Below are 72089 nucleotides of genomic sequence, written 5' to 3' on the forward strand. Positions count from 1 at the left end.
GAAACTTTTGGATAAATATATATTTTTACAAGACATAAAGTAAGAAAAATATATTTCTCTTATTTTGAAATTACCCTAATCCAAATACATTTTGCAAAAACAACCCTAGGTTTTTCTGTAATTACAAAAATACCCCTTTTTTACTTGCACTTTAAATTTTCAAAAACTACACATAAACACTCACAAGCTTTATACTAACAAACACATATTTCACACTAACAAAATATATTCCTAGCATTACAAATACACGAACTGTCACAGCTAGCTCGCCTGCGCCTCCTGCGCGTGGGCCGCTCGCCAGCCTCCGCTCACCTGCGCGCCGAGCCGAGTGCCGGCCTCCCGTTGCGGCCTCCGCCCCAGCGCCCAGCGTGCGCACCGCCTGCCGCTCGCCTCCGCGCGCTCGCCTGGGCCGGCCCCGCATCGCCCAGCCGCCACCAGCCGCTCGGGGCCGCTCGCCCGAGCCCGCCTCCAGCCGCGCCGCAGTCGCTCCACCGCCCGCCTACGCTAGCGCCCGCCGCTCTCCTGGGGCCGCGGTCGCCCTGAGCCGGCCGCTTGGGCCGTTGCCGTCTGCGCGCTTGGGCTCGCTCGCCCGTGCGCTGCCACAGCGCCGGCCGCCGCTTGGGCCGCTGCTGCCTAAGCCGCTCGCCGCCTGCTGCTCCCTGCGCCTGTGGATGGAAGAGAGAGGAAGGGGATAGGGATGGGACTCTGCTACCGGTGGAAGAAAAGGAAGGGAGGCAGGGGAAGTACACAGCGCGGGGAGAGGATAAGGCCACGGTGGAGGAGGTGGAGAGGATGGAGGAGCAGCACAGCTGCCTGCGGAGGAAGACGCGTGGATTTTTGCAGCAGGAGGTGGCAAGAACAGTGGTAAAGCGGCGAGCTGCAGAACGTAGGAACAGAGGAACGCCAGAGGAGGAAGAGAAAGGGGATTTCCCAAGGACTGGTTTGTAATTTTAGAAATTTACAGGGACCTCTTGGTAAAGACAAATTTAACCACCGTCCTAGGGCGTAAACAAAGATGTGACCAAAATGAAAGTTGTACAACTTTTCAAGCTCTACAACTTTGTTTTAGGGTTTGAACTCCAAAACTCAAAATATGAAGTTTTATTTTAAGACTTGGACTAAATTTGAATTTTATAAAATTTTTGTCCTTGTCAGGGTAAATTACATATAACCTTGGGCCTATCCGCAAATTGCTAAGTAAGTCATGATTACTTACATTATTACCCTTTGGCCTCTAGTAATTTTGGAAAGTTACTTTTGTAAATCACCTATTTCGCATAAAAAGACTTGTACTTTTAATAAATTACACAAATACCCCTATTTCCACAACTTTACTCAAATTTTTACACAATTTAACTCCTACATTTCTAATGCAACTGTTGGGTAAATATATATTTTTACAAGACATAGAGTAAGAAAAATATATTTGCAAAACTACCCTTTACTTAATTTGAAGTTACCTCTTATCAAATTACATTTTGCAAAAACAACCCTAGTTTTTCCATAATTACGAAAATACCCCTTTTTTTACTTACACTTAAGATTTTCAAGAACTTCACACAAACACACAAAAGTTTTACACTAACAAGCATACACTTCACACTATCAAAATATAGGTCTAGCATTACAAATTCACGAACTGTCACAAAAGATACAATAACGCGACTACTCAGTGCAAAGCAGGCACCATACTTAGCCCAAAGCATGGCGTTATTCCGATGGGTCATTGCCGGCCGGGGATGGATCCCATTCCATGGACCAGCCAGGAAGTAAAGCGCAGGGCCAAGGAGAACTAGCCACTGAGTCCTCGAATGGCATACCTAAAAACCACATTACTAGCAAGGCTGAGTATACTAATACTCAGCAAGGCTTACCCGACCTTTGGGTATACTTAGCCCATAACTAGACCATGATAGGTTGAACGGCTCTAGTTTTGTTTTGCTGAAAAGCAACAAAAAGTATGTCCTTACTTTCATATTTTAGCTTTCAGATTCTAGTTTCTTTTAATCAGTCTAGGTAAGCACCTATACTAGTTAAGCAAGGTAGATATTACACATACATCAAAATTATTCCATTAACTGTTACTGTTATTACTCTATGTGGCAGAAGTATCCAGCAATCTCAATCTCCGCGAGAAATGGACAATTGTGAATCGAATTTCATAACCTTGCAAGGGATCCTAACTCACACTCTCGAAAACTTTCCTTTTCGGGCAACCGTTCCCATCTTATTTCGGGACGTGGATCAGGGTCACCACAAGCGACTGCAGGACCATACGCACATTCATTATGCGGGACATACGCCTACAGCGCGACTGTATGGCCGTACTCCCGTCTGCTATGCAGAATGTATTCCCACACATCGGTGCGTATGTGACAAAACCAAAATTCGAGTGGTGGGGTAAGTCCACTAGCCGGGCCAATCAGGTAATAGGCTTACCGCGTACCATATTTACGGTATGTGGCTAGTACTTTCAAATACTTGACCACCACTACCACACACTACAACCTTATCAAAATTAAACCAACACAAACGGGGTATTCTTTAACCCCGTCCGTTATCCTTATAGTGATTGTAGAAAGATAAACAATCAACTCCTATATCGCGCGAGTGACAGGAAATCACTCGACTTCTGCCGGTCCTATTAGCAGGGCATCTATTCGGTAAGGACTCGGAAAAACATTACATAGGTTCCTAAGTTTCATGCATTTAGGGTTTCATTACAACTCCTAAAACTTAATGCATAATATAGATATATAACATAATGAGTGCATAATTTGAAAAAATTGGGTTATGCACCGGGGCTTGCCTTCTTGGGTGGGGCTGGGGTTAGGAATGTCAATCACTTCCGAACTTTGGTTCGGGGCTTCAGTAAGATCTTCGGCGACGTGCACTTGGTCTTCAGATATACCCTGCTCGGGTTCCGGGACCAACTCGTAGGTTCCGTCTTCAAGCGTCGTCGATTCTACATGATATGCAATGATTTAAATTAAGTGATTATTAAGTTAATAACTTTCTTTCATGATAAAGTTGCAATCCAATAACTCACATTCAAAGCATCACAAAGCAAGGATTTGAATTCCAAGAATTCCAACTTACTTATGGTACATTAAACCAATTAACTCTACTAGCATCATAATTAATTTCTATAACTTCAAGCATAGGAGTACTAAGGTTAGGAATTTAACTATACATACCTAAAGTTAATACAAGACTGCTGTTAATTTTTCATATTTTTAAACCTAACAGGATAGTAGTATGAAAATGGACAAATTCAAACATAAGATAACAAGTTTTATTTTTATTTTGAAATCTACAGAGGTTCTGACCTTGAATTTCGATAAATGTGTTCACCTCTATCAGATGAGCTTGCCATAAATTTTTCATAAATTTTTGAAAGCAGAGGCTAAGTTATTTAAATTAAATTCAAGTTTCAAGTTTAAATCAAATCCTAAGGCAAAATAGTGCTATAAAATCATTAAAAATTTACTATGAATTACTCAATATCAGAACAACACATGGTAAAAAGATTTAAGCATGAAAGCATCAGTAACATGCTTGAATAAATTTACTTCATTTCTAGCTCACTTTGTACAAATTTAAATGAGTTCAAGTTAGAGTGCAGTACTGATCATGAAATTTGCACACAAGTTCACTCATACCACATACAAGTTGCATACCAAAAATTACATGAAAGAAAGCTAACATGTAAAAGATACTTAAAAGATTCACTTTTGATTGAGTTTAAAATAGAACCTGAAGTATTAAGTTTCAAACTAAACTTTAGTAACAAAAGTTGTAGAACTAGACTCCTAGAAAATAACAGAACTAGTTTGACAATTTTTGAATTTTTCAGTAAATTTCTACAGATTTTCAAAGCTGGCTGATTTGAATTGAGGGGGTACTGATATTTTGCAGAGAGGACCTTAGAAAGAAAAGAAGGTCTGCAATTGGGTCCTTGGCCGGTTTGAACCGAGGGACAGCAACGGCGGCGATCAAATTCCGGTGAGGAGGATCACCGGCGGTGAGGGGGAAGTGGGGGAAAAGGTTCAGGAGCTCACGGCGGGCTCGGGGGTGGCCGGAGTCGAAGAAGGAAGGTGCGGAGACGGCGGTTCGACGGAGGACCGAGCCGGCGCGGTGAGGTCCCGAGGCGGCGGCGGCGTTCCAGTGGCTGGAGTGCAGGAAGGCGGCGAAGAAGTGGCTAGGAAGCTTCCACGCGTAGATGCAGTGCTGTTGGTGAGCTCGGTGAGGGCCCAAATGGGTCGGAGCGGCGGGACGACGGTGACACCGAACGGCAGCGGTGGACAGAACGATCGGCGCGGCGTTCTAGTGGCGTGAGCGTGAGGGGATGGAGAAGAACTGGTCAGGGAGCTTTAGTGGGGTGTAGTGGTGCCGGTGGAGCACGAGATTATGGGCGTGGGGCGGCGGAGATGGCTGACAACGGTGAGCAAAGCCGGCGGGCGCGTGAGAGTGTAAATAAAGTTGAGGAAGGCTCCTGGACATGCTGCGGGAACAAAAAGAGGCACGGCGAGCTGGAGCAACTGCTGGCGACCGGCGGCGTGATGTGGCGGCTTCGGGTAATGGTGGCACGACATGGCGGGGTGGGGAAAAGCTAGCACGGGTCGGGCGAGCGGCGGGCGGGCGAGCTGGAGGGCCAGGTGGTGGGGTTAGAGCGGCGAGGGGCAGCTGGCAATGCAGGAGCTCCCCGGTGAGGGGCGGAGGTCGGTGGAGTAGAGCAGCAGAGAAACAGAGGGGGAGGGGAGAGAGAGGGAGACGACAAGGACTTCTCCGTAATTTTCCAAAAGAGCAAGGGGTGCACTATAAAGTAAAATTTTCTTTCAAACCATAGCCCAAATGAAAATATGCCCAAAAGCAAAAGTGTAGAGTTTAAAAAGATATACAACTTTGCTTTAAGGGTCAGCTTCAAAAGAGTTAGGGTTTTGAAACTAATTCAAAATCTGACAAACTATCAAATTTCACATAAAACCTATTTAAAATTCACATTCGAATTGAAACCTTATGGTGATTCTACTTCTTACAATGATTTAAAAATAAATTCTTTGCCTTTACAAAACTAACCTTCATACAATTTGAAATTACCCTACCTTCAAACATATTTAGCAAAAGAACCCTAATTACAAAAATACCCTTTAACTTGTATTTAGGTTTTAAAAGCATTTATCAAAGCAATACACACTTCATTCTAACAAGCACAACATATACTAGAATTTAGCATACCTATCTCCTAAGTACCTGAATGTCACAGCCTTCCCCCCTAAAAAGAATCTCATCCCGAGATTGCGGAACAGGATGAAATCGGATGATTAGATATGTAGATTGGCTTTAAGAAAGTCTGGAAAGTTGTGTTGGAGATATGATTCGGTTTCCCAAGTCGCTTCTTCTTTGGTGTGATGGTTCCACTGAATTTTAAACATCTTGACGGTCTTTCTTCTTGTGCTTCTTTCCTTGGTATCCAGTATTCGGATCGGATGCTCAGTATAAGACAGATCTAATTCGATTTCGATTGCTTGTGAATCGATGATCTCGGTAGGGGTTTTGATACACTTCCTAAGTTGAGACACATGAAAGACATTATGAACGGCTGCTAGTTGAGGAGAAAGTTGAAGGCGATAAGCTATGGGTCCACACACTTCGAGAATTTCAAAAGGTCCAACATATTGAGGAGCGAGTTTTCCTTTTATGCCGAACTGTTGAATACCTCTGGTAGGAGATACTCGAAGATATACGAAATCACCAACTTCAAACTGTAATGGTTTCTTTCATTTGTCCGCGTAGCTCTTTTGTCGAGATTGGGCTGCCTTTAGATTACTTTGAATGATCTTTACTTTTTCTTCTGCTTCAGTAACAAGATCGGGTCCAAAGATTTTACGTTCGCCGATTTGAGACCATCTCAAAGGAGTTTGGCATCGGCGACCGTATAATGCTTCAAATGGAGCCATCTTGAGGCTCGACTGATAACTGTTATTGTAGAAAAAATCTGCCAAAGATAAGCATTTGTCCCAATTCTTGTCGTACTGGATTACACAGGCTCTAAGCATATCTTCTAGGATTTGACTTACTCTTTCTATTTGTCCGTCAGTCTACGGATGATATGCGGAACTTCGAATTAACTTGGTCCCAAGAGAATGTTGGAGTTGCTCCCAGAAACGAGCAATGAATTATGCTCCACGATCAGAAATGATCGTCTTAGGTACTCCATGGAGACAAACGATTTGGTCAAGATAGATCTTGGCATACCTCTTAGCATTGTAAGTAGTATGCACAGGAAGGAAATGGGCGGTTTTAGTTAATCGATCAAATATTACCCATATAGAATCATGCCTTTGGGAAGTGTTGGGTAAACCAACAATAAAATCCATACTGATATCTTCCCACTTTCAAGAAGGAATGGGTAAAGGTTGAAGAACACCAGCAACCTTTAAGTGACTGGCTTTAACTCTTTGGCAAATGTCACATTCCAAGACATACTTTGCAATCTCTCTTTTCATGCGAGTCCACCAGAAGTTTTATCTCAAGTCCTGGTACATCTTGGTACTGCTAGGGTGCAAGAAAAACTTGGACAGATGTGCCTCGTCCAATATCTGCTTATGAAGCTGATGGTCCTTGGGTATAACAATACGCCCATTGAACCATAGAATCCCCTTGTGATCCACTTGGAAACACTTGTACTTTTCCTCTCCTTGGGCTAGCATCTGCTTGATGATGTTGACACCTTCATCATACTGTTGTGCCATGATGATGCTATCCTTAAGTGTAGCTTCAAATGCAATATGATTTAAACTACCTTAAGGAATAATCTCGAGATTGAGTTTTCTCATTTCCCAGCAGAGAGTTTCACTAAAGGTTTCTACTGATAAGCAAGAGCAGTGCTCCTTGCGGCTAAGTGCATCCGCAACTACATTGGCTTTGCCTGGATGATAGTATACTTCTATATCATAATCCTTTATAAGTTCCAGCCAACGTCTTTGCCTCATATTTAGATCTGCTTGTGTAAAAATGTACTTGAGGCTCTTATGGTCAGTATAAATGTTGCACTTAGTACCCATCAGATGATGTCTCCAAATCTTAAGTGCATGAATAACAGCTGCAAGTTCAAGATCATGTGTAGGATAGTTTTGTTCATGAGTCCTAAGTGCTCGCGATGCATAAGCAATTACTCGGTTGTCTTGCATAAGTACACAACCAAGTCCAATGCTCGAAGCATCACAATAAACGTCAAAAGGTTTAGAATTATATGGTTGAGCCAAAACTGGAGCAGTAGTGAGATGTGCTCTTAGGGTGTGAAATGCTTCTTCATATTTCTCGTTCCAGGAGAATTTAATTCCCTTCTTCAGTAACTCTGTCGTGGGCTTGGCTATTCTAGAGAAGTCAGGGATGAAATGATGATAATAGCCAGCCAGACCAAGAAAACTGCGGATTTGATGGATTGAAGTAGGAGGCTTTCAATCCAGTACTTCCTGTACTTTACTCGGATCGACGGATATATTGTTACTAGAGATGGTATGACCTAGAAATTTAACTGTATCCAACCAAAACTCACATTTGGAGAATTTGGCATATAAACGGTGGTCTCTCAATCTCTAAAGAACCACATGGAGATGTCTTGCATGATCTTCTAGATTTTTGGAATAGATTAGAATATCATTGATAAATACCACAATGAATTTATCGAGCTCTGGCATGAAGACTGAGTTCATAAGAAACATAAAATATGCTGGTGCATTGGTAAGGCCAAAAGACATAACCAGATATTCATAGAGTCCATATCTGGTGGAAAATGTCATTTTTGAAATGTCACTAGGCCTAATTTTTATCTGATGATATCCAGAGCGAAGGTCAATTTTTGAGAATACCTTAGCTCCGGCTAATTGATTGAACAGGATGTCAATGCGGGGAAAAGGATATTTATTTTTTATGGTTACTGCATTGAGAGGGTGATAGTCTACACATAGTCTTAGACTATTGTCCTTTTTCTTCACGAATAGGGCTGGGCATCCCCATGGTGAAGCACTTGGACGAATAAAACCTTTATCAAGGAGGTCCTGAAGTTGAATTTTCAATTCTGCCAGCTTATTGGGTGGCATACGATATGGCCTCTTTGAGATGGGGGCTGTGCCAGGCTGTACCTCTATAATGAACTCAATGTCTCTATCTAGAGGCATCCCAGGCAAATCATCCGAAAAAATATCTGGGTACTCACATACAATAGGGATGTCCTCTAGCTTGATTCCTTCTACAGCATAGGCACAAGAGTTGATGCACTTCCATCATGAAAGATAAAGAACAGTAGTGCCTTGGTAGGGTGAGTCTATCTCAACTGCTCGGGAAGAAATATCTAATGATACTCGGTGCCTAGTCATCCAATCCATACCTAGTAGGATATCCATTCCTTCTAGATCTAACACAAGTAAATCTGTCTTTACCAAATTGCTACCCAACTGAAATGGCACATTTCTACAGATTTGATTTGAGGCAATTTTACCGCCAGGAGTCACTATCATATATGCTCCTTTAGTAGGATAGTAATCCAAGCCTACTTTTGTTCCCAACTTTGAATTGATAAAACTATGAGTTGTACCAGAATCAAAAAGTATAATTGCGGGTTGATGGTGTATAGTGAATGTACCCATCATTATTGGTGCACCCTTGGGAAGTTCGAAGAGAGTTGTGAAATTTACCCTCCCTTGGCGAACTTGCACAACTTGCTTCTTGCCCTTGCCCTTGCTGCTCGGGTTGGACATCTGCCCTTGGAATGATTTCCTAGGTTGAGGGCAATCTCTAATGAAGTGTGATGAACTGCCGCAATTGAAACAACGATTGTTGTTGTTTCCCTGGTTGAACTACGAAAAGTTCGGTGTTGATCCAGACTATTGCTGCTGCTGCTGAGGCTGAGGCACTGGTGGTCTATTGAATCTAGACTGCTGAGGGGGTCTAGCTACCCATCTGCCTGACTGATTGTTTCGGGGTGGGGCTCGTATAGCTGTATTCTGGACTAACCGATACCTCGGTGGTTGAACACTCGAGGGTCCAGTGGATATCTTTCGCTTCTTCTCAGCCCTATGGGCTGAGATGCAATCTTCCTGGGTAATCGCCATGTTGACCAGCTTAGTGAAGGTATCTGTCTTAACAAGATTCAGTCGTTCCTTGAGCTTGGTGTTTAGGCCACGACATAAACGATCTCTCTTCTTGGCATTGGTGTTTGCATGGTAACCCGCATACTGACACAGGTGATTGAAAACCTGTGCGTACTGCATCACAGTGCGGGTTCCTTGGGTAAGAGCTAAGAATTCATTGAGCTTCCGCTCAATGAGTCCTTCAGGAATATGATGCGCCCTAAAGGCGGTCCAAAACTCTTCCCATGTGACTACGTGTCCTTCTGGCTGCATGGCATAATAATGATCCCACCAAATGCGAGCAGTGCCGCGAAGCTGCTGTGCTGCAAAGAGTGCCTTCTTTGCTTCTAAACATGGCATGGATAGTAATGCAAACTTGGACTCAATAGTACGGAGCCATGCATCGGCGTCAAGAGGTTCTTCAGTCTTGTGGAAAAGTGGAGGCTGTGTGCTGAAGATGTCCATTACAAATCACCAGTACTTGCTTCCATTTTCAGAAATATACCGCATGAAGATAAAACATATGGAGATAGTGTAATAGATGGATAGCTCAAAAGATAACCGGACAGAAACTTGGGTTATAGATCATAACTGGTGGTCATTATGTTACATCTTGATAGTCTACTAATTATAATCAAGACTGCCTACACATGCCACATATCATACAACAAGTGGCCCTTAAGCTACACTAGACTGCGCACTCCCTATGTCACACTTGTGGCAGAACCAACTCGAATTACACTGGCTCAAGTACGTGAGTCCACTCCGGCGGCCCCAACGTGCTTCAAACGGTATAATTCCTTGGCCTGTCGGGTAACGTCCCGATAAACCACCGAATGCAGGATCAAACAAGGTACCTCGTACGAAGACGAGTCCAGAGATATGAATGCCATCACATTTTACATCATAGGCAGAGATATTACATGAGAGTTTAAAAGTAACATCAGTTCCCAACTGATGGCAATTATTACAACATAGACATAAGTTTTCGAGTGAAGCAGCGGAGTTATAACACGGGTGCTGTACATGTCACCAGCTCGGATATCATGCTAGCCCTGGCATGACATCACTCGGAGGGGTCTGCGTTGGCTGGGGACGGGTCCCACTCCACGGACCAACTATCAGGCAGAGGGTAGGGCCACGGTACAGGCAGAGCTGAATCGTTAGGAGGATTACCTGAACAAAAGTTACAAGGCAAGACTAAGTATTCTAATACTCAGCAAGGCTTACCCGGTCATGATATACTTAGCCATGTAACTAGACTTATGAAGGCTTACACTGGTTCTGGGTTTAGTTTTTAGCTGAAAAGCAACTAAGAGTAAATCCTTATTTTCAATTTTTAGCTTTCAGATTCTAGTCGATTATCCTTTCTAGGTCAGCACTTATAACTAAGCAAGCATGGTATAATCTTTGGTCAAACATCATCTTTGATAATCATAAAATTGCTCTTGTTACTCTATGTGGTAAAGGGATCAAGCAGTCTCAATCTCCGCGAGAAATGGACGATTCTGAATCGAATTTCCAACCTTGCAAGGATAAACCTAACTCACACGCTTGGAACACCAAAGGGTCGTTCCGAAGCAACCGTTTGCCTTTCATTCCGACTCGTGGACAGGTCCACCACAAGCGACTGCAGGACTATACGCACTTCCAAAGTGCAAGACGTACACCTGTAGTGCGACTACATGTCCGTACTCCTGGTTGCCCAGCAACACGTATTCCTACACGTCGAATTAAGTAACCAGAAGAAGCAAATACGAGTGGTGGGAGGTATGTCCACTCCTCGGGCTGATTGATTACTAAGCTTGCCCCTTACCCAAAACTCACGGCATGTGGTTAGTACTTTTAAATGCTTAACCCACACTACCACACACTGCGACCTTATCAAATTTAATAACACAGACGGGGTATCATCTCAACCATGATACCTCACAAAACTCCCGTCCGTCATCCTTATCGTGATAACAGGAATGTGAACATTACAACTCCTATATCGCGCGAGTGATAGGAAATCACCCGACTTCTACCGGTCCTATTAGCATAACAACTAGTCGGACTCAAGTTCTAGTGTTCAGTACATCGGTTCCTGGAATTATGTAACTAGAGTTCCAAATAATTCTTAAGAACTTAATGCATAGAATTACGTAAATAGATATAGATTGCAGTATAATTAAAATAGTGGGTTATGTCCGGGGCTTGCCTTCTTGCGTAGGGTTGGGGGCAGTAGTGTCAAGGTTTTCCGAACTTTGGTTCGGAGCTTCAGTTAGACCTTCGACGGTGTTCTCGGAGTCTTCAGGAACTTCTACGGTTTGATCCGAGATTAGCTCATAGTCACCGTCGGTGAGAGTAGTCGGGTCTACATGATACGCAAAGATATAAAATTAAGGGATGCATATTCTTTTATTTTATTTCATGACAAAGTTGCAATCCAAAAAGTTAATACACCAGAACTCATGAAGCAAAAGGGGTTTTAGCTTCGAATCATCATTCACATTTAACTTACGACTATAGCATTGAATTTACTGAAAACAGGAATTAAATATTTTAAGTTTAGATTCAAATCTCAATTTAAATTCAATTTTTAAATAAATAAAATTTTAAAGTCTTGAAAATTTAATCATAAATTAGTTGTCTATATATTAGATTATAACAAAAAGATCTAATTAATTAAGCTTTAATAGACATGCTTAACTCATTCTATTTTAATTCAAATTTGAAATGCCCAAATTTAAAAGAACTCAAGCTACAAAACAAAACTAGGTTTGAAAATCTTACACCAGTTCATACATAATTCATAGAATTTACATACCAAAAATCATAAGTAGCAAAGTTAGTATGTAAAAGCTATACATATTTAACTCTTTTACCTTAGATTTAAAATAGATTCAAAAATACTTAGTTTCATACCAAACTTATTTAATAAAAGTTGTAGGGTTTGAAATCTAGTTTCTAACAAACTTGGTTTGACCATTTTTGAAATTTCCTACAAATTCTTATCAAATTTACAAACCAGCAGCCTAGTTCACATAAAATAAAAGCAATGTTTACACAGGGGTCCTTAGCAGCACTGTTTCTCTTAGTCTTATGGTTTGCAAATAGCCCCCTAGGCTTTTGCTCCTTCTAACCTGAGATCCTTGACCAGAGATAGAAGGGGAGCAAAGAGGGGACGGCCGTGTTCCGGCGAGGAGGGTCGCCGGCGGCGAGGTCCGAGAGAAGAAGAGGGCTCAGGAGCTCACGGCGGTCCGGAAGCACCAAGTGTCGAGGGCTGCACTGGTCGGAAACGTGGATCTCGACGAGAGCCCGAGGTGGTGGTGGAGGGGTCACTCTCGACGGCGAGGTTCCGGTGACCGGCGTCGGTGGAGGGTTAGCGCAGGAGCTTCAGCGAGTCGTGGGGAGGGTGTTAACGCAAACCATTGGGAGTGTATGCATCGGATTAGAAGCAATTGGCAAAGACAGTGGCGGTGGTGGCGGGGACAGACGCCGGCGAGCATCGGGATGGCAATACAGGACACTAGAGACCCCACGAAGAGGTCGTAGAGTTTCATGGCATTGATGTGGTGCTAGCTAGGGAGTTGTGGTGGCCTGGGAATGCTCGGAGTGAGCTGCCCACGGTGAGGCCGAAGGCGGCGACGCCGGCGCTCGTCGGAGACGGAGCTCCGGCTGCAATTGGAGGGCAACAGGGGGTCGACGAGCATGAGCAAGGAATGAGGAAGCTCGCACGGGGGTTGATGGGGGCGAGAGATGCCTGGTGACGGCTGCCTACGGCAATGCCGAGCGTTGCCGGAGGGGGAGAAAAGAGGCGGCAGTGGAATTTGGGTCGGTGCTCGAGAATTGGCAAGGAAACCGGAGGAATGGGATGTGGAGGCCTGGGTAGTGCTGGTGTGCGCAAGAGATAGAGGTCTAAGGCTCTACGGTGGGCTTTCCTCGACGACGATGAGGTGGTGGCCGCCGGGTGCTCGGGGGAGCCGTGGTGCGCGTAGGGTAGGACAACGAGGAGGGAAAAGAGATCAGGGGCATTGAGAAGACGACGCGTGGGCGATCGGAAAGCAGGAGGTGGATGACGGTGTTCTGCACAGTGGTGGCCGGAGGGGGAGCTGCATCGGCAGCAGAGCAGAAGAGCAGAGGAGCAGGGGAACAGAGGGGGTTCAGAGGAAGAAGAAGAGAGTGAGGAGGTCCGGGGGACTGTTTTGTGAAAACCAAAAACTTCAGGGGCTCCACAAAAAAGAAGGATTTCACACTGATCTAGGGGTTTTCTAGGAAAAAGCTCAAAATGAAAGTTGTAGAGTTTTTCATGCTCTACAATTTAGCTTTAGGGCTCAACTTCAAAAACTCAAAGTTTGCAGCACTACATGCTAAATTTTGAACAAAGTAGAATTTTGAATTACCCTTGTCCTTACCAAGGGGGATTTGATCAAACTTTTGGTATATTTGAAATGTTTAAGGAATGTCATGATGACTAGTACTTTTACAAGTAGGCCCTCAAGTAAATATGAAAATTACTTTTATTCCACAATTATTTTGCATAAAAGACCCTGTTGCTTATATTTTATTTACATATAGGCCCCTACTCTTACTCAAGGGCTTATTTTCCTTAGAATTTAATCTGCCTTTACACTTTTTCCTTATGGTAACATAAGTTTAACACCTAGTTTTATTTTTCTCCTAGGTTTCAAGGTTACCTTCCATTCCACCCAACTTACACTTAAAGGCTATATTATATAGAAATTACAAATACACCCCTAGTCTTTTGTAATACCCACATACACCATAGTAAGCATCATACTAAACCTAGTGTCCCTATTTTCTAGTTACCTGGATGTCACAGCCTTCCCCCCTAAAAAGAATCTCATCCTGAGATTCGGAAGCAGAATAGAATCAGACGATCAGATTTGGGGAATTTGATGGAAGGAAAGTTGGGAAATTCCGTTGAAGTTAGGATTCTGTTTCCCAAGTTGCTTCTTCTTCGGTGTGATGATCCCATAAGATCTTGTACATCTTGATCTTTTTCTTTCTGGTGACCCTTTCCTTGGTATCCAAGATTTGAATAGGTTGTTCAATATAGGATAGATCGGGTTCGATCTCAACGGCATGGGTTTCAACAATCTCCGTGGGTACTTTAATACACTTCTTAAGTTGAGAGACATGGAAAACATCGTGAATAGCAGCCATTTGAGATGGAAGGAGAAGTTTGTAAGCCACTGGGCCACAAATTTTAAGGATCTCAAAGGGTCCGACATATCGGGGTGCTAGTTTTCCTTTTATGCTGAAACGTTGAACACCCTTGATAGGAGATACTCGTAGATATACAAAATCTCCTATTTGGAACTGCAAGGGTTTCCTTCTTTGGTCTGTATAACTCTTTTGTCTAGATTGGGCTATCTTAAGATTGGCTTGAATAACCTTGACCTTGTCTTCGGCTTCGATGACTAAATCTGGTCCGAAGATTTTGCGTTCGCCGGTCTCAGACCAACTCAAAGGAGTTCGACATCTGCGACCGTATAACGCTTCAAATGGTGCCATTTGAAGACTAGATTGATAGCTGTTGTTGTAAGAGAATTCGGCCAAGGCAAGACATTTGTCCCAGCTCGTACCATAATGAATAATACAAGCTCGGAGCATGTCTTCAAGAATTTGGTTGACTCGTTTAGTTTGTCCATCTGTCTGAGGATGATATGCAGAGCTTCGAATTAGTTTGGTTCCAAGAGCTGACTGCAATTGTTCCCAGAAGTGTGCAATGAATTGGGCCCCTCGATCAGAGATGATGGTCTTGGGGACACCCTGTAATCGGACAATTTGATCAAGATAGACTTCGGCATACTTCTTAGCTAAGTAAGTGGTATGCACAGGAAGAAAATGAGCCGTTTTAGTAAGTCTATCCATAATTACCCATATGGAGTCATGTTTTTGAGATGTGTTGGGAAGACCAACAATGAAATCCATACTAATGTCTTCCCACTTCCATGACGGAATGGGTAGTGGCTGAAGTGTACCAGATGCCTTAAGATGACTGGCTTTGACTCTCTGACACGTATCACACTCAGATACATACTTAGCAATTTCTCTTTTCATTCTGGTCCACCAAAAATATTGTCATAGATCTTGATACATCTTGGTGCTACCGGGATGAATAGAGAATTTGGATAGATGGGCTTCATCAAGGATTTATTTCCGAAGTTGATGATCTTTTGGTACAACGATGCGATTGTTGAACCACAAGACGCCTTGAGGATCAGTACGAAAACACTTGTATTTAGCTTCTCCTTGAGATAGTTTTAGTTTGATAATTTTAATACCTTCATCATGTATTTGCGACATGATGATTCTATCTTGAAGGGTAGACTCGATAGATAAAAGATTTAGACTACCTTGAGGAACAATCTCTAGATTGAGTTTCCTCATCTGATTACAAAGGGTGTCACTGAAAGCTGCCATGATTAAGCAATGGCAATGTGTCTTGCGGCTAAGTGCATCCGCAACCACATTGGCTTTGCCAGGATGGTAATATACCTCAAGGTCATAATCCTTGATTAGTTCTAACCATCGCCTTTGCCTCATATTCAAGTCAGCTTGGGTAAAGATATATTTGAGGCTCTTATGGTTAGTGTAAATGTTACACTTAGCACCCATAAGATGATGTCTCTAGATTTTAAGAGCGTGAACAACGGCTGCCAATTCAAGATCTTGAGTTGGATAGTTTTGCTCGTGGTTTCGGAGCGCTCTGGATGCATAAGCAATGACCCGGTCGTTTTGCATTAGAACGCAACCAAGGCCAGTCCCAGAAGCATCACAGTAGACATCAAAAGGCTGAGTATTGTCTGGCTGAGCTAACACGGGAGCGGTTGTTAGAAGTTTTCTCAAGGTATGGAACGCTTCGTCACACTTATCGTTCCATCGATATTTAACTTCTTTCTTAAGTAGCTCAGTCATAGGCTTGGCTATCTTGGAGAAGTCTGGAATGAATCGGCGATAGTATCCCGCCAATCCAAGGAAACTCCGAATTTGATGGACTGAAGTTGGAGGCTTCCAATCCATAACTTCTTGAACTTTAGTCGGGTCAACTGATATGCCTTCACTAGAGATAGTGTGTCCCAAAAATTTCACACTATCCAGCCAAAATTCACATTTTGAGAATTTGGCGTGAAGGCGACGATCACGTAATCGTTGAAGAATGATATGTATGTGATTGGCATGGTCTTCATTAGTCTTGGAATATATTAGAATATCATCGATGAAGACCACGACGAATTTATCAAGCTCCGGCATAAAAACTGAGTTCATGAGATACATGAAATATGCCAGGGCATTAGTAAGCCCAAATGACATAACCAGATATTCATATAGTCCATACCTGGTTGAGAAAGCTGTTTTTGGAATATCACAGGGCTTGATTTTGATCTGATGATAGCCAGAGCGTAAGTTAATCTTAGAGAAGACCTTAGCTCCAGCTAGTTGATCAAACAAAATATCAATGCAGGGAAGAGGGTACTTATTTTTGATAGTGACCGCATTGAGTGGACGATAATCAACACATAACCTTAGGCTATTGTCCTTCTTCTTGACAAAGAGAGCGGGACAACCCCAAGGTGAAGCACTTGGGCATATGAAACCTTTATCCAGAAGATCTTGAAGTTGGATTTTTAACTCGGCCAATTCATTTGGAGGCATGCGATATGGCCTCTTAGAAATAGGGGCAGTGCCCGGTTGAAGTTCAATAATGAACTCGATGTCTCTGTCGGGTGGCATTCCAGGTAAATCATCTGGAAAGACATCGGGAAACTCACATACTACAGGAATATCTTTTACTTTGATGTCTATGATTGCATAAGTACAAGGATGTAGATATTCCTGCTGCGGCAAATAGAGTGTAGTGGCTCCATGATAGGGTGAATCAATTTCAATAACTCGGAAAAAGATATCTAATAGTACTCTATGTTCAGTCATCCAATTCATCCCAAGTATAATATCAATACCCTCTAAGTCTAATAGAATCAAATCAGTTCTGATTTCTTTGCTACCAAACTGAATTGGCACCTTTTTGACCATTTGGTTAGATGTAATCTTTCCTCCAGGGGTAGAAATCATATATGCCCCCTTAGTAGGACAAAGATCGAGTCCTATTCGGATACCACAGTTGTTACTAATAAAACTATAAGTTGCTCCCGAATCAAATAATGTAACAACTGGTTGGTGATGGATAGAGAACGTACCCGACATGACGGGGGCTCCGTTCGGTAGTTCTGCAAGGGTAGTGAAGTTAATTCGTCCTTGCTGGACTTGCATCATCGGCCTTTTACCCTTGTTCTGGTTACCCTGATTGGAACCTTGTCCTTGATTAGGTTTATTGGGCCACGAACAATCCCTGATGAAATGGTCTGCACTCCCGCAATTGAAATAGCGATAATTGCTGCCTCTCTGTGGAGCTTGTTGCACATTTGGCCTTGGGCCAAATTGCTGTAATTGTTGTGGAGGTACGGGAGGTCTATACCTTCCTTGTTGTTGGGGTGGCCTGAAAACCAATATGCCAAACGGGGCATTCCTCTGTGGCGCTCTGATCTGGGTGTTAGGAACAACCCGATACCTTGGTGATTGAACACTCGAGGATCCAGTAGGAGTCTTTCTTTTCTTCTCAGCACGATGTGCCATGATACAATCCTCCTGGGTTAAGGCCATATTAACTAGCTCGCTGAAATAATTAGCCCTAACAAGATTCAGGCGCTCCTTGAGCTTGGTATTAAGGCCACAATGAAAACGATCTTGTTTCTTGGCATCATTGTCTGCATGATAACCTGCATATTGGCACAGATGATTAAAAGTCTGTGCATACTGCAATACCGTATTGGAACCCTGGGTAAGTGCTAAGAACTCGTTCAACTTCCGCTCCAGCAATCCTTCGGGAATATAATGTGCCCTGAAGGCAGTCCGAAACTTGTCCTAGGAGATGACATGTCCCACGGGCTGCATGGCGTAGAAATTATCCCACCATATACGTGCAGCACCGCGAAGTTGCTGGGCAGCAAAAGAAGATTGACTCGAGTCCGCACAAGGTATAGTCAAGAGGGCGAACTTCGATTCAATGATATGAAGCCAGGTATCAGCGTCCAAAGGTTCTTCGGCCTTACTGAAGAACGGAAGTTGGGTACTAAGGAAGTCCTGATAGCTGGCTGCTGGAGGATTGAGGTCATCACGACCTCCTCGGAACTGTTGACGTTGCTGGTTCTGCTGTGCTTGTACCAGCAGATTGAGAAGTTCCGTTTGCCGTGCCATTACCACCGCTAGGTTGGGAGGCGGCGGTGGCGGTTGTTGAGAACCACTGGCTTGTTCTGCCCGGAAGCCTTCCGGGGTTCCACGCGTGGCTCCAACCATCTGAAATAAAGGAGACGTCCATTATTAACCACATGACCTTACTCCCTATTTCAGGAGATACAATATTCATATAAACAATGTACGCATTCCATTCAATCATCTCATTTCAGAACATAAAGATAAGGATCAAGAGGATAAAACATGAAGCTTATATTACAACGTGGATGTTGATAGTTTCCCATAGTACACAACCATAGGATCCATACACCGGCCATCTATGTTACAACAAATGGCGTAAGGTCTAAGCAAACTACATAATAACTAAGGCATTACAATCCTCACAGGTTACAACTAGAAAGAAGTTGACGATTTGACAACTAGAAATCGTTGAAGTTGCCCACAGAAGACTAACTTCCAGAAGAAGAATGGTGGGGACTAAGAACAGGGTCCCCATGCTCAGAGTCAAGCTCTAAGACTCCCTCAATCTCCTCTGGATCTTCTTCTTCAGCCTCGGGTACTGCGGGTGCGACGGGAGGCATTGGTGGTTGCTGCAGTTCTTCAAGGTGAGTCTGGGCATCATCAGCTTCAAGGATCAGATCATGGATTTGTTCCTAAAGAAACTCGATGATGGTGTTGCGCTGAGTGATTATATGATCACTCTCATTGATCTGATCTTCTCGGTGAAGGATGGTTTCATCCCGCGCTGCGATGATCTCATCCTTCTGAGTCACCAAAGCCCGAAGTTGATCAACTTGAGTATTTTGTCTATCAGCCTCCCGATAAAGACTTCGTGCAGCATTGATCAACTGACCTATCTCACGATGTAGTAGCAGTTGATAGTGATACTGCACATTCATAAATTGCATCATTCCTTGAAGTGCTTCTTCTGGTGGACCTTCCAATCTATGACTCTCAGGAATGATTCTGAGATTCCATTCTGGCTCATTGGGATTTGTCGTTGAAAATAACCCAATGGGTTGTCCTGCGACTTCCCTGGGATGCTGATTACAAAATTGATAAATTGCTTCCAGTGCTGCTCCTTCAATGGTATCAACTATTCGATAGCCCATCATGTTAACCTCAATGGGCTGCCATGGAGAACGAAAAGGTGTGGCAAAACCAACCTGAATTATACCGGCTCAAGTACGCGAGTCCACTCCCGAGGGCTCCAACGTGCTTCAAACGGTATAATCCCTTGGCCTGTCGGGTAACGTCCCGATAAACCACCGATACATAGGATCAAATAAGGTTACCTCACACGAAGGTGAGTCCAGAGATACAGTCACCGTCACATTTTACATCATAAGGAATTACATTACAAGAGTTTCCAAAAGTAGTACGAAGTTCAAGTTTAAAGAAAACATTACAAATCGTTAAAGTTAAGGTTCTTAGTAGTGGAAAACATACGCGATGATTCATAACACGTCGTCAAGATGGATGTCATGCTAAGCCTGGGCACGACATCACTTGGATCATCCGTGTTGGACGAGGTCGGATCCCATTCCACGGACCAACCGTCTAGAAGAGCACAGGGCCAAGACAGGGGAAGAGTAGGGTCTTCGAAGGCATTACCTGAAAACATATAACCAGCAAGGTTGAGTATACTAATACTCAGCAAGGCTTACCCGTTTCATGGTATACTTAGCCATGTAACTAGACTTATGAAGGCTTGTAATGGTTCTGGGTTTAGTTTTAGCGGAAAAGCAATAAAAGTAGATCCTTAATTTCAACTTTTAGCTTTTAGGTTCTATGTGATTATCCATTCTAGATAAGCTCTTATAACTAAGCAAGCATGGTATATCCTTTAGCCAAACATCATCTTTGATAACCATAAAGTTGCTCTTGTTACTCTATGTGACAAAGGGATCAAGCAGTCTCAATCTTCGTGAGAAGCGGACGATTCTGAATCGAATTTCCAACCTTGCAAGGTAAACCTAACTCACACGCTTGGAACACCAAAGGATCATTCTGAAGCAACCGTTTGCCTTTCATTCCGACTCGTGGACAGGTCCACCACAAGCGACTGCAGGACCATACGCACTTCCAAAGTGCTGGACATACGTCTGTAGCGCGACTACAAAACCCATATTCCTGGTTGCCCTTGCAACACGTATTCCCACACGTCGAATCAAGTAACCAGTAGAAGCAAATATGAGTGGTGGGAGGTATGTCCACTCCTCGGGCCGATTGGTTACTAGGCTTGCCGCTTACCCAAAACTCATGGCATGTGGTTAGTATTTTCAAACGCTTAACCCCGATCGGCACACATCGCGACCTTATCAATTTCAATAACACAGATGGGGTATCACCTCAACCATGATACCTTACATTCTTCCCGTCCGTCATCCTTATAGTGATTGCAGGAATGTAAACATTACAACTCCTATATTGCGCTAGTGATAGGAAATCACCCGACTTCTACCGGTCCTATTAGCAGAGCATCTAAGCGATGAGGACTCAGGTACAGTACATTGGTTCTTAGGGAAATGCAACTAGGGTTTCTCATATGATTCCTATGAACGTAATTCATAGATAGATATATATAGATATAGATTGCAGTGTAAATAAAATAGTGGGTTATGTCCGGGGCTTGCCTTTACTGGTGGAGCTGAAGTCAGGGATGTTAGTATTGTGGTCTTCCGAGCTTTGGTTCGGGGCTTCCGATAATCCCTTGGTGACGTTCATTTGGTCTTCAGGAAAGTCCTCCGCAGACTCCTGGGAGATCTGGTAGGTACCGTTTGCTGAAGTAGTCGTATCTACATGCAATGCAACATTATATTCAAAGTGTGCACATAAAACTATCTTACTTCACAATAAAGTTGCAATTTAACACTTATTTAACATACTACATACATAACAATCAAAAAGATCTATAGCTAAACTTAGATTGAGCTTTAGGTGGACAACCAATTAGAATCGGCTATTTGTTGAAGGTTACAACAGAGCCGATTGGAACAACAGGGGTTTAGCCGATAGAATTGGCAAAGGAGGGAACTATCTACTTTGCCTTAGGAAATCGGCTGATTTCCGTTTGAAAGAGAAATCGGTAGAAACGGTCTCTGTATATAAGCGGGAGAGGTTAGCCAATTGATAGGTGCACCGGGTTTCTAATTGATCGATGAAAGCATCGATTACTTTAGCAGAGAGGTGTTTCCTAAAGCAACTATGTCTTAACTGAGATGTGCTTAAGTGTTATCCTAGGTTACTAGGTGTGGTTGTATTGGCTTGATTACGTCAGCACAACAATTGAGTGACGTATAGCCGATTGGAGTGTGGTTGAGGGTAGGTGACCGATAGGTATATAGCCGATCTCTAAGTCGATAAATCGGCTGATAGAAGTGTGTGGATAAGGATGGGATAACTAAGGATTGATCAGCCATATTTGACCGATATGGAAAACAACTAGAATCGGCTTGGATCGGCCGAGAGCAAGAATCTTAAGATCGTGTGTGCATCTCTGATACATCGACTATGTGCAGCCGATGTAGGACAGAACGAAGGAATTGTATCGGCAGTAGCCGATATTAGAAAGATAACAACTGGATTGGCTAGTCAGCCGATGGTAGAAGCATATCAAAAGAAATGTATCGGCTGACAGTCGTTACGCAGAAACATCATAGACTCAAAGAAAATGAATGCTTAGCGGTTGAGTTGATAGCCGAAGCTAAAGTATAGCTGCAGAGATGAATTAGTTAAACAGCAGATATACACAAACTAACAAGGATCCTTATACGAAAAGGGACCTTAAGGAAACGGCAATCAAGACAAGGATGACGTCTTGATGGCAGGGATATGAGCGTTCGTGTGATAGGATTAACTAATTATCACACTTCTCCACTTGAGACATACATCCTATAATCTATACTCAGCTACAACACATGCATATCACAGAAGGTACAAATAAAGCATTCATTTCCTAATATTTAACCTAGATTACAAATCAAAGACTTTCAACTCAAGATCACACATAAAATTTGTAGATTTTGACCTAATGATTCAAACAAAACTGATTTTGTATTTTTATAAACTTCTTACAAATTTCTATGAAATGCAAAAGTTCACTGATTTGAAATAAAGAAGGTTTTGGAAATCTTACAGAAAACACCCTAGAACTTTCTAAAACAAAGCAATTAAGTCCTTGGTCGGGGAAAACAGAGAACGGAAAGATAACGACGATATTCCAGCAAAGGAGTCGCCGGCATTAAGAAGATTCAGTGAATTAGGGCAAACCTTGGGGTAGCCTTGGTTGTAGAGCAGAATGGGTGGAAAGTAAATTCCCGTGGCGAACAGGATCAGTGATTAGAAGTGCTCGACGGTGACGAGATTCCGTGGGTGACGAAGAAGCTTGTCGGGAATTGCAGTGGGTGGAAGATAACCGGAGAGATATTCCTCATGTGATCCATGGCGACGATAGTCGGCTTTGCCATGGCGATGATGTTCCGGTATTCAGGGATCGAAGAGACTCGATGGGAGGGTCCAGGAGTTTCTTCGAGGTGTTGTGGTCTTGCTCGGCGATCGACGAGGGAAAGGAGTTGCTGGATGTCGTGGACCCTGGAGTAAGACGATGGAGCCGGATGGGTTCGCTATACCGACTTCTCCGTGAACCCCAGGGTTTTACTGCTTACGGGTTGAACTTCCTCTGCTCAGGCACTCCTGGCTCTTGATCTGCTCGCGCGTGGCCTGTTGCCTTGCATGCGCCCACGCCTACGGAAACGAGCCGAGCCGGCCACTGGTAGAACACTCTCTCGCTCGCATCTGCGGACGCGCTAGTCCAAATCCGTCCGGACCTCCGCCTTTGTTTCGCCGCACCACACTCGCCCCCTCTGCCTCCGCGAGGACCAAGGTCTGCTCGCACCTGGCCACCTCCAAATCCTTCACGAGCAGTTCGCAGTGCCATCTGATCTCGTCTGCTACTTTCTCCTCAACGGCCTCCGACGTTCTCCACGCATGGCTCTACTGCTCCCGTGCAAATCCTTCTGCAGCCGCTGCACTGCAGCTCCTCCCGCACCACGCGTGTTCTCCCTGCATGCCGTTGCCCTGCACGTCGTTGCAACATCCGCCCAACGGCGTCCTGCACCCTTGACGCCTCATCCAGCAGCAGAACCCTCGCATTCTTCAGTACCGCACGCGCCAGCATTTCATCGAACACCTTAGCTGCGTCCTCGATACGGCCACCGTGTTCCCGCATCTCGAGCAGAAGCTTTCCACCACAACTCCTCCTGCTGCCGGACTCGCGCTCGCCCCGGCCTTGCCGCATCGCTCCTGCGCATGCCCGAACCGCGTGCGCTCTTGGCCCGCGTCATGTCTTGCTTACACCGCCCGTCTTCTGCTCACATGCTGCCGCACGCTGCCACGCCACAGCCGCAGCTCCACCTGCGCCTGCACCGCGTGCCTGCACTGCCAGCCGTTCGCGCGTCCATGCTTCCTGCGCCGCCACCAGCCGCGCCTGCCCGCATTACTGCTCCACCCGTGCGCCTGCGCCGCACCTCCTCCCGCGCTCGCTCGCCTGCGCGCCACCGCTGCGAGCTCCTGCACTGCCAGCCGTGCCGCCCTGCGCTAGCGCCTGCTCGTGTCCACGCGCCAGCGCCCGCGCGCCCTCGCACTTGCTCACGCCGCCAGCCGTGCCACTGCCTGGAGCTGCCAGCCGCTCGGGGTCGCCCACATGGCGCTTGCTCCCGCTCCTGCGCTGCGCCGCGCGCCTGCCTCAGCGCCGCGCCCACGCCCCGCTCCAGCTCCCGCACCGCCCGCGCCTGCCTGCACGCGCGCCGCCAGCGCCTGCGCGCGCCCAAGCCGAGCCGCCCCATGCCGAGCCGCGGCCGCGCCACTCCTCCCCCACTTGCGCCACCGCCTGGGCCGCCTGGTCTGCGCCGTTGCCTTGAGCTGCGCGCTCTGCTCCGCCCGAGGAAAGAACCGAAGGAGGCAGGGAGGAAGAAAAGAACAACTTGGATGGAGCCAGAGAGATGTAACACCCTAAGGTAAATTTCTCATATTCTAATTAATTTATTTGGGCTTGAATAAATTTTCCAGGGTTTTCTCTAATTTATCTCGTATTTAAAGCAATTTTATAACGCAAGTAATTTAAAATTTACTATAAGTCAACTTGTTTGTGCATTCATGCCGCAGCATTGTTTTATTGGTGTTGAGTTCCTAGATTTGAATTCAAATTGTATTTGAATTCAATTGTTTTGTTTGAATTGGTGGAGTGTAGAAAAAGAAAAGGAATAGAAAGGGCCCAGCCAGCCGGCCCACTTCTCTCTCTTTTCCCCACCCGTGGGCTCTCTCTCTCTCTCTCAGCCCGGCCCACTCCCCTCTCTCTCTCTTTCCCCCCCCTCGGGCCCTCTCTTCCCCAACCCGAGGCCCAGCACCCTCTCTTTCTCATTTTCCCTCGCGTGGGCCACGACCCCGGCCCACCCTTCTCTCTTAGCCGAGCCAGCGCCCTCCCCGCTCCCCGCTCCCCCTCTGTCAGCCGGGACCCGCGCGTCAGAGCCACCCCCTCCTCCTTCTCTCCCTTCCCTTCCTCTGTTTTGCCCCGGCGCCCAACCAACTCCGAACCCGCCGGCGATTTTTTCCCCTCTGGACCGCACGCCGAGGCCCGACGTCCGCCCTTAAGTGGCCCCTGCGCCCTCATCTCCCTACCCGTGCCCTAACCCCGCCGCCGCCTCCAACCCTACGCCTCTCCACCGACCCCGGATTGGAGCCGTCGCCGCCGCGGGTAAGTTCCTCCGCCTCCGCAGTTGCTCGCCGCCGGCGATCCTCACGCCCCCTTGACCCCCCTGCCATCTCCACAGGACTACCTGGAGTTGATCTACCCCAGCTAAGGGCCCCGGCCACCCCTGCGGCACCTTTCCCCGCGAGCGCCGTCGTCCTGCTGCCGCCAGTCGCCGTCGTTGCACCTCCTCCGCCACACTCCGGGCACCGTAGCCCCCTCGGTGAGTCCCCCTTCGCGCTCTGGTCCTTTTGCACCAGCTGCGATAGCCTTTAGCCACCTGTAACACCCGGAACGCGAGCGCCGCCGGCGTGACCGCCGCCCCGAGCCGCCCTTGCCGCGGGAACCACCTACCCGAACCCTATCTCGCCTCCTGGAGCGCCTAGATGGTTTCCCCGCATCGTGCTCTACCCCCTAGGCCTGGTCTCGTCGTGAACTGCCCCCGGGAACGCTTGATTGCGTGTCGCCGGCGAGGCGCCGCCGCGGAGACAAGCTCCGGCGACCAGCGCCGCCGCCCGAGCGACCGAGAGTCCTCAACCATCCGATCTAGAGGCCACGCCCAAGATTAGATCGTGCCGGGGTAGATCTGAGCCGTGCGATTCAGATCCGAGGGACCCGAGCAGCGCGTACCGGTTCGCCGGAATTTTAAATCTCAGCCGTCCAATTCAAATCCGGTGGATCGCGCTAGTTGTAACCCTGGATCCGTTCCGACCGTCCGATCTCGATCCAAAGGCTGAGATCGTCCCGTACCCCTTCGAGTGTGGATTCTAATCTGGGCCGCACAGATCCGATCCGAGGGCCCAGAACAGATCATACCGCTTCAGCCCGCTTCTTTTGCTAAAGAACCCCCGGGTTTTCTAGGAATCAACCCGCGGTCCGTGTGTAGTTCAAAAGAAATTACGGATAAGTCCTGTTTCATGCGTTTAGACCCCTAGCCTTTCTGGAAATCTAACCCGCAGTCCATGTGTGGTGTTTTCACGCGCTAGCCCCTGTGTCTAGCCTTTAATTACGTTTTAGTCCTCGGTTTTTGTCCAGAAGCCCTGGAAGTCCTGTTTTTCCTACAATTAGGTCCCTGGATCCTGTTTTAGGCGCAGTTTTCGCGTTTTAGCTCCGTTTTAGGTGTTCTTTATATGCACGCGATCGTTGTAACGCGTAGATTAGTTCTAGGCTAGTTTCATGTGCTGTTTCTATGTACTGTTGTACTGTTTTCTTATAGTTTGTTCTTGCTATGCATGTGTGTATGTATGGGCTATGTTTGATGATCGTGAGTAGACGCGGAGCCTTTGGAGCAGTACCAGGAGCAGCCGTCTTCCGAGCAGTTTGAGCAGCAGCCGGGAGAGTACGAGGAAGGCAAGTATAACATGAACCTCCTATCACTTTTAAATACAATTTCATACTGCATTTTAATACTGTATACCTATAAGGACTTCCTAGCCACTTTTATACCTTTATATATATCCTATGGGTTGCATTTTTGGTTAGTTGTGCTAGGTTGCTGCGCTATAACGTATCTGGGTCCTTTTTAATTAATTTGATTAATGGTCTTATGCAACTTAATTCTGGAGCCGACCCTCTGTGCTGTGTGCTTGAGTGGTTTGTGCGTCCTTAAAAGATGTTTTTGTTAGAAACATGGGTTAGGGGGCCAGCACGGTGCTTAGTGCTTGGTTGGCCACTCTCCATAAGGACCGGTTCATAGAGCGACAACCTGGGACAACCGCGCAACCACAAGACTGGTATGGGACGGTCTTGACTCATTAATTAGGTCATTTTGGTTCGGGAGTAACTTACCTGCGTGGGCAAGAGGGGTGGTAAGCTTCAATGGTCCCTGCTCCTCCGGCTTGGTCTGTGCTGTGTGTCTTGTACCCCCGGAGGTGGGCCCCATCGTCGCTGATCCAGAATCCTTAGCAGTTACACCTTACCAACGTGTCCTTTGTAACGGTCTCGTAGTGCGCTTGCTAGCCATCTCACCTAAGGAAGTGTGATGAACAACTAGCGTAGCTCACGACTTGTGGGTAAAGTTGTGCAACCTCTCGAGAGTGTAAAACTGATATATCAGCTGTGCTCGCAGTCATGAGCGGCCCAGATCCTCCGTCTGATTAGTGGGGTTATCAACCTTTGACGAGGGCGATTCCCCGGGTGGTTTGGGTTTGGATGGTTCTCAGTAGTTCTTAATTAATATTGATTAATTCTTATGCAATTGGGTTTATGGTAATCATCCACTCGTAGTAATTAGCTTTAATAAAATTTGTCAAGATTAAAAGCTAATGCAGTCGAGTCAGCTAACCTTAGAGCCTCATGCTCGTGTTATACTTGTTGAGTACGAGTTTGTACTCACACTTGCCTCTCTACTCTTCTGTTCTATTTTGGGATATCTTCGACTGCTGCTCAGTGCCCGGCAACGTGGAGGACTACGTCAGCGGCTTCGACGACTTCTAGGCGTTTGTCTCCCAGTCGACGTCCCTGTGGCGCCCAGCTCTTCATGTATCTCTTTTACGCTTCCGCAACTCTTGAACCGATTCTTGATTCGGTTGTAATAAAATAATTCATTTATTGATTCGTTTACGATTTATATTAATGTTATTCGTGACATGTGTTGTGATATCTTGAGGATCTGTTGTATATATGCGTGACTTGATCCTGGCGCATATATGATTGCTCGATTTATGTTCTTATAAATCGGGTGTGACAGATTGGTATCAGAGCCGTGTCGACTGTAGGACGAAGCCTAGGTAGAATTGGTCGAGTTTAGGACTTCTTTTCTCTTGCTCGCCTCCGCAAATCCTCAACCATCATTTTTCTGCCCCCATTCCTTGAGTCTTAAGCTTGAGTTTTCCGTAGACGTTGGCCTGAGTCGCCTAATCTTGTAAGTTATAAGTTTAAGTTGTCCCGATAAAAATACGCTAGAACGAGTGTGTTGGTCGAGTAGTGTGGAAGACTCGACTAAGTTGTGAGTATTGAATGTTTGTTATTGTGCAAATGTTTGATTTGGATTTTTGGTTGATTGCATAGGCTAGTAGTTAAACTTGTTCATGCAAATCGACCTAACCCAACTTGAACTAAATAATAAAATTGAGTTAGAACGTTGGGGGTAAAACCTATATTCCTTTCTCTCTGTTATATCTTTCCGAAGTTTCGTTTCCGCAGCTGCACGACATCTTATTCTCATAAATTTCGTTTGTTGCAATCAGATGGTGAACACCAGGCGCACCGGTTCCGGTCCTGACCAGCAGGAGCAGAACGACCAGGGTACTGGTCAGCCGCTGCCGATGCCGCCACCACTGACCCCGGAGCAGTTCTTCCAGCTCCAGATGCAGATGATGGCTACCCTGAACAACACCGTTCAGGCTCTGCAGCAAATCCATGCTCAGCCACCGCCTCCTCCGCCGCCTCAGCCCCGTGACAGGCGTGCGGACTTCCTGAGAGGTCATCCGCCGACCTTCTCTCACGCCACGGACCCACTCCAGGCGGACGACTGGCTTCGTTCGGTGGAGCGCCAGCTGGTTGTTGCGCAGTGCGACGACCGAGAGCGGGTTCTGTACGCAGCAGGGCAGCTGCGAGGTTCCGCTCTTGACTGGTGGGAGTCCTACCCAGCTCGAGATCGTGAGGCTCTCACGTGGGACCAGTTCCGTGAGCGTTTCAGGAACCATCACATTCCTGAGGGCATCATGAAGATGAAGCAGAAGGAGTTCCGTGCTCTTAAGCAGGTAAAATTTAACGGAATTCCCTACCATTCCTTTTGAGCTTGATCCATCCTTGATTTCTTTTGTAACCTGACCAATTGAGCGATTTCTATCCTTGTTATCTGTGTCCGTTATTTCAGGGATCGATGACGGTGACGGAGTACCGTGACCGCTTCCTTCAGCTTGCCCGCTACGCCCCTGCTGACGTCGCTCGTGATAGCGATAAGCAGGAGTACTTCAAGGAGGGACTGGATGATCACATCCAGTATGCGCTGCTGAACCACCGCTTCGACAACTTCAACCAGCTGGTTGATGCGGCCCTCAACACCGAGCGCAAGCGCCGTGAGATCGAGGACAAGAAGAGGAAGATGGCTCCATCCTCTTCGGGCAGCAACACCCGTCCCCGCTACCAGTACCCTCCACAGCAGCAGCAGCAGAGGCCGCCCCAGCAGTACCAGCAGCGGCAGCAGTTTCCGCCTCGTCCTCAGCAGCAGCAGCAGGCGGGACCGGGTCAGAGGCTTCCGGCGCCTCCGGCTCCACCAGCTCAGAGGCAGGGGGCACCCACTCCTCCTCCTGGGCAGCAGGCCGCGGCATTTCCTCGAGTGTGCTTCCACTGCGGCGAGCCAGGGCACTACGCCAACGTCTGCCCCCGGAAGGCGCAGGCAGGACAGCAGGGACGTGCAGCACCGCCCAAGGCCCCAGCTCAGGGCAGGGTGAACCACGTGACGGCCGAGTCAGCGGCCGAGGCTCCCAACGTGGTTATTGGTACGTTCATGGTTAATGCCCATCCTGCTACAGTGCTTTTTGATACCGGTGCTACACATTCTTTCATCACCCAGTCTTTTGTTGAGCATCATGGTATTCCTACTAGCACATTAAAGAGGTGCATGATAGTATCTTCACCGGGAGGGCAGTTGAGGTCTCATGTCTTCTGTCCCAGAGTCAGTGTGGCTATAAGGGGGGTAGATTTCAGTGCAAATCTGATGGTGCTGGACTCCAAGGGTATTGATGTGATCCTTGGGATGGAGACTCTTGCTAAGTGGGGAGTCCGGATAGATTGTGCTCAGAGGACGGTTCTTCTGTCGGCACCGGATGGTCAGGAGGTTACTGTTGGAGCTACGGAGCCCTCTGGATTTCTTCATCAGATGGAGGCTAGACCCACGGATGGTATTCGCGTGGTGTCTGAATTCCCGGATGTCTTTCCGGATGATTTGCCAGGTATGCCGCCTGATCGCGACATTGAGTTTTCTATTGATCTCTTGCCTGGCACAGCTCCTATTGCTAAGAGGCCCTATCGTATGGCTCCTGTCGAGCATGAGGAGGTTAAGAAGACTGTCGACGAGTTGCTAGCTAAGGGTTATATCCGTCGCAGTTTCTCTCCTTGGGCTTTTCCTGTATTGCTTGTAGAGAAGAAGGATGGCGCGAAGAGAATGTGCGTCGATTATCGGGATCTGAATGCGGTCACTATCAAGAACAAGCATCCACTGCCCCGTATTGAGGATCTCTTTGATCAGCTCCAGGGTGCTTGTGTATTCTCGAAGATTGATCTGCGTTCGGGTTATCATCAGCTGAAGATTCGACCTGAGGATATTCAGAAGACGGCATTCACCTGCAAGTATGGGTTATACGAGTATACGGTCATGTCCTTCGGCTTGACTAATGCTCCGGCTTTCTTCATGCATCTGATGAACAAGGTTTTCATGGATTATCTAGACACCTTCGTGGTGATATTTATTGATGATATCCTGATATATTCCAAGTCAGAAGCGGAGCATGAGAAGCATCTGAGGCTGGTGTTGCAGAGGCTCAGAGAGCACAAGCTGTATGCCAAGCTCAGCAAGTGCGAGTTCTGGATTGACGAGGTTCCATTCCTCGGTCATGTTATCTCCAAGGGAGGTATTGCTGTGGACCCCGGGAAGGTGAAGGATGTGCTTGACTGGGTTGTACCACAGACGGTGAAGGAAGTCCGCTCTTTTCTGGGCTTAGCAGGTTATTATCGGAGATTCATTGAGAATTTCTCCAAGATTGCGAAGCCTTTGACTTCCTTACTGGAGAAGGACGTGGGTTTCTCTTGGACTGATGAGCGTCAGAAGGCCTTCGAGGAGTTGAAGAAGAAGCTGACTACGGCGCCAGTCCTTACTCTGCCAGACCAGAGCAAGAGGTTCACAGTGTATTGTGATGCTTCGAGGGATGGTCTTGGTTGCGTTCTGATGCAGGAAGGCAGAGTGATAGCTTATGCTTCGCGGCAGTTGCGCCGGCACGAGCTGAATTATCCCACTCATGATCTGGAGTTAGCCGCAGTTGTGCATGCTCTGAAGATATGGAGGCATTACTTGTTTGGGCAGAGGTGTGATATTTACACCGATCACAAGAGCCTCAAGTATATTTTCACTCAGAGTGAGCTGAATATGCGGCAGAGAAGATGGCTAGAGTTGGTCAAGGATTATGACCTGGAGATTCACTATCATCCGGGCAAGGCCAACGTTGTAGCAGATGCTCTGAGCAGGAAGAGCTATGTTAACATGGCCGTGGCTTTTCAGATGCCTCAGGAGTTATGCGAGGAGTTTGAGCGGTTGAGTCTGGGTTTCTTGCATCATACCTCGGGTACATCGTTCGAGGCAGAGCCCACTCTAGAGGCAGAGATCAGGCAGCATCAGAAGGAAGATCAGAAGTTGCAGGAGATTCGTGAGTTGCTCAAGATTGGCAAGGCTCCTCATTTCAGGGAGGATGATCAGGGTACCCTGTGGTACAAGGGTCGGATATGTGTGCCGGATGTAGCAGATCTCAGGAAGTTGATTCTGAGTGAGGCTCATGATACAGCATATTCTATCCATCCAGGCAGCACGAAGATGTATTACGACCTGAAGGAACGATTCTGGTGGTCTGGAATGAAGCGTTCCGTTGCGGAGTACGTGGCTATCTGCGACACTTGTCAGCGTGTCAAGGCAGAGCATCAGAGGCCAGCAGGGTTATTGCAGCCGTTGAAGATTCCAGAGTGGAAATGGGAGGAAATCACTATGGACTTCATCGTTGGCTTGCCTCGTACTCAGAAAGGGTACAACTCCATATGGGTAGTAGTGGACCGGTTGACGAAGGTGGCTCATTTCATTCCGGTGAACACTACTTACTCCGGTGCTAGACTCGCAGAGTTGTACATCTCCAGGATTGTCTGTCTGCATGGTGTTCCTAAGAAGATTATATCTGATCGAGGATCTCAGTTTACTTCACGGTTCTGGGAGCAGTTGCACGATTCGTTGGATACGAAGCTGCGCTTCAGTACTGCTTATCATCCTCAGACAGATGGACAGACAGAGAGAACCAACCAAGTGTTGGAGGATATGCTTCGAGCATGTGCTATTCAGTATGGTACCAGCTGGGATAAATGCCTGCCGTATGCAGAGTTTTCTTATAACAACAGCTATCAAGCCAGTCTGAAGAAGTCCCCGTTTGAGGCTCTATATGGTCGGAAATGCAGGACTCCGCTGTATTGGGATCAGATTGGTGAGAGGCAGGTATTTGGTCCGGATATTGTTGAGGAGGCCGAACAGTTGGTACAGCAGGTGCGAGAGAATCTGAGGGTCGCTCAGACTCGTCAGAAGAGTTATGCGGATGTTCGTCGTCGGGAGTTGACCTTCGCAGTGGGTGATCATGTATATCTGAAGGTCTCACCGATGAGAGGAATCCGCAGGTTTAATGTAAGAGGGAAGCTAGCTCCTCGGTACATTGGTCCGTTCAAGGTGTTGGAACGGAAAGGTGAGGTGGCATATCGTCTGGAGTTGCCACTCAATCTCTCAGGAGTGCACGATGTGTTTCACGTATCGCAGCTGAAGAAGTGCTTGAGAGTGCCAGAAGAGCAAGCACCGATAGAAGGGTTGGATGTGCAGGAGGATCTGACCTATGTTGAGCATCCGGTAAGGATTCTGGAGACATCTGAGAGAGTTACTAGAAACAAGAAGGTCAAGATGTGCCGTGTTCAGTGGAGTCATCACACGGAGGATGAGGCTACTTGGGAGCGAGAAGATGAGCTGAGGAAGACATATCCCGATCTCTTTGCTAGCTAGCCTATCCGAATCTCGGGACGAGATTCCTGTAAGGGGGGTAGGTTTGTAACACCCTAAGGTAAATTTCTCATATTCTAATTAATTTATTTGGGCTTGAATAAATTTTCCAGGGTTTTCTCTAATTTATCTCGTATTTAAAGCAATTTTATAACGCAAGTAATTTAAAATTTACTATAAGTCAACTTGTTTGTGCATTCATGCCGCAGCATTGTTTTATTGGTGTTGAGTTCCTAGATTTGAATTCAAATTGTATTTGAATTCAAATGGTTTTGTTTGAATTGGTGGAGTGTAGAAAAAGAAAAGGAATAGAAAGGGCCCAACCAGCCGGCCCACTTCTCTCTCTTTTCCCCACCCGTGGGCTCTCTCTCTCTCTCAGCCCGGCCCACTCCCCTCTCTCTCTCTTTCCCCCCCCTCGGGCCCTCTCTTCCCCAACCCGAGGCCCAGCACCCTCTCTTTCTCATTTTCCCTCGCGTGGGCCACGACCCCGGCCCACCCTTCTCTCTTAGCCGAGCCAGCGCCCTCCCCGCTCCCCGCTCCCCCTCTGTCAGCCGGGACCCGCGCGTCAGAGCCACCCCCTCCTCCTTCTCTCCCTTCCCTTCCTCTGTTTTGCCCCGGCGCCCAACCAACTCCGAACCCGCCGGCGATTTTTTCCCCTCTGGACCGCACGCCGAGGCCCGACGTCCGCCCTTAAGTGGCCCCTGCGCCCTCATCTCCCTACCCGTGCCCTAACCCCGCCGCCGCCTCCAACCCTACGCCTCTCCACCGACCCCGGATTGGAGCCGTCGCCGCCGCGGGTAAGTTCCTCCGCCTCCGCAGTTGCTCGCCGCCGGCGATCCTCACACCCCCTTGACCCCCCTGCCATCTCCACAGGACTACCTGGAGTTGATCTACCCCAGCTAAGGGCCCCGGCCACCCCTGCGGCACCTTTCCCCGCGAGCGCCGTCGTCCTGCTGCCGCCAGTCGCCGTCGTTGCACCTCCTCCGCCACACTCCAGGCACCGTAGCCCCCTCGGTGAGTCCCCCTTCGCGCTCTGGTCCTTTTGCACCAGCTGCGATAGCCTTTAGCCACCTGTAACACCCGGAACGCGAGCGCCGCCGGCGTGACCGCCGCCCCGAGCCGCCCTTGCCGCGGGAACCACCTACCCGAACCCTATCTCGCCTCCTGGAGCGCCTAGATGGTTTCCCCGCATCGTGCTCTACCCCCTAGGCCTGGTCTCGTCGTGAACTGCCCCCGGGAACGCTTGATTGCGTGTCGCCGGCGAGGCGCCGCCGCGGAGACAAGCTCCGGCGACCAGCGCCGCCGCCCGAGCGACCGAGAGTCCTCAACCATCCGATCTAGAGGCCACGCCCAAGATTAGATCGTGCCGGGGTAGATCTGAGCCGTGCGATTCAGATCCGAGGGACCCGAGCAGCGCGTACCGGTTCGCCGGAATTTTAAATCTCAGCCGTCCAATTCAAATCCGGTGGATCGCGCTAGTTGTAACCCTGGATCCGTTCCGACCGTCCGATCTCGATCCAAAGGCTGAGATCGTCCCGTACCCCTTCGAGTGTGGATTCTAATCTGGGCCGCACAGATCCGATCCGAGGGCCCAGAACAGATCATACCGCTTCAGCCCGCTTCTTTTGCTAAAGAACCCCCGGGTTTTCTAGGAATCAACCCGCGGTCCGTGTGTAGTTCAAAAGAAATTACGGATAAGTCCTGTTTCATGCGTTTAGACCCCTAGCCTTTCTGGAAATCTAACCCGCAGTCCATGTGTGGTGTTTTCACACGCTAGCCCCTGTGTCTAGCCTTTAATTACGTTTTAGTCCTCGGTTTTTGTCCAGAAGCCCTGGAAGTCCTGTTTTTCCTACAATTAGGTCCCTGGATCCTGTTTTAGGCGCAGTTTTCGCGTTTTAGCTCCGTTTTAGGTGTTCTTTATATGCACGCGATCGTTGTAACGCGTAGATTAGTTCTAGGCTAGTTTCATGTGCTGTTTCTATGTACTGTTGTACTGTTTTCTTATAGTTTGTTCTTGCTATGCATGTGTGTATGTATGGGCTATGTTTGATGATCGTGAGTAGACGCGGAGCCTTTGGAGCAGTACCAGGAGCAGCCGTCTTCCGAGCAGTTTGAGCAGCAGCCGGGAGAGTACGAGGAAGGCAAGTATAACATGAACCTCCTATCACTTTTAAATACAATTTCATACTGCATTTTAATACTGTATACCTATAAGGACTTCCTAGCCACTTTTATACCTTTATATATATCCTATGGGTTGCATTTTTGGTTAGTTGTGCTAGGTTGCTGCGCTATAACGTATCTGGGTCCTTTTTAATTAATTTGATTAATGGTCTTATGCAACTTAATTCTGGAGCCGACCCTCTGTGCTGTGTGCTTGAGTGGTTTGTGCGTCCTTAAAAGATGTTTTTGTTAGAAACATGGGTTAGGGGGCCAGCACGGTGCTTAGTGCTTGGTTGGCCACTCTCCATAAGGACCGGTTCATAGAGCGACAACCTGGGACAACCGCGCAACCACAAGACTGGTATGGGACGGTCTTGACTCATTAATTAGGTCATTTTGGTTCGGGAGTAACTTACCTGCGTGGGCAAGAGGGGTGGTAAGCTTCAATGGTCCCTGCTCCTCCGGCTTGGTCTGTGCTGTGTGTCTTGTACCCCCGGAGGTGGGCCCCATCGTCGCTGATCCAGAATCCTTAGCAGTTACACCTTACCAACGTGTCCTTTGTAACGGTCTCGTAGTGCGCTTGCTAGCCATCTCACCTAAGGAAGTGTGATGAACAACTAGCGTAGCTCACGACTTGTGGGTAAAGTTGTGCAACCTCTCGAGAGTGTAAAACTGATATATCAGCTGTGCTCGCAGTCATGAGCGGCCCAGATCCTCCGTCTGATTAGTGGGGTTATCAACCTTTGACGAGGGCGATTCCCCGGGTGGTTTGGGTTTGGATGGTTCTCAGTAGTTCTTAATTAATATTGATTAATTCTTATGCAATTGGGTTTATGGTAATCATCCACTCGTAGTAATTAGCTTTAATAAAATTTGTCAAGATTAAAAGCTAATGCAGTCGAGTCAGCTAACCTTAGAGCCTCATGCTCGTGTTATACTTGTTGAGTACGAGTTTGTACTCACACTTGCCTCTCTACTCTTCTGTTCTATTTTGGGATATCTTCCACTGCTGCTTAGTGCCCGGCAACGTGGAGGACTACGTCAGCGGCTTCGACGACTACTAGGCGTTTGTCTCCCAGTCGACGTCCCTGTGGCGCCCAGCTCTTCATGTATCTCTTTTACGCTTCCGCAACTCTTGAACCGATTCTTGATTCGGTTGTAATAAAATAATTCATTTATTGATTCGTTTACGATTTATATTAATGTTATTCGTGACATGTGTTGTGATATCTTGAGGATCTGTTGTATATATGCGTGACTTGATCCTGGCGCATATATGATTGCTCGATTTATGTTCTTATAAATCGGGTGTGACAAGAGAGATAGGCCGCCGGTAGAGGATAAGGAAGCACCAGGAAGAAGAAAAACAGAGGAGAAGGGGGAATGGAATTCCCCAAGAACTTATACACAATTTTAAAAAACTACAGGGACCTGTCTGTAAAGCATAAATTTTCCATTAATCTAAAACCTGAATGAAGAAATGCCCAAAATTAAAATTGGAGAGTTTTTCAAACTCTACAACATTGCTTTAGGGCTCAAGTTCAAAAACTCAAAACTTGTATCTTTACATGTGAAGTTTTGAACAAAAGTTGGATTTGAATTACTTTTGTCCTAAAGAGTGAAATTTTATAATATTCAGGACCTAAATGCAAGCATTTATGACACGTCATGATGACGGGATAGACTCGTCATAATGATTGGATAGATATGTCATAATGACTTGCACCTTTTACACTTTAGTCCTGTGTAACTTTGAAAATTACTTTTGTAAATCAAATACTTGCATAAAAGCATTGTACTTTTATAAAATTACATAAATACCCTACGTCATAATGACTTCAACTTTACCCAAATTTTTATACAATTCAACACATGCCTTTCAAATGAAACTTTTGGATAAATATATATTTTTTACAAGGGATAAAATAAGAAAATATGTTTACAAAACCACCTTTCACTTATTTTGAAATTACCCTTATCCAAATACATTTTGCGAAAACAACCCTAGGTTTTTCTATAATTACAAAAATACCCTTTTTACTTGCACTTTAAATTTTCAAAAGCTTCACATAAACACACATGAGCTTTATACTAACAAACACATATTTCACACTAACAAAATATATGTCTAGCATTGCAAGTACACGAACTGTCACAAAAGGGTGTTGCGGAATGGTCATTCTGACTCGAGCTTTGTGAACACCTTCTTCCTGATACTCAACGGCATCATATTGGGGAGGTTCTATATAGTGGAATGACCTTAAGGATTCCCAAAGTAAGCCCAGTGCAGGGCATTTGTATGGAGATGCCCAGCCGGACCCCAAAAGACATTAGGAGGGGCTGCCATCTGCAGCAGAAATGCAAATGGTGAGACTTTTTACCTTGCTAACAAATCACAAGATAAAAGGAAGCGAGATAATCAGTTCTGATAACAGCAAAATCCGGAGATCAGATAGACACCTAAGATACTTAAGATATTCAACTCAAGACTACTATAAAAATCCCATTAACCCCTTTCTAAAGCTAAACAACATACTATTTATCTTTATCAAATTTAAACATACATTGCATTCTTTTGTTTGTCAAGGAATTATGCATGCACGTACTAGTCATTTTCCCAACCAAAAACAACTGCCGAATATCTTCGGACTTATGCAATTAGTCTCGGTGGCATAACTCATACGACACTCCCTAATAACTAGTCGATACATTCTACTCGTCCTAACCTCTTAATCGTGGTTAGTGTACCTGCAAAGACCATAATATATATATATATATCCAATGAACCTTTCATGCCAGCATGTCATGAAAGCAACCCCGATCATTACTGTTCACTATAGAAACAGCATCTGTACAATTACCGCTATACAGACAACGTTAACATACGTCATTAAATAACGTATTCACGGGGGGTACCGCAAAAATGTGGGGGTATGAACAGCGATCACCATACCCTGCGCCGAACCATATACTCCCAATATAATCAACCGAGGTTGGTATATTGGCAGCATCTCAAGTAGGCCACTGCTTGAGAAACAGCGTTCGGTTCGCATCACCGACGGGAAGGCTAACTCCCCAGTTAGCTGAGGATCCTTACCTTCTTACCTCATCATCGAAGGTGTTGTTACAGAATATAAGGTTGGGTTGTGCATGAATTTAAGTTTTGACAGAAAAGTAATGCTGGTAGTTAGGGTTATATATATATATACTATAGCCACCTCTGTTTCCCTCAAATATCACCCTAGGGCTTTACGTACTAAGCACAGCCTTAACGAATCCAACGTATTTTTGCAAAATACTTTGTTGGTCAAATTTTATACCAAAAGTATTTTTTAAGGCACTTCACATCTCCAGTGTACACTTGTTAGCTCTGATACCAGCTGTGGTAGAACCAACTCGAATTACACCGGCTCAAGTACGTGAGTCCACTCCGGCGGCCCCAACGTGCTTCAAACGGTATAATTCCTTGGCCTGTCGAGTAACGTCCCGATAAACCACCAAATGCAGGATCAAACAAGGTACCTCATACGAAGACGAGTCCAGAGATATGAATGCCATCACATTTTACATCACAGGCAGAGATATTACATGAGAGTTTAAAAGTAACATCAGTTCCCAACTGATGGCAATTATTACAACATGGACATAAGTTTTCGAGTGAAGCAGCGGAGTTATAACACGGGCGCTGTACACATCACCAGCTCGGATATCATGCTAGCCCTGGCATGACATCACTCGGAGGGGTCTGCATTGGCCGGGGACGGGTCCCACTCCACGGACCAACCATCAGGCAGAGGGTAGGGCCACAGTACAGGCAGAGCTGAATCGTCAGGAGGATTACCTGAACAAAAGTTACAAGGCAAGACTGAGTATTCTAATACTCAGCAAGGCTTACCCGGTCATGGTATACTTAGCCATGTAACTAGACTTATGAAGGCTTACACTGGTTCTGGGTTTAGTTTTTAGCTGAAAAGCAACTAAGAGTAAATCCTTATTTTCAATTTTTAGCTTTCAGATTCTAGTCGATTATCCTTTCTAGGTCAGCACTTATAACTAAGCAAGCATGGTATAATCTTTGGTCAAACATCATCTTTGATAATCATAAAATTGCTCTTGTTACTCTATGTGGTAAAGGGATCAAGTAGTCTCAATCTCCGCGAGAAACGGACGATTCTGAATCGAATTTCCAACCTTGCAAGGATAAACCTAACTCACACGCTTGGAACACCAAAGGGTCGTTCCGAAGCAACCGTTTGCCTTTCATTCCGACTCGTGGACAGGCCCACCACAAGCGACCGCAGGACTATACGCACCTCCAAAGTGCAGGACGTACACCTATAGCGTGACTACATGTCCGTACTCCTGGTTGCCCAGCAACACGTATTCCTTCACGTCGAATTAAGTAACCAGAAGAAGCAAATACGAGTGGTTGGAGGTATGTCCACTCCTCGGGCCGATTGGTTACTAAGCTTGCCGCTTACCCAAAACTCACGGCATGTGGTTAGTACTTTCAAACGCTTAACCCACACTACCACACACTGCGACCTTATCAAATTTAACAACACAGACGGGGTATCATCTCAACCATGATACCTCACAAAACTCCCGTCCATTATCCTTATCGTGATAACAGGAATGTGAACATTACAACTCCTATATCGCGCGAGCAACAGGAAATCACCCGACTTCTACCGGTCCTATTAGCATAACAGCTAGTCGGACTCAAGTTCTAGTGTTCAGTACATCGGTTCCTGGAATTATGTAACTAGGGTTCCAAGCAATTCTTAAGAACTTAATGCATAGAATTACATAAATAGATATAGATTGCAGTGTAATTAAAATAGTGGGTTATATCCGGGGTTTGCCTTCTTGCGTAGGGTTGGGGGCAGTAGTGTCAAGGTTTTCCGAACTTTGGTTTGGAGCTTCAGTTAGACCTTCGACGGTGTTCTCGGAGTCTTCAGGAACTTCTACGGCTTGATCCGAGATTAGCTCGTAGTCACCGTCGGCGAGAGTAGTCGGGTCTACATGATATGCAAAGATATAAAATTAAGGGATGCATATTCTTTTATTTTATTTCATGACAAAGTTGCAATCAAAAAAGTTAATACACCAGAACTCATGAAGCAAAAGGGGTTTTAGCTTCGAATCATCATTCACATTTAACTTACGACTATAGCATTGAATTTACTGAAAACAGGAATTAAATATTTTAAGTTTAGATTCAAATCTCAATTTAAATTCAATTTTTAAATAAATAAAATTTTAAAGTCTTGAAAATTTAATCATAAATTAGTTGTCTATATATTAGATTATAACAAAAGGATCTAATTAATTAAGCTTTAATAGACATGCTTAACTAATTCTATTTTAAGTCAAATTTGAAATGCCAAAATTTAAAAGAACTCAAGCTACAAAACAAAACTAGGTTTGAAAATCTTACACCAGTTCATACATAATTCATAGAATTTACATACCAAAAATCATAAGTAGCAAAGTTAGTATGTAAAAGCTATACATATTTAACTCTTTTACCTTAGATTTAAAATAGATTCAAAAATACTTAGTTTCATACCAAACTTATTTTATAAAAGTTGTAGGGTTTGAAATCTAGTTTCTAACAAACTTGGTTTGACCATTTTTGGAATTTTCTACAAATTCTTATTGAATTTACAAACCAGCAGCTAAGTTCACATAAAATAAAAGCAATGTTTACATAGGGGTCCTTAGCAGCACTGTTTCTCTTAGTCTTATGGTTTGCAAATAGCCCCCTGGGCTTTTGCTCCTTCTAACCCGAGATCCTTGACCAGAGATAGAAGGGGAGCAAAGAGGGGACGGCCGTGTTCCGGCGAGGAGGGTTGCCGGCGGCGAGGTCCGAGAGAAGAAGAGGGCTCAGGAGCTCACGGCGGTCCGGAAGCACCAAGTGTCGAGGGCTGCACTAGTCGGAAACGTGGATCTCGATGAGAGCCCGAGGTGGTGGTGGAGGGGTCACTGTCGACAACGAGGTTCCGGTGACTGGTGTCGGTGGAGGGTTAGCGCAGGAGCTTCAGCGAGTCGTGGGGAAGGTGTTGACGCAAACCATTGGGAGTGTATGCGTCGGATTAGAAGCAATTGGTGAAGACAGTGGCGGCGGCGGTGGGGACAGACGCCGGCGAGCGTCGGGACGGCAATACAGGACACTAGAGACCCTACGAAGAGGTCGTAGAGTTGCACAGCGTTGATGTGGTGCTAGCTAGGGAGTCGTGGTGGCGTGGGAATGCTCGGAGTGAGCTGCCCACGGTGAGGCTGAAGGCGGCGACGGCGGCGCTCGTCGGAGACGGAGCTCCGGCTGCAATTGGAGGGCAACAGGGGGTCGACGAGCACGAGCAAGGAATGGGGAAGCTCGCATGGGGGTTGATGGGGGCAAGAGATGCCTGGTGACGGCTACCCACGGCTATGCCGAGCGTTGCCGGAGGGGGAGAAAAGAGGCGGCAGTGGAATTTGGGTCGGTGCTCGAGAATTAGCAAGGAAACCGGAGGAATAGGATGTGGAGGCCCGTGTAGTGCTGGTGTGCGCAAGAGATAGAGGTCCAAGGCTCCGCGGTGGGCTTTCCTTGGCGATGATGAGGTGGCGGCCGGTGGGTGCTCGGGGGAGCCGTGGCGCGCGTAGGGCAGGACAACGAGGAGGGAAAAGAGATCAGGGGCATGGAGAAGACGACGCGTGGGCGATCGGAAAGCAGGAGGTGGACGATGGTGATCTGCACAGCGGCGGCCGGAGGGGGAGCTGCACCGGCGGTAGAGCAGAAGAGCAAAGGAGCAAGGGAACAGAGGGGGTTCAGAGGAAGAAGAAGAGAGTGAGGAGGTCCGGGGGACTGTTTTGTGAAAACCAAAAACTTCAGGGACTCCACAGAAAAGAAGGATTTTCCACTAATCTAGGGGTTTTCTAGGAAAAAGCTCAAAATGAAAGTTGTAGAGTTTTTCAAGATCTACAATTTAGCTTTAGGGCTCAACTTCAAAAACTCAAAGTTTGCAGCATTACATGCTGAATTTTGAACAAAGTAGAATTTTGAATTACCCTTGTCCTTACCAAGGGGGATTTGATCAAACTTTTGGTATATTTGCAAATATTTAAGGAATGTCATGATGACTAGTACTTTTACAAGTAGGCCCTCAAGTAAACATGAAAATTACTTTTATTCCACAATTATTTTGCAAAGAAGACCCTATGGCTTATATTTTATTTATATATAGGCCCCTACTCTTACTCAAGGGCTTATTTTCCTTAGAATTTAATCTGCCTTTACACTTTTTCCTTATGGTAACATAAGTTTAACACCTAGTATTATATTTCTCCTAGGTTTCAAGGTTACCTTCCATTCCACCCAACTTACACTTAAAGGCCTATATTATATAGAAATTACAAATACACCCCTAGTCTTTTGTAATACCCACATACACCATAGTAAGCATCATACTAAACCTAGTGTCCCTATTTTCTAGTTACCTGGATGTCACAACACTATACTACACTGAATGCATCTAGAAGGTCGATGATTTGAAAAAGGCTAGAAATCGTCGAGGTTGCCCACAGACGACTAGCTGCCAAAAGAAGAACGATTGGGTAGAGGATTAGGTTCGGAATCTCCATGCTCGGAATCAAGATTAGAAACCCCTTCGATCTCTTCTGGGTCTTCTTCTTCATCTTCACTCTCAGGCTCCTCAGGTACATCAAGAGGTACCGGCTGCTCTTGGAGTACATTGATGTGGGCGATGGCATCGTCTAGGTCAAGGGTGAGGTCGTGGACTTGCTCCTATAGGAACTCAATAATGGTGTTGCGCTGGATAATCACTGTATCACTCTTGAGGATCTGATCCTCTCGGTGCGTGATGGTTTCATCTTGTTGTGCGATAACCTCATCTTTAGCAGTGATCGTGGCCTGGAGCTCTTCAATTTGAGTAACTTGTTGGTCAATATTTCTGTGATGACTTTGAGCTACACTGGTCAGTTGGTTCATACCGAGGTGTTGAAGTATCTGATTGTGGTGCTGTAAATTCATGAATCTGATTGTAGCACCTAACGTCTCTTTGGCCAGATCTCCCAGCAAATGGCCACAATGCGATACTCGGAAAACCCAATCGGGGTCACGAGAATCCACAGTAGGGAATAGGCCAATAGGATACGCGGCAACTTCTTCTGGGTGTTGGTCACAGAAATTATTGGTAGCTTCAAGGGTTGCTGCTTCTATAGTGTCAACAAGGCGAAACCAACCACATTGATCTCGATGGGCTGCCATAGAGAACGAAAAGGATGTTGAGGGATAGTCATCTTCACTCTGCACCGAGGAACACCCTCTTCACTATACTCAACTCCATCATATTGCGGGGGCTCGGTGTAGCAAAATAACTGAAGTGACTCCCACAAAAGACGTGGAAAACCCTCCCAAGGCAAGGCATTGGTATGAGCATGTCCCTCGTGGTCCCAAAAGATCTTTGGAAATTCCACCATCTGAAGCAAGAATTCAAATGGTGAGATTGAAGGTTTTCAACAAATAGTTGAATGGAATGTGAGTTAGATGCATGGAATGGCTGGAATGCGACTACCCTACCGAGAACTCAACTAAGGCTGCCACATGAATCACATCGAGACTGCACTGGGGATGAACAACACTCTAAATGTTCTTAAAAGAACAACACATTCAATGTATTCACTGTGTTTGATCATGGATTATGCATACACGTACTATTTGACCTCACAACCAAAAACAACTGCCAAATATCTTTGGACTTACGTGGTTAATTTCGGTGGCACAATACATACATCTCTCTCTATAGTAATTAGTCAATAAATCCTATCCGTATTAACCTATTAATTATGGTTAATATACCTGTAGAAAACCACAGTTGTATATCATGAACCTTTCATGCCAGCACGTCATGAAAGCATCCCCAAATATTAATGTTCACTATAGAAACAGTATCCGTACAATTCCCGTCATACGGACGATGTTAACATACGTTACGTCTGCAATGTATTCACGGGGTTACCGTATGAAACGGGGGTATGAACAGCGATCACCGTACCCTGTGCCTAACCATATACTCCCAATATAATCAACTTATCGTTGGTATTTGGCAGCATTTCAAGTAGGCTACTACTTGAGAAACAGTGTTCGGTTCGCATCACTGACGGGAAGGCCAAGCTCTCTCAGTTGGCTGAGGATCCTTACCCTCTTACCTTATCGTCAAATGCGTCGTTACAGAATATAAAGTTGATTGTGCTCGAAAGTAAATTTATTACAAAAATGTAGTGCTAGAAGTTAGAGTAGTACTATATACATTTATATTAGTAGCCACCTAATAACTACCATATAAACCCTTAGGCCTTTACGATCTAAGCACAACCTTAACGAGTCCAACGTAATTTGTAAACTCTTTTGTTAAACAAAATTTTATTTTGAAAGTATTTTTAAGAGCTGTTGCAATCCTGGATACCTTTATATCTCTGGTACCGGCTGTAAGCATAAACCTACAGCTCTGATACCAGTTGTGGCAGAATCGCCTGAATTATTCCAGTTCAAGTGCGCAGACCATCGCTATACAGGCGATAGGATCTCAATGTACTTCAAACGGAACAACTCATTGGTCTGTCGGGTCACCGTCTGATTAAACCACGGTTACATAGGATCGATGTAGGTTTACCTCACACGAAGGCGAGTCCAGCCTTACAATAGCTCGTAAGTTTTACACCACAGGATAATTAAATATTATTACATAGGGGTTTTATTTCATCCTAGCTAATACAAATTTATACAAGCATTATTCAAAACTTCAAGTTTTAACTGACATTATTTAGAGGGGCAGCGGAAAAGATACAATAACGCGACTACTCATTGCAAAGCAGGCACCATACTTAGCCCAAAGCATGGTGTTATTCCGATGGGTCATTGCCGGCCGAGGACGGATCCCATTCCACGGACCAGCCAGGCGGTAAAGAGCAGGCCAAGGAGAACTAGCCACTGAGTCCTCGAATGGTATACCTGAAAACCATATTACTAGCAAGGCTGAGTATACTAATACTCAGCAAGGCTTACCGGACCTTTGGGTATACTAAGCCCATAACTTAGCCCATTACTAGCACATTACTAGCTTGAACGGCTCTAGTTTTGTTTTGCAGAAAAGCAACAAAGAGTATATCCTTACTTTCATATTTTAGCTTTCAGATTCTAGTTTCTTTTAATCAGTCTGGGTAAGCACCTATACTAGTTAAGCAAGGTAGATATTACACATACATCAAAATTATTCCATTAACTGTTACTGTTATTACTCTATGTCGCAGAAGTATCAAGCAGTCTCAATCTCCGCGAGAAACGAATGATTCTGAATCGAATTTCATAACCTTACAAGGGATCCTAACTCACACACTCGGAAACTTTCCTTTCCGGGCAACCGTTCCCATCTTATTTCGGGACGTGGATCAGAGCCACCACAAGCGATTGTAGGACCATACGCACATTCATTGTGCGGGACGTACGCCTATAGTGCGACTGTATGGCCATACTCCCATCTGCTATGCAGAACGTATTCCCACACATTGGTGCATATGTGACAAAACCAAAATTCAAGTGGTGGGGTAAGTCCACTAGCCGGGCCAATCAGGTAATAGGCTTACCGCGTACCATATTTACGGTATGTGGCTAGTACTTTCAAAAACTTGACCACCACTACCACACACTGCGACCTTATCAAAATTAAACCAACACAGATGGGGTATTCTTTCAAGTCAAGATATCATACATAACCCCGTCCATTATCCTTATAGTGATTGCAGAAAGATAAACAATCAACTTCTATATCGCGCAAGTGACAGGAAATCACTCGACTTCTGCCGATCCTATTAGTAGGACATCTATTCGGTAAGGACTCAGAAAAACATTACATAGGTTCCTAAGTTTTATGCATTTAGGGTTTTATTACAACTCCTAAAACTTAATGCACAATATAGATATATAACATAATAAGTGCATAATTTGAAAAAACTGGGTTATGCACTGGTGCTTGTTTACTTATGGTACATTAAACCAATTAACTCTACTAGCATCATAATTAATTTCTATAGCTTCAAACATAGGAGTACTGAGGTTAGGAATTTAACTACACATACCTAAAGTTAATACAAGACTGCTGTTAATTTTTCATATTTTTAAACCTAACAGGATAGTAGTATAAAAATGGACAAATTCAAACTTAAGATAACAAGTTTTATTTTTATTTTGAAATCTACAGAGGTTCTGGCCTTGAATTTTGATAAATGTGTTAACCTCTATCAGATGCGCTTGCCATAAATGTTTCATAAATTTTTGAAAGCAGAGGCTAAGTTATTTGAATTAAATTCAAATTTCAAGTTTAAATCAAATCCTAAGGCAAAATAGTGCTATAAAATTATTAAAAATTTACTATGAATTACTCAATATCAGAACAACACATGGTAAAAAGATTTAAGCATGAAAGCATCAGTAACATGCTTGAATAAATTTACTTCATTTCAAGCTCACTTTGTACAAATTTAAATGAGTTCAAGTTATAGTGCAGTACTGATGATGAAATTTGCACACAAGTTCACTCATACCACATACAAGTTGCATACCAAAAATTACATGAAAGAAAGCTAACATGTAAAAGATACTTAAAAGATTCACTTTTGATAGAGTTTAAAATAGAACCTGAAATATTAAGTTTCAAACTAAACTTTAGTAACAAAAGTTGTAGAACTCGACTCCTAGAGTATAACAGAACTGGTTTAACAATTTTGGATTTTTCTATAAATTTCTACAGATTTTCAGAACTGGCTGATTTGAATTAAGGGGGGTACTGATATTTTGCAGAGAGGACCTTAGAAAGAAAAGAAGGTCTGCAATTGGGTCCTTGGCCGGTTTGAACCGAGGGACAGCAACGCGGCGATCAAATTCCGGCGAGGAGGATCATCGGCGGCGAGGGGGAAGTGGGGGAAAAGGTTCAGGAGCTCACGGCATGCTCGGGGGTGGCCGGAGTCGAAGAAGGAAGGTGCGGAGACGGCGGTTCGACGGAGGACCGAGCCGGCGCGACGAGGTCTCGAGGTGGCGGTGGCGTTCCGGTGGCCGGAGTGCAGGAAGGCAGCGAAGAAGTGGCTAGGAAGCTTCCACGTGTAGATTTAGTGCTGGTGGTGAGCTCGGTGAGGGCCCAAATGGGGCGGAGCGGCGGGACGACGGTGACACCGAATGGCGGCGGTGGAAAGAACGGCCGGCACGACGTTCTAGTGGCGTGAGCATGAGGGGATGGAGAAGAACTGGTCAAGGAGCTTTAGTGGGGTGTAGTGTTGCCGGTGGAGCACAGGATTGTGGGCGTGGGGCGGCAGAGATGGCTGATGACGGTGAACAGAGTCGGCGACGGTGGTCTGGCGGTGGTGCTGAGCGGAGAAGAAGCCGAGGGGCGAAAACGCGGGCGCGTGAGAGTGTAAATGAAGTCGAGGAAGGCTCCTGGACGTGCTACGGGAACAAAAAGAGGCACGGCGAGCTCGAGCAGCTGCTGGCAACCGGCGGTGTGACATGGCGGCTTCGGGCGACGGTGGTGCGATGTGGCAGGGCGGGGAAAAGCCAGCAGGGGTCAGGTGAGCGGTGAGCGGGCGAGCTGGAGGGCCAGGTGGTAGGGTTAGAGCGGCAAGGGGCAGCTAGCAACGTGGGAGCTCGCCGGCGAGGGGCAGCGATCGGTGGAGCAGAGCAGCAGAGAAACAGAGGGGGAGGGGAGAGAGAGGAAGATGACAAGGACTTCTCCGTAATTTTCCAAAAGAGCAAGGGGTGCACTGTAAAGTAAAATTTTCTTTCAAACCATAGCCCAAATGAAAATATGCCCAAAAGCAAAAGTGTAGAGTTTAGAAAGATCTACAACTTTGCTTGAAGGGTCAGCTTCAAAAGAGTTAGGGTTTTGAAACTAATTCAAAATCCGACAAACTATCAAATTTCACATAAAACCTATTTAAAATTCACATTCCAATTGAAAGTTTATGGTGATTCTACTTCTTATAGTGATTTAAAAGTAAATTCTTTGACTTTACAAAATAACCTTCATACAATTTGAAATTACCCTACCTTCAAACATATTTAGCAAAAGAACTGATGGAACCCGCTGTGGTTTTCTCCCGATCTTTCGATGAGAGTGGGGGTTAACTCGATTTGAGGAGGATCCATGTTGTGCTGCCCGGCTACAACACCACAAGCGCTGCGCTGTGCCTTAGCGATAGTTACACCGCCTCAAATTTATGTTGTTCATGCTGTGCTAAGAACAACCTTGAACCTGCAAGCAAATCAAAGAACAAGCAAGAACAAGTGGATAAGCAAACAGCACACAGACCTTGCCCAAAGGATAAATCTAATACATATGAAGTTGGGGTTCTGAATCGAGCAAATCGGGTGATCTAATCGACACACGTGTTTACAAGGAAGTAGCAACAGCTAAACTTACAACCAAGCAAAACCCAAGTCTCAAATGGTGGCTGCTGGTGGTTTATATAGGTGGGGGACCACAAGAGGCGTGGGGGGTGTAAACTCTAACTTAGAATGGGCCCCTAGTGGGCTGAACTAGATATAAGGGTCTCAGCCCAAGACTAGAAGACTGAACGTTATTTTGGCGATTCTGCTTAACTCCTTTGGAATTTCATCTTGAGGTTGGATCCATCTGAAAGTAGACTTCAGGAGCTTTCCAACAAGTACTCATGGGCTTCAAACAATATTTGGAGCTAAGAGTTATGGCCTTCCGAAGTTGCCCCTTCCTGGAGGTCCGAACTGGTATGGTCCGATCTGATCATCCACACTCGCTTTCTTGTCGTGTTTGCTCTCCCTCCAATCTGGTTCATGTCCCAAGTTCCTAAGAATAAGAAAAGCATCACAAGAATTTAGTAGTACCCCATTCATGGATGATGGTTTATGGACAGCGAGCAACAAGTTCACCTGATAATTTAGCTCTCGTGCATGAGCTCTTGTCATTGGTCCTTGCTGCGTAGTAGGCATGGGTGTATCGTTGGGAGGGATGTCCTCATCATCCTCCCCTTCTTGCATTTGAGTCGTCCTTGACTCAAGTTCATCTTCCTCACCCAAATATAGTTTCAACTCTGCAATGTTAAATGTGGGGCTAACCCCAAAATTTGCAGGCAACTCAAGTTTGTATGTATTATCATTGATCTTAGCTACAATTTTAAAAGGGCCACCAGCTCTCGGAAGCAACTTTGACTTCCTCAAATCAGGAAACCGATCCTTTCTCAAGTGCAGCCAAACCAAATCACCTGGTTCAAAAGTGACATGCTTCTTTCCTCTGCTACCAGCAAGTTTATATTTAGCATTCATGGTTTCTATGTTCTCCTTTGTGGTCTCATGCATTTTCAACATCAACTCAGCACGTTGTTTAGCATCAAAATTCAATCTCTCAGAAGTTGGTAGAGGCAGCAAATCAATAGGGGCTCGAGGCACAAAACCATAAACAAGCTCAAAAGGGCTCTTTTTAGTAGTAGAATATTGTGAACGGTTGTAAGTAAACTCAACATGAGGCAAACATTCTTCCCACATTTTTATGTTCTTTTTCAAAATAGCCCTAAGCATGGTAGATAAAGTTCTATTCACAATCTCAGTTTGTCCATCAGTTTGGGGATGACATGTAGTGGAAAATAGCAGCTTAGTACCTAATTTAGCCCACAAAGTTCTCCAAAAATGACTAAGAAATTTTGCATCATGATCTGAAACAATTGTGTTTGGCACACCATGCAAATGAACAATTTCACGAAAGAACAAATCAGCAACATGAGTAGCATTATCGGTCTTATGACATGGTATGAAATGTGCCATCTTAGAAAATCTATCCACAACCATAAAAACACTATCCCTCCCCTTCTTTGTTCTAGGCAGTCCTAAAATAAAGTCCATTGAAATATCCTCCCATGGTGCATTAGGAACAGGTAGAGGCATGTACAAACCATGAGGATTAAGGTGTGACTTAGCTCTTTGGCATGTTGTGCAGCGAGCAACAAATCTCTCCACGTCCCTCCGCATCTTGGGCCAAAAGAAATGATCAGCAAGGATGTCTTCTGTGTTCTTCACACCAAAGTGTCCCATCAGCCCTCCTCCATGTGCTTCCTGCAGTAATAACAAATGCACGGAGCTAGCTGGAATGCATAGCTTGTTAGCTCTAAAAACAAACCCATCAGTTAGGACAAATTTATTCCAAGTTTTCCCCTCCTTACAGTTCAGCAACACATCCTTAAAATCATCATCATGAGCATATTGTGCTTTAATCATTTTCAAGCCGAAAATTTTGCAATCAAGTTGGGACAGCATAGTGTAACGCCTAGACAAAGCATCAGCAATGACATTCTCCTTCCCTTTCTTGTGTTTGATGACATAAGGGAAAGATTCAATGAATTCAACCCATTTAGAATGCCAACGATTCAGTTTTGCTTGACTTCGAATGTGTTTTAAGGACTCATGATCAGAATATGTAACAAACTCTTTGGGCCACAAATAGTGCTGCCAAGTTTCCAAAGTTCAAACTAAAGCAAGCAATTCCTTATCGTAAGTAGAATAGTTCAAGCTAGGTCCACTCAATTTCTCGCTGAAATATGCTACAGGCTTACCATCTTGCAGCAGCACGCCACCCAACCCAATTTCACTAGCATCACATTCAAGTTCAAATGTTTTATTGAAATCTGGATGTTGGAGCAAGGGTGCATGAGTTAACTTATCTTTGAGCACGCTGAAAGCATCCTGTTGAGCTGCAGCCCAAGTGAAGGTTGTACCCTTCTTAGTGAGTTCATGCAACGAGGCTGCAATGGTGCTAAAGTCCTTCACAAAGCGACGATAAAATCCAGCAAGTCCTAGAAAGCTTCGCACTTGGGTGACCGTTGTGGGAACCGGCCAGCTGTGAATGGCTTCAACCTTGGCTTGATCGACTTGAATTCCCTGCGGTGTCACAACATAGCCAAGAAAAGAGACTCGATCTATGCAAAAGGTGCACTTCTCAAGGTTACCAAACAAACGTGCATCACGGAGAGCATCCAAAACAGCACACAAATGATCAAGATGGTCTTCTAGTGATTTGCTATACATCAGAATGTCATCAAAATATACCACAACAAATCTGCCAATGAAAGCGCGTAAAACTTCATTCATTAATCTCATGAAAGTGCTGGGTGCATTAGTGAGACCAAAAGGCATGACTAACCACTCATATAGACCGAATTTAGCTTTAAACGCTGTTTTCCATTCATCTCCTAACTTCATGCGAATCTGGTGGTAACCACTACGCAAATCAATTTTCGAGAACACAATTGAGCCACTCAATTCATCAAGCATATCATCTAGCCTAGGGATAGGATGATGATATCTGATTGTTATGTTATTAATCACTCGGCAATCTACACACATGCACCAAGATCCATCTTTCTTAGTAACCAAAAGGATAGGAACAGCGCAGGGGCTCAGAGACTCACGCATGTAACCTTTGTCGAGCAATTCTTGCACTTGGCACTGAATTTCTTTAGTTTCTTCAGGGTTGGTCCTGTATGGTGCATGATTGGGCAAGGAGGCCCTGGGAATAAGGTCAATTTGGTGCTCAATCCCACGAATTGGTGGCAGCCCTGGTGGCACCTCCTTTGGAAAAACATCCGCATACTCCTGCAAAAGGTTAGTGACAACAGGGGGCAAGGAAAGAGGTATGTCCTGAAGTGAAAACAAGGTTTGTTTGCAAATCAAGGCATAGCAAACAGCAGTGGTAGTATCAATCTCATCCAAATCAGATTTAGTAATAATGAAACATGCCCCTTTTAGCTTGATCTCATTTCTGTTATCATGAACAGATTTGGCACTTCTTTTTTGTGCTTCTCAAGTTCATTTGCCACAATCTGATTTTCACTTTTAGCCTGTTCCTGATTCTTCATTTTACTAGCTCTAGTAAGTTCATCTTTTAAAATTGCTTCAGGAGACATTGGATGCAACACAATTCTTTTATCATGGTATTGGAAGGAATACTGATTTGATCTACCATGATGCATAGAATCTTTATCAAATTGCCATGGCCTTCCTAGCAGAATACTACATGCTTGCATTGGCACAACATCACATTCAACATCTTTATAGGATCCGATGGCAAGATTAATTCGCACAAGTTTTGTTACCTTTGCCTTACCGGTGTTATTCAGCCATTGAATGCAATATGGATGCGGGTGTGGTTGGGTGGTAAGCGCAAGCTTCTCCACCATGTCGCTGCTGGCCAAATTGTTGCAGCTACCTCCATCGATGATCACTCAACATGAACGCTCTTTGATGACACACTTTGTTTGGAACAATGTGTGCTGCTGATTTTGCTCCGCTTTCTCCATTTGTGCGCTCAGCACACGCTGCCCAATTAGGCTCTCATAGCGGTCGGCTTCAGCTGCATTAATATGTTCTTCCGAGCAGCCCTCACTTCCTGCATGGTCAGCCGCAAGCAATGCAAGTATATCTTCATAAAGTTCACTAGTAGATGAGTACTCGCCATCATTTTTGACCACCAAAACATGCTTGCTTGGGCAGTCACACATGACATATCCAAATCCCTTGCAGCGGTGGCACTGAACATCTCTTGTTCTACCTGTGGATGCCACCGATGAAGTGGTTGCAGTAGGTTTTTGTGTTGTCTTTGCTGCTGAATTTGCAGGGTTGTCACGAGGCTTGTCGCTAGAAGGTGGGGCTGCTGTTCGAGCTGACGATGAATAAGGTGCAGCAGCACGTCCAGTTGATGGAATGCTTGAGCAGGGCTGCGTGGAAAAATTCCTCCCTGCAGAAATGTTAGTCCTGGTACTTGCACATCATCCCTGCACTTCCCTTTCAGCTTTGCAAGCAAGATGGAGCAAACGGGTTATGTTAGTGTACTCTTTATAAGCAAGGATGTCCTGAATTTCCCGGTTTAGCCCGCCAAAAAATCTAGCCATAGCAGGTTCCACCTCCTCCTCTAAATTGCAGCGTAGCATGCCCATTTGCAACTCTTGATAGTATTCTTCTACACTTTCAGTACCTTGTTTTAACTGCTACAGCTGGTTTAAAAGATCACGTGCATAGTAAGATGGAACAAATCTAGCCCTCATGATCCGTTTCAAAGCATCCCAAGTTTGTGGCATGTTATTAGGATTTTTCTTGCCATGTTCTATCCACCAAATGGAAGCAAAATCAGTGAATTCACTAGTTGCAGCCCTAACACATGCATTTTTAGGAAAATCATGACAAGTAAACTTTTGTTCAACAGCCATCTCCCAAGTAAGATAAGCATCTGGATCATATTTACCATCAAAAGAGGGTATCTTAAATTTTATCTTACTGAAAGCAATGTTATTGTTATGTACCTCATGTGGACGTTGTCCACCCATACCTCGACGGTTACGACGTAGACGTCGCTAGCCTCGATCCTCAACTTCGGTGTCAGCTGCATAATCAGCACCTGAATTTTCTGCGCCGTCCTCATCCTCTTGGCCACGTCCTCTATGCTGATCATTCGTCTTCGCGTGGAGCTCATCAAAGCGCCTTAGAAGAGCAGCGAGACTCTTGTCCACGCGAGCAACCGTCATCTCCAAACCTGCAAGCTTGGTGTTGTTGGAAATCTGTGCGGCCTCCATTTTGCAAATCTTCTCATTTATCACCTGCAAATCATTATCAATTCCAAAGGTGTACTCCCTCACTTGCTTTTGAAAATGCTGTACGATGCCTTTGGTGCGAGGTGTAAGCAGACCTCCACCATCCTCATCCTCAATCCCTGCACCTGCCATGGTTAGCTTGTAGCAAACAAAGTCGCAAGAAGTTGCCTACCAACTAAAGGAAATAGGTGGTGGCACACTATATGTTCACTCACACTTGTCCATTCAAGTTCTTACATGTTCTTACCAAGCAAGGCAGGAGGTGTCGGCAGCCAGCAAGAACAACACAAATGGTTACACAAGCACAACCCTGTGATGTAGTAGATAATTTGTGGAGCTATAGGTGGCTGCAAACAAAACAAATCAAGGTACAGCTAGAACCACATTAGTCAAAGCAAGTTGAATAGATATTCATTGATGGTCCTATGCTGATCCTAGTGCCAAATCAAGCTAGAGATGTGAGCCTGAACATAAATGTTGTCACACGCCAAGACAGCAAGGAATGCAAGAAAACAACAGCTCTATTCCCTTCACTTTTTTTTCTCTTCTCTTCTCTTTCTTTTTTTTTTGCTCTTTCTTTTTCAGGGGTTAAAACTCTTTTGAAAACCCAACAACCCAAACAAAGGGATTGCTGCACACAACTCTTTTGAAATCAGTTCCAACATCTCAACTTTCAGACAGCAGGTCGTGAATCTCAAGTGCTATTGCGACGCGCTTAGAAGGAGTTAGGGAGCAAATTTAGATCCGTTGGAAAGAACACGAGATAAGCTTTCCAGATTGTATTTAAACATTTGAATCGGACATGTAACACAAGATATAGGACTGTTTTCTTCCAGTTCTCAGATCTGGGAAGATGGATTCGTGGTGGCAGAAATGACCACTAAAAACCAGCAACTAGCCTAAACCATGCAACTAAAAACTCAACAAGCAAAGAACTAGGTAGAACAGCAAAAGCTCAAACTTGTTGTTGGGATTTTCAGATCTAGCCTATTTTTGTGTAGTTTTCTAGACTGTAGGTAAAGGGATCGGTAGAATCTCTCACCGAAAAAAACCTTTCTCTGATTACCACATGATGGAACCCGCTGGGGTTTTCTCCCGATCTTTCGATGAGAGTGGGGGATAACTCGATTTGAGGAGGATCGACGTTGTGCTGCCCGACTACAACATCACAAGGGCTGCGCTGCGCCTTAGCGACAGTTACACCACCTCAAATTTGTGTTGTTCTTGCTATGCCAAGAACAACCTTGAACCTGCAAGCAAATTGAAGAACAAGCAAGAACAAGTGGACAAGCAAACAGCACACAAACCTTGCTCAAAGGATAAATCTGATACACACGAAGTTGGGGTTCTGAATCGAGCAAATTGGGTGGTCTAATCGACACACGTGTTTACAAGGAAGTAGCAACAACTAAACTTACAACCAAGCAAAACCCAAGTCTCAAATTGTGACACCGAGGTAATAAGAGATATAAATACTAAACTTTGGGTGAAATAGATATGGTTGTTAAGGATAGTAATAAGGGCTAGGGGTGTATTTGTAAATTTCCATGCAATATAAGTCTTTAAGTGCAAGGTGTGTGTTTTGGAAGGTAGCTTGAAATCTAGAGGAAATATAATAATAAGTGTTAAATTGATGTGGTCATAAGGAAAAATAAGCCCTTAAGTAAGGATAAGGGCCTATGTGTAAATAAATATAAGTTATAGGGTCTTTTGTGCAAATGGTTGAGGAATAGAAGTAACTTTCATGTTTACTTGAGGGTTTATTTGTAAAATTACTATCATCATGACATTTCATGAGTATTTGCAAACATATCAAAAATTTGATCAAAATCTCGTTTGGTAAGGACAGGGGTGATTTAAATTTTATCTTGCACAAAATTCAACTTGTAAAGTTGCAAACTTTGAGTTTTTGGATTTGAGCCTTAAAGCTAAAATGTAGAGCTTGAAAAACCCTACAACTTTCATGTTGGGCTTTTTCTCAGAAAACCCCTAGATTAGTGGGAAAAAGTAGATTACCATAGGGTCCCTGTAATTTTTGAGTTTTGCAATCTAGTCCCTGGACCCCCCTTCCCTCTCTTCTTCTTCCCCGAGCGTCTGCTCTGCTCTGCTTCGCCCTGTCCTCTCTGCTCTGCCGTCAGTACCGCTCCCCTGGCCTCTGCCCTGCCTCGCCGCCGTTCTGCTCTTGCTTTTCCTCTCCCCACGCGTCCCCCCCCTACGCCTGCCGCCGCTATAGCCTTCCCTGGTGTCCTTTCGTGCGCGCGCCACGGTGCTCCCGTGCGCTCGCCGGCCACCACCTCGCCGCCGCCGTTCTGGGCACAGCCGTGCCCACTCCTTCCTATTTCCTTATTCCTTCGCTTCTGCAGGCAAACGCAGTTATCAACCGGATCACACTTCCTCTCCCTCTTGCTGCATTGCCGCATTGCTTTCCTCACAACACTGAGCCGCCGCCATTGCTCCTCACTGGAGTACTCCACACTCGCACCACCTCGCTCAAATTTGCCTGGCCAGTAGCTCCTCCACCTCCTTCCCCAACTCCTCCACTTGATCTAGCCCCGTCTCCGCCTTTCCTCCGCCGAATTTGTCTTCGCCCCGAGCCGCCGCTCGCCGGAGCCGCCCGAGCTCGACTCCGTCGTCGACAGCTCCCTCCAAGGGATCTCCAGTCCACTCAGGTATACAAATCAACTCCCCGTAGCACACCGGTGCTCATGCGCGTTTCCTTTGCCCGTGTTCGTCAGCCCTCCGCTGGGAACGCCGGAGCTCCGATGAGGCTGCCGCACCCTCTCGTCGACGGCCAAATCCCACTGCTATCCTTCAAGCGTACTCCTTTCCCGCAGGCATATCAAGTCCCATAGATCGTGTCTAGCCCATCCCCCTAGCCGGAAGGCTCGCCGCCAGCGAGAACGCCACCAAGGCCGACCGGCCGACCGTCTCCATGGTCGGGCAAGGACCCCTTTGCAATTAGATTTTCTGTTCCAGGGGTCCCAGTGCAAAGTTACCGAAGACCCCCCCTAAGTGCTGTATTATTTCATGTGATGCTTTTGCTGCCTTGTAAAATTAATAACAAACCGTAGAAAATTCCAAAATTGGCAAAACCAGTTTTGTTGGAAACTAGATTAGAAACTCTACAACTTCTATTAAGTGAGTTTGATATGAAACCAAATATTTTTGAATCTATTTTAAATTTAAGACTAAGGAGTATAATACCCTTAACTCCTACATGTTGACCTTGTTGAGTGTGATTTTTGATATACAATTTCTATAAATGATGTATGAAGTGATGTAGAATTTTCAAATCTAAATTTATTTTATAATCTAAATTCTTTTAAGTTAACCATTTCAAATTATTTTGAAATAAAATTAGCTAAGCATACCCTTTAAAACTTAACTAATTAGATCTTTTGGTCATAATTTATTAAGTATGCAAGTGATCTATATTTAGATGTTCAAAACTTTATAACATTCTTTACCCAAAGTTTAGACTCAAATTTAAATTTGAACTTAACCCTAAAATATGTTTTAATGCTTGTTTTTAGTTAATTCAATGATGTAGTCATAAGTTAAGCATAAAGTATAAGTTTAGGCTAAAATTTTCTTTGTTTTGACAATTCTTGAATGGTAACCTTTTAAAGTATAATTTTTGATGTGAATTAAATGAAAGAAAGTACATTCCCTAATGTTATATTTTTGCATATCATGTAGAACCGTTTACTCTCGTCGACGGTGATTATGAGCTGATCGCGGACCAAGCCGAGGAAACTCCTGCAGATCCCGGGGACACCGTCGAAAACCTAACTGAAGCTCCGAACCAAAGTTCGGAAAACCTTGATCCTACTACCCCCAACCCTACACAAGAAGGCAAGCCCCGGACATAACCCACTATTTTAATTACACTGCAATCTATATCTATTTACGTATTCTTTGCATTAAGTTCTTAGGAATTGCTTGAAACCCTAGTTGCATTTCCCTAGGAACCAATGTATTGAGTAGTAGCACTTGAGTCCGACTAGCTGCTATGCTAATAGGACCGGTAGAAGTCGGGTGATTTCCTGTCACTCGTGCGATATAGGAATTGTAATATTTACATTCCTGTGACCACTGTAAGGATGACGGACGGGAGTTATATGAGGTATCATGGTTGAGATGATACCCCGTCTGTGTTGTTGAACTTGATAAGGTCGCAGTGTGTGGTAGTGCGGGTTAAGCGTTTGAAAGTACTAACCACATGCCGCGAAAATATGGTAAGTGGTAAGCCTAGTAGCCAATCGGTCCGAGGAGTGGACATACCTCCCACCACTCGTCTTGCTTCTTCTGGTTACTTATGTTCGACGTGTCGGAATACGTGTTGCAAGGGCAACCAGGAGTACGGGTTTTGTAGTCGCGCTACAGACGTACGTCCTGCACTTTGGAAGTGCGTATGGTCCTGCAGTCGCTTGTGGTGGATCTGATCCACGAGTCGGAATGAAAGGTAAACGGTTGCTTCGGAACGACCCTTTGGTGTTCCAAGCGTGTGAGTTAGGTTTACCTTGCAAGGTTAAATTCGATTCAGAATTGTCCGCTTCTCACGATGGTTGAGACTGCTTGATCCCTTTGCCACATTGAGTAACAAGAGCAATCATATTATTATTATAAAAAATAATGGTTGATCAAAGATTATACCATGCTTGTATAGACTTAAGTGCTTACCTAGAATGGATATTCAATTAGAACTTGAAAGCTAAAAGTTGAAAATAAGGATCTACTCTTAGATGCTTTTCCGCGGAGAAATGAACCCATATTCATTACAAGTTTTCATGAGTCTAGTTATATGGCTATGTATACCATCACCGGGTAAGCCTTGTTGAGTATTAGAATACTTAGCCTTGCCTTGTAACTTTTGTTCAGGTAATCCTCCTGATGACTCAGCTCTGCCTGTATCGTGGCTCTATCCTCTACCTGATGGTTGGTCCGTGGAGTGGGACCTGTCCCCGACCAACGCAGACTCTTTCGAGTGATGACATGCAAGGGCGAGCATGACATCTACACTGGCGACGTGTACCATACCATACTTTAATTTTCCGTTGCTTGACTTAAAACTTATGGCTGTTCGATAATAAATTCCCGGTGGGGAAGGTTATATTACTTTTAAACACTCATGTAATATATCTGCCTGTGATGGAAAATGTGACAGCCTTTGTATCTTTAGACTCGCCTTCGTGCGGGGTACCTTGTTTGATCCTGCGTTCGGTGGTTTATCGGGACACTACCGGACAGATCAAGGGATTATACCGTTTGAAGCACGTCGGAGCCCGCAGAAGTGGACTCACGTACTTGAGCCGGTGTAATTCGAATTGGTTCTGCCACACAAATGGTGGCTGCTGGTGGTTTATATAGGTGGGGGGGGGCAGCCAAGAGGCATGGGGGGTGTAAACCCTAACTTAGAATGGGCCCCTAGTGGGCTGAACTAGATACAAGGGCCTCAGCCCAAGACTGGAAGACTGAACGTCATTTTGGCGATTCTGCTTAACTCCTTTGGAATTTCATCTTGAGGTTGGATCCATCCGAAAGTAGACTTCAGGAGCTTTCCAACAAGTACTCATGGGCTTCGAACAATATTCGGAGCTAAGAGTTATGGCCTTCCGAAGTTGCCCCTTCCTGGAGGTCCGAACTGGTATGGTCCGATCTGATCATCCACATTCGCTTTCTTGTCGTGTTTGCTCTCCCTCCAATCTGGTTCATGTCCCAAGTTCCTAAGAATAAGAAAAGCATCACAAGAATTTAGTAGTACCCCATTCATGGATGATGGTTTATGGACAGCGAGCAACGAGTTCACCTGATAATTTAGCTCTCGTGCATGAGCTCTTGTGATTGGTCCTTGCTGTGTAGTAGGCATGGGTGTATCATTGGGACCTAAGTTTTCCATAATTACAAAAATACCATTTAACTTGTATTTAGGTTTTAAAAGCATTTATCAAAGCAACACACACTTCATTCTAACAAGCACAACATATACTAGAATTTAGCATGCCTATCTCCTAAGTACCTGAATGTCATAGTAGGGACCCCTGTCAGACCTGGGCACACGGGACTATGCACGTGGCGTATTTTTCCTAGGACATGGCCCATGCTCTACATCTGTTGTAACTACTCGTAGCATAGTAGAACTACTCATACAGTAGTAAAACTAGTCGGACACAGTAGGAAACTACCCTAAAACCACTCGGATAGGACTCTAGGGCTTGTTTCTGACTAGGAGTTCCATGTAAACCTGTACCCCAGACTATATAAGGGTGGACAGTGTCGGTGTTTTACCGCCTGCCCACCAATGGGTATACTCAAGGTGGTGAGTTGTAGGTAGGGTAAAACACCGACACAGTAGGAAACTACCCTAAAACCACTCGGGTAGGACTCTAGGGCTTGTTTCCGACTAGGAGTTCCATGTAAACCTGTACCCTAAACTATATAAGGGCGGAAAGTGTCAGTGTTTTACCGCCTGCCCACCAAGGGGTATACCCAAGGTGGTGAGTTGTAGGTAGGGTGTCGCCGAGATCAGGAACTCGAAGGTGCAAGCAACACAAGGTTTAGACAAGTTCGGGCCACGATGTGCATAATACACTACGTCTTGTTTGGTGGTTTGTATTGCCTTAGGTGTTGATGTGTTTTGAGGGGATCCCTGCCTGCCCTTATCCGGAAGGACAGGGTTACATGAATCCTAGTCTGACACTAGCTTAGGAATCATACTCGAGTACAACTTGAGTAGCTTCATTCTATATCGACTAGTTCTACTTCGCATGCGAGTAGAGTACAACACAGATAAGGTAGAGGACATGTCCTATCCCCTATTCTTGTATGAACTACGTTATGTACACAGTCCCATAGTCCCGGGTCTAACAAGCCTCCGAGCTCTTCGTAACTGAGTACTGCAGGCTCCTCGAGTACTTCAGAAGTAGTCTTCGGCTTCTTTTGAAGCTCCATCTTGAAGTTCTTCTTCGAGTACTTCCTTGGCTGCATTGAAGCTATGAGGTGCTCATGATCCGAATTACTTCTTTGGTATGGGGTGCGATGGAAAATCACACTCCATGTGGAGTAGCCCCCGAGCCTTAGGTTGAATCGAAGAATCAGGCTGAGGGTCACATTAGTCTTGAATCTTCCATGCTTACTCTTCGAATATATTTGAAAAATAAGTAGTCGATGCCACGTAGTCCAAACAGGGAATCACCCAGGAGATCACCTGATCACCACCTAAGGAAAAACAAACCACATAAGATGTAGGGTATTACGCTCTCGATGGCCCGATCCTATCTAAACCTTGTGTTTGTTGCACCTTTGAGTTCCTGATCTCGGTGACACCCTTCCTACAAACTCACCACCTCGGGGGTATCCCTCGGTGAGCATGGTGGTAAAATACCGCCAGCTGGCGCGCCAGGTAGGGGTGTTGATCGAGCATCCACTGGAGAACTCAATGGCATCGCTCAGCTTCACCATCACCATGCTTTGCAAAGGCACAACCTTCATCTTTGGCTCCTAGATCCACGTCGCCAATGGTTTGGGTGGCTTCAACAGCCACCTAGATGACTCCAGGAAGCTGGAGGCCTGTACAACGACTCAAAACAGCAACCTTGACAAGTTGCTGCTCCTTGATCTACCTAGGTAGATCAAAAGGACATCCATTTTTGATGCAACCTCAACTCGTGCTGCACCAGGAATACTCGGATCGGATTCAAACCGATCTGAGGAGGCTTCATGATCCAAGTCTCTCTTCGACTTGGAGGAGGACTTGGATCGCCTCTTGAAGATTTGAGATGAGGGAGCCACCGCGCGTTGGGGGCCCCCCAGTTTCGACTACGACTCTAAAAATGAAGAGTACCCATTAACTACAAGTTCGAGCCGAGGAGGACTTGAGGATAGGTATGGCAGAACCAACCTGAATTACACCGGCTCAAGTACGCAAGTCCTCTCTCAAGGGCTCCAACATGCTTCAAACGGTGTAACCCCTCGGCCTGTCGGGTAATGAAACCACCTAACTTCCGGGATCCATTCTAGGTAAGCAACTATAGCTATTCAAGCATGGTAGAACTTATTATAACAAACATCAGCATTACTCATCATATAGTTGCTCTTGTTACTCTGTGTGATAAAGGGATCAAGCAGTCTCAATCTCCGTGAGAAATGGATGATTTTGAATCAAATTTTCAACCTTGCAAGGGTAAACCTAACTCACACGCTTGGAACATTCAACGATTGTTCTGAAGCAACCATTTGCCTTTCATTCCGACTCGTGGATCAGATCTACCACAAGCGACTGCAGGACCATACGCACATCCAATGTGCAGGACGTACGTCTGTAGAGCGACTACACGACCGTACTCCTGATTGCCCTGCAACACGTATTCCCACACGTCGAAGCGAGTAACCGGAAAAACCAAATACGAGTGGTGGGAGGTATGTCCACTCCTCGGGCCGATTGGTTACTAGGCTTGCCGCTTACCCATAACTCACGGCATGTGGCTAGTACTTTCAAACGCTTAACCCCGATCACCACACATCGCGACCTTAACCAATTTGTCAACACAGACGGGGTATCATTCCTTTCCATGATACTGTACATAACCCCGTCGGTCATCCTTATAGTGGTGGTAGAATTGTAGACAACCAATTCCTATATCGCGCGAGTGACAGGAAATCACTCGACTTCTACCGGTCCTATTAGTATAGCAACTAATTGGAATCAGGTTCTAATATTCAGTACATGGGTTCCTAGGAATATGCAACTAGGGTTTCAATTCAACTCCTAAGAACTCTAATGCAGAAAGATATATAAATATATAAATTGCAGTGTAAGAAAAATAGTAGGTTCATGTCCGGGGCTTGCCTTTGCTGGTGGGGCTAGAGTTAGTAAAGTTAAGATCTTCCGAACCTAGGTTCGGGCCTTCAGAGAATCTTGCAACAATGTTTATATGGTCTTCAGAAACATCCTCTATAGACTCCTGGGAGATCTCATAGGCATCGTCTGTGAAAGTAGTCGTATCTACATGCAATGCAAACATCACATTCAAAGTGTGCACATAAAGCTATTTTACTTCACGATAAAGTTGCAATCCAACACTCATTTAATATACTACTCACATAACAATCAAAAAGATCAGAAACTAACTTGGGCAGAGCTTTAGTTGGACAACTGATTAAAATCGGCTACTTGTTGAAGATTACAACAGAGCCGATTGGAAACAATAGGGGTTCAGCTGACAGAATTGGTAAAGAAGGGAGCTGTCTACACAGCATTAGGAAATCTGCTGATTTCTATTTAGAAGAGAAATCGGCAGAAATCTCCACTGTAAGTGTAGATATTTTCTTGCATAATGTAGATCCTATTCTTTTCAACCTGTATAGTAACATGACTAATTCTACTGCATCAGGTCCGTAACTGACATGAGGCATAGGCCAAAGCCCACCGCGGGTACTCCAGCCCCTGAGCCGCCAACTCCTGAGGAACGAGCCCCCGAGGAACCAGCCCCGAAGGTCCCAACACTGCCCGACCCAACACCCCCCGAGCCCCAGCAAGCCGAAGCCAGAGCTGGTGGTGAAGAACAAGTCGAGGCCACTGATGCCGCTCCTGCAGATGGCACAAGTAGGTGTCTGACCGCTCACGGCTAGCTGCTTAGACCACAGACATTATGTACTGAATGCATCTTGACTTGCAGGTACCCGACAACCATCAACTGAAGATGTTGCAGGGACCACAAGGAGCACGGACGAGCTGCTGGTGTCTGGGAGCGGATACCAGAACATCATCACCATAGATCTAGTGGATGATCCGATCCTGACAGACAACAACATACGGTACTTCAAGAAGATCTCCAAAGAGATGTACAATTTTACCATAGTAAGGCATGATTACTCTTCTGCCAGTATTTGTTGTCGAGTGGCTTGTCTTAATCTTCCCCCTTATGTAGGATGTGATCAAGCACTCGTAAAGGTAAACCAAAAAACTGAAGGCAGTCGTGAGTGGCCACCAGGAGCTTGTTGCAAAAGAAAAACACATATTAGAAGAGCTGACGAAGAACATTTATCTTCAGAGAGAGCTCGACAAGCTGAAGCTGGAGCGGACGTGAGAGATGTGGCTCCTCAAGAACAATCTCTGAAATCTCAAGAAGGCCAACTCCATGCTCCAAGAACAACTCAAAGAACAGAAGAAGGCGCACCAAGGAAAGCCTTTTCTTCCCTCGAGTACTTTCACTTAACAATTTATCTTGAATTCTGAAAATATCTTCACCGCAGAGCTTAGGAAAATCTTAACATATAAAGAAGAGCTGCTTACTGACATGAAGAATCTGCTATATTGCCATACAGATGATGTCAAGAGGTTGCAAAAGGTAATCGCCGATACTGAACAACAGTTCATCGACTGCCTTCAGCAGATCAAGACGCTGGGTGAAGAGAAGGAGCAACGGCAAAAGGAACTGGAGGACCTCAGGGGAGCCGCCCAGAAGCTTGTGGATATGGTGGACCCACAAGAAGATGGCAAAGTAGACGAGCGGCCCTTGCTGGAGCGACTTCTCAGAGCGTCGCAGAAGGTCCTCAACTTCCTCACTGAAGCCCCCATTGCGTGTGTCAGCCATGCTCTGAGCTTTGTAAAATCCTTTTGGCCGGAGGCTCGACTAGTGGCATTCGCGTAGGGTGTGGCTGCGGAGTGCTCTGAAGAACAATTCAACGAGTACCTCCAAGAAGCCCAACCTGTAGAAGAGAAGATAGTAAAAAGTGTACTACAGGATTGAGATGTAAAAACAAGTACTCATTTCCTTGTGAATATTTTTCTTTGATGTCTTCACTTGTATGTGCCTTATGACTGAGTTGTCCTCCAAGTTCGAAGGCTAAGTAGTAGACACTACCCCGGGTGCAGCGACCCTGGAAGTAGTCGAAGTAGCTCCGAGTAGGAACCCATCCAACAAGTTAGGTATAACCCGAATGAGCAGGTCTAACCAGTTAGGGAAGAACGCGAGCATCGTCGCGTGACTGCCGTGCTTATGGCAAGAAATCAAAACTACCCTGAGTGCAACGACTCTGGGCGTAGTTGAAATAGCTCCTCATGTGAGCCCATCCAACAAGTTAGGTATAACCCGAATGAGCAGGTCTAACCAGTTAGGAAAGAACACAAGCATCATCGCGTGACTGCCATGCTTATGGCAAGAAATCAAAACTACCCTGAGTGCAACGACTCTGGGCATAGTCGAAATAGCTCCTCATGTGAGCCCATCCAACAAGTTAGGTATAAACCGATCGAACGGATCTAACTTGTTGGGAAAAATGTGATCATTATCGCGAACGACCATCAAAGTCATGGCAAGAAGTCGATTCTTATAAAGTATGGACGTGGCCATAGCCTCCGTCAAAACTTATGACAAGAAGTCAATTTATATAAGCATGAACATGGCTACAGCCTCCGTATGTTAACAGAAAAAATTTACATTCCAAATTTTGTGACACGTAGCCTCCAAATTGATTTGGAAGAAAAAAGGCCGCCTGGGAAAAGCTATCCCCGCACATTTTCTTATGGGTAGAACTTGCGCAGGTTCTGAACGTTCCAAGAATTTGGGGCATCTTGGCCCTCAAGGTATTGTAGCCGATATAACCCCGGTCTTGTAACCTGCTTGACAATAAATGGCTCTTCCCACCTCGAGTTGAGCTTGTGTAAGCCGGACTCGTCTTGGATGCGGCGTAGGACCAAATTGCCTATACTCAACAACCATTCCCTCACGTTGTGATCATGATATCGCCGGACCCCCTGGAGGTATCGTGCTGACTGAACAAGAGCGGTGCAGCGAGCCTCTTCGACAGAGTCGAGCTCTAACTGCCTTGCTTCGTCCGCCTCGCCTTCATTGTACATTTCAACCCTTGGGGATTTCCACATGATGTCGGCCGGTAAGATAGCTTCTGAGCCGTAGACAAGGAAGAACGGTGTTTGTCCTGTGGCTTTGGACGGCTGAGTCCTGAGCCCCAGACGACATGTGGCAACTCGCGTATCCACTTTCCTCCTTTCTTGCTGTTTTCATCATAGAGTCTTTTCTTGAGGCCATCAATTATCATGCCGTTCGCCCTCTCGACTTGACCATTGGCCCTTGGGTGTGCAACAGAGACATATTTGACCTCGATGCACTCATTTTCACAGAACTCCCGGAACTGGTTGGCCGTGAAGTTTGATCCCAGGTCCGTGATGATGGTATTTGGGAAGCTGAAGCAATGCAAGATATCGGAGATGAAACCAACAACTCGATCTGGTGTGAGCTTAGCTATTGGCTTGTACTCGATCCACTTGGTAAAGTTGTCGATAGCCACCAATATATGGATGAAACCGCCTGGCGCCGTTGTGAAGGGTCCAATCATATCAAGGCTCCAGCAAGTGAACGGCCAGGATGGTGGTGTGGTGATGAGACAGTGAGCTGGGACGTGACATTGCTTGCCAAAGAATTGGCAGTTTTGGCATCTCCGCACGAGGTCCTCAGCATCGGACACTACGGTGGGCCACCAGAAACCAGCTCTGTATGCTTTCCCCACTAGTGTTCTTGAAGCTGTGTGGTTGCTGCAAACGCCCTCATGTATCTCCTGTAGTATGTTGTAGCCGTCTTCTCTTGTGACGCACTTCATGAGCACACCCGATCATGCGCCACGCCGATAGAACTTACTGTCGACTAGAATGAAACCTTTGCTTCTATGCATGACACAAGCTGCCTCTATGCTTCTTGCATCCATCCCCGCTGGTAGTCTTTGATCCCGGATGAAGTCAATATAAGCCTCTCTCCAGTCCTCTCCAAGCGTCATAACCTCTCAATCAGGCTGATGAAGGCCAGCACCAGTGGTTACCTGAGGTGAGGATTTGATGGATGGCTATTTCAGCTCCTGGATGAAAACTCCTGCTAGAACTTGTGCGCGGATGGATCCTAGCTTGGACAGTATACCTGTGCCAATATTATGCTCCCGTACCACATGATGAACCTCTAGGTCGAAAAATTTATTTTCCAGCTTGCGCACTTCTTGTACATAAGCGTCCATCGTCTCTTTGTTACAGTCCCACTCTTTGTTGACTTGCTGAACGACAAGAATTGAATCGCCATATACAAGTAGTCGCTTGATGCCTAGTGATATCGCCAAACGTAGCCTGTGAAGCAAGGCTTCATACTCAGCTTCATTATTGGATACCTCCCAAAGGATCTAGAGGACGTACTTCAGTTATTCGCCCCGTGGAGAAATAAATAGGACTCCAACGCTGCCGCCGTCGAGCTTGAGAGATCCATCGAAGTACATGGTCCAATGCTCTAGCTTGTCAACTGGAGTTGGAATTTTATTCTCTCTCCACTCAACCATAAAATTGACTAGAGCTTGAGACTTAATTGCAGTGCGTGGCTTGAAGTCGATTGACAAAGCCCCTAGTTCCACTGCCCACTTTGATATACGCCCCGTGGCATCTTGATTGTGAAGAATATCCGCCAACAGAAAATCCGTAATCACAGTCACCTTGTACTCGTTGAAGTAATGGCGCAACTTTCTTGATGTAATCAGAATTGCATATAAGAGTTTCTAAACTGCTGGGTATCGTACCTTGAATTCGAAGAGTACCTCACTGACGAAGTACATGGGCCTCTGCACTCCAAACGCATGGCCCTCCTCGCCGCGCTTGACTACAATAGCACTGCTGACAACATGAGTTGTTGCCATGATGTAGAGTAGTAGATCTTCTCCCGGCAATGGTGCTGTAAGGACCGGAGGAGACTGAAGGTGATGTTTCAGGTCTCGCAAGGCTCGCTCGGCCTCCTCCATCCACTGGAACTTGTCTTGGCGTTTCAGGAGTTTGAAGAAGGGTAGTCCTCTCTCCCCGAGCCGGGAGATGAACCTGTTCAGGGCTGCCATACAGCCTGTTAGCTTCTGCACATCTTTGATTGTGGCCGGAGCCCCCATATTAGTTGTGGCAGAACCAACCTGAATTATACCAGCTCAAGTACGCGAGTCCACTTCAGAGGGCTCCATCGTGCTTCAAACGGTATAATCCCTTGGCCTGTCGGGTAACATCCCGATAAACCACCGATACACAGGATCAAATAAGGTTACCTCACACGAAGGTGAGTCCAGAGATACAATCACCATCACATTTTTTTTTACATCACAGGGATTTACATTACAAGAGTTTTCAAAAGAAGTACATTACAAATTGCTAAAGCTATGGTTTCTGGCAGCGGAAAACATACACGATGATTACAACACGTCATCAAGACGGATGTCGGGCTAAGCCCGGGCACGACATCATTCGATATCACTGGTGATGGCCGGGGACGGGTCCTATTCCACGGACCAACCTCCTGAAACAGCACAGGGCCAAGGCAAGGGAAGGGTAGGGTCTTCAAGACATTACCTGCAAAACATATAACTAGCAAGGCTGAGTATACTAATACTCAGCAAGGCTTACCCGGGATTGGGTATACTTTAGCCCATAACTAGACTTATGAAGGTTTGTAATAGTTCTAGGTTTAGTTTCAGCTGAAAAAGCATCTAAGAGTAGATCCTTATTTTCAACTTTTAGCTTTCAAATTCTATGTGAGTATCCATTCTAGATAAGCACTTATAACTAAGCAAGCAAGGTAGAGCTCTTTATCTCAACCATCAGTATTACTCATCATATAGTTGCTCTTGTTACTCTGTGTGATAAAGGGCTTAAGTAGTCTCAATCATCGTGAGAGGCGGACGATTCTGAATCTCATTTAACCTTGCAAGGTAAACCTAACTCACACGCTTGGAACACCAAAGGGTCGTTCCGAAGCAACCATTTGCCTTTCATTCTGACTCATGGATCAGATCCACCACAAGCGACTGCAGGAACATACGCACTTCCAAAGTGCAGGACATACGTCTGTAGCGCGACTACAAAACCCGTACTCCTGGTTGCCCTTGCAACACGTATTTCCTCAGTCGAATCAAGTAACCAGAAGAACCAAATACATGTGGTGGGAGGTATGTCCACTCCTCGGGCCGATTGGTTACTAGGCTTACCGCTTACCATATTTCACGGCATGTGGTTAGTACTTTCAAACGCTTAACCCCGATCGGCACACACCGCGACCTTATCAAAATTCAACAACACAGACGGGGTATCACCTCAACCATGATACCTCACAAAACTTCCGTCCGTCATCCTTATAGTGATAACAGGAATGTAAACATTACATTTCCTATATCACGCGAGTGACAAGGAATCACCCGACTTCTACCGGTTCTATTAGCAGAGCATCTAATCGATATGACCTCAGGTGCAATACATTGGTTCCTAGGATCCATGCATCTAGGGTTTCAAGCAATTCCTAAGAACTTAATGTATAGAATTATGTAAATAGATATAGATTGCAGTATAATTAATATAGTGGGTCATGTCCGGGGCTTGCCTTTACTGGTGGGGCTGGGGTTAGTCAAATTAATAACGTCCGAACTTTGGTTCGGGCCTTCAGAGAATTCCCTGACGAAGTTCGCAGGGTCTTCAGGACAACCTCCTTCTGGCTCCGGGATTAGCTGGTAATTTCCGTCGGCGAGAGTGGTCGAGTCTACATGATATGCAAGATGGAGTTTAATGGATGCACACACTTTCATCTCAATTCACGGTAAAGTTGCAATCCAAAAGGTTAACACTCAAGAACTCGTGGTACAAAAAGGAACCTAAGCTTTGAATCATTTACATTCAACTTATGATTATAGCATTGATTTAATTGGAAACAGAAATTAAATATTTCAAGTTTAAATTAAATTCAAAATTGAATATGAACCCTGGATAATTAGGGTTATAAAGTTTTGAAAATTTAAACACAGATCAATTGCATATTTAAAGATGCTGACCAGGAGATCTAATTAGATAAGCTGTAAATGGTATACCTAACTAATTCTACTATAAAACCAATTAAATTGATTAACTTAAAAGAATTTAAATTACAAAACAAGATTAATTTTGAAAATTCCACATCAATGCATACTTATCTATAGAGATTGCATACCAAAAATCATGATCAACAAAGTTAACATGCAGGAACTATGAATATTACACTCTCTTATCTTAGATCTAACATAGATTCCAAAAATATTTAGTTCCATATTAAACTTACATAATAGAAGTTGTAGGGTTCAAAATCTATTTTCCAACAAAACTAGTTTTGCAATTTTTGGAATTTCCTACAATTTTCTATTGAATTTACAAGTCAGCAATACCACTCACATGAAATAACAAGCATTCATTTACTTCTATTTTAAACACAGCACAAATCATATACTTTCATAACAAGGTCACAAAACAAGAGTGATAGAGTTTGAAATAAGGATTCAGGTCCAACTGGTTTTACATTTTTTTGAATTTTCTATGATTTCCTAGGAATTTTCAAAGTTCAGCACATTGGAAAGGAGAAAGAATCAAAATCTTTCATATAGGCCCTCAGAAAAAGTAGGAGCTTCACAACTATGCCCTCCTGCCATGGCCGGCTGGGGCAAGCTCGGTCTTGGCTCAAATCCGGCGAGGGAAGGGCTCGGATGGCAAGGGGAAGGGGGTGGGGAGTGAGAGGGCATCGAGACGCACTCGTTTGAAGCCTTGGTCGGGCTTGGGGAGGTCAGGAAGGGGGTCGCCGGCGTGAAGCCGAAGGGCGGCGACGGGGTGGTACTGGGAACAGAGCTCCGGTGAGAGAGAGAGGCGCAAGAGGGTGGGGACTAGCTTCAACAGGTCCTAGGGCAGCTATATATAGGGAGGAGGAGGTAAGGGAGGGGCGTAAGGCCGAGGACCATGGCGGCGTGGAGGGGTCGGCCGCGCAAATGGCTCGGGCGGCGGCAGCAGGTGCGTGGTGGCGCGAGGAGAGGCCACGGGGGCGGGCTAGGGCGGAGAGCAGGGCTAGGGCGGCGCATGGGAGTGAGGGGGGGGCAAGGGGGGCTGCACTGCAGTGGTCGGAAACCGAGGAACGGCGGCGGCGGCGCAAGAACAGAGGAGCAGAAGGACTGCGAGAGGAAGAAGAAGGGTGGAGGGGCGCCAATGTGGCAGAACCAACCTGAATTATACCGGCTCAAGTACGCGAGTCCTCTCTGGAGGGCTACCTCGTGCTTCAAATGGTATAATCCTATTGGCCTGTCGGGTAACGTCCCGATAAACCACCGAACGCAGGATCCAACAAGGTACCTCACACAAAGGTGAGTCCAGAGATATAAATGCCAGTACATTTTACACCACAGGCAGATATATTACAAAAATTATACAAAGCATCAATAGCTCCCACTGAAGGAAGATTATTACAAAACAGGTTCAAATTTTAAGTCAAAGCAGCGGAGTTTAAAAAGCGTAGACATTGTACACGTTGTTATTACAGATATCATGCTAGCCCTGGCACGATATCACTCGCGGAGTTTGTGTTGGCCGGGGACAGATCCCACTCCACGGACCAACCATCAGGCAAGGGGTAGGGTCACGGTGTAATAAATGCTAGTTCACCAGGGAGATTACCTGAAGTAAATCAACAAAAGCAAGGCTGAGTATACTAATACTCAGCAAGGCTTACCCGTCTCATGGTATACTTAGCCATGTATCTAGACTTATGCAGGCTTTTTAAGTTTTGGGTAGAGTTTTCAGCTGAAAAGCAACAAAGAGTAGATCCTTATTTTCAACTTTTAGCTTTCAGGTTCTAGTTGATTAACCACTCTAGGTAAGCACCTATAATTACTCAAACATGGTAGAATCTTTACTCAAACATCATCTTTAATAATCACAAATTGCTCTTGTTACTCTATGTGGCAAAGGGATTAAGCATTCTCAATCTCCGCGAGAAACGGACGATTCCTGAATCGAATTTCAAAACCTTGCAAGGGTAAACCTAACTCACACGCTTGGAACACCAAAGAGTCGTTCCGAAGCAACCGTTTACCTTTCATTTCGACTCGTGGATCAGATTCACCACAAGCGACTGCAGGACCATACGCACTTCCAAAGTGCAGGACGTACGTCTGTAGCGCGACTACAAAACCCGTACTCCTGGTTGCCCAGCAACACGTATTCCTACACGTCGAATTAAGTAACCAAAAGAAGCAAATACATGTGGTGGGGGGTATGTCCACTCCTCGGGCCGATTGGTTACTAGGCTTACCGCTTACCATATTTCACGGCATGTGGCTAGTACTTTCAAACACTTAACCACCGCTACCACACACTGCGACCTTATCAGGTTCCATAACACAGACGGGTATCATCTCAATATGATACCTCATAAAAATCCCGTTTGTCATCCTTATAGTGATAACAGGAATGTAAACATCACAATTCCTATATCGCGCGAGTGATAGGAAATCACTCGACTTCTACCGGTCCTATCAGCATAGCAGCTAGTCGGACTCAAGTTCTAGTGTTCAATACATC

The sequence above is a fragment of the Panicum hallii genome, chromosome 7, assembly GCF_002211085.1.
Source record: "Panicum hallii strain FIL2 chromosome 7, PHallii_v3.1, whole genome shotgun sequence".
NCBI lineage: Eukaryota > Viridiplantae > Streptophyta > Magnoliopsida > Poales > Poaceae > Panicum > Panicum hallii.